This window comes from Erigeron canadensis, chromosome 5 (genome assembly GCF_010389155.1).
Source record: "Erigeron canadensis isolate Cc75 chromosome 5, C_canadensis_v1, whole genome shotgun sequence".
In the NCBI taxonomy this organism is placed as follows: domain Eukaryota; kingdom Viridiplantae; phylum Streptophyta; class Magnoliopsida; order Asterales; family Asteraceae; genus Erigeron; species Erigeron canadensis.
Window position 1 is genome coordinate 8,296,362 of NC_057765.1, and position 71,483 is coordinate 8,367,844.

At 34.0% G+C, this 71,483-nt stretch overlaps 7 protein-coding genes and 1 non-coding gene across 8 annotated transcripts in view; 3 read left to right on the forward strand and 5 right to left on the reverse strand.

The window, feature by feature from the left end:
- Positions 1 to 2,703: 2,703 nt before the first annotated feature.
- LOC122602259 lies at positions 2,704 to 5,225 on the reverse strand. The gene is made up of 2 exons (XM_043774968.1): positions 4,410 to 5,225; positions 2,704 to 2,879 (listed from the first exon to the last, which is right to left on the reverse strand). Exons 1-2 carry the CDS (start codon positions 5,186 to 5,188, stop codon positions 2,819 to 2,821), a joined length of 840 nt encoding a protein of 279 aa, XP_043630903.1. The 5' UTR covers positions 5,189 to 5,225; the 3' UTR covers positions 2,704 to 2,818.
- A 5,145-nt stretch (positions 5,226 to 10,370) lies between these two features.
- TRNAI-AAU lies at positions 10,371 to 10,444 on the forward strand. Its single transcript has one exon. It is a non-coding gene; the product is annotated as a tRNA-Ile (tRNA).
- Positions 10,445 to 12,136: 1,692 nt separating this feature from the next.
- LOC122600260 (phenylalanine--tRNA ligase alpha subunit, cytoplasmic) lies at positions 12,137 to 21,396 on the reverse strand. The gene is made up of 19 exons (XM_043772957.1): positions 21,291 to 21,396; positions 20,086 to 20,302; positions 18,705 to 18,827; positions 18,419 to 18,511; positions 17,343 to 17,399; positions 17,006 to 17,061; positions 16,769 to 16,861; positions 16,336 to 16,426; positions 16,047 to 16,084; positions 15,929 to 15,967; positions 15,745 to 15,821; positions 15,580 to 15,664; positions 15,401 to 15,497; positions 15,106 to 15,202; positions 14,449 to 14,520; positions 14,291 to 14,357; positions 14,095 to 14,220; positions 12,873 to 12,927; positions 12,137 to 12,391 (listed from the first exon to the last, which is right to left on the reverse strand). The coding sequence occupies exons 2-19, from the start codon at positions 20,230 to 20,232 to the stop codon at positions 12,341 to 12,343; spliced, it is 1,464 nt and encodes a 487-aa protein (XP_043628892.1). The 5' UTR covers positions 20,233 to 20,302; positions 21,291 to 21,396; the 3' UTR covers positions 12,137 to 12,340.
- A 3,112-nt stretch (positions 21,397 to 24,508) lies between these two features.
- Positions 24,509 to 26,220, forward strand: LOC122599933 (acid phosphatase 1-like). The gene is made up of 2 exons (XM_043772550.1): positions 24,509 to 24,983; positions 25,672 to 26,220. Exons 1-2 carry the CDS (start codon positions 24,568 to 24,570, stop codon positions 26,060 to 26,062), a joined length of 807 nt encoding a protein of 268 aa, XP_043628485.1. The 5' UTR covers positions 24,509 to 24,567; the 3' UTR covers positions 26,063 to 26,220.
- A 2,679-nt stretch (positions 26,221 to 28,899) lies between these two features.
- On the reverse strand, positions 28,900 to 33,762 carry LOC122599763 (E3 ubiquitin-protein ligase AIP2). Its single transcript, XM_043772328.1, has 5 exons — positions 33,481 to 33,762; positions 31,091 to 31,310; positions 30,462 to 30,700; positions 29,740 to 29,952; positions 28,900 to 29,181 (listed from the first exon to the last, which is right to left on the reverse strand). The coding sequence occupies exons 1-5, from the start codon at positions 33,631 to 33,633 to the stop codon at positions 29,032 to 29,034; spliced, it is 975 nt and encodes a 324-aa protein (XP_043628263.1). The 5' UTR covers positions 33,634 to 33,762; the 3' UTR covers positions 28,900 to 29,031.
- Positions 33,763 to 44,525: 10,763 nt separating this feature from the next.
- Positions 44,526 to 52,189, forward strand: LOC122599239 (ethanolamine-phosphate cytidylyltransferase-like). Its single transcript, XM_043771717.1, has 10 exons — positions 44,526 to 44,617; positions 45,401 to 45,841; positions 46,569 to 46,804; positions 46,980 to 47,125; positions 48,022 to 48,093; positions 48,444 to 48,511; positions 48,593 to 48,713; positions 51,105 to 51,167; positions 51,256 to 51,378; positions 51,782 to 52,189. Exons 2-10 carry the CDS (start codon positions 45,486 to 45,488, stop codon positions 51,851 to 51,853), a joined length of 1,257 nt encoding a protein of 418 aa, XP_043627652.1. The 5' UTR covers positions 44,526 to 44,617; positions 45,401 to 45,485; the 3' UTR covers positions 51,854 to 52,189.
- Positions 52,190 to 52,545: 356 nt separating this feature from the next.
- On the reverse strand, positions 52,546 to 55,928 carry LOC122599240. Its single transcript, XM_043771718.1, has 3 exons — positions 55,623 to 55,928; positions 54,367 to 54,628; positions 52,546 to 53,549 (listed from the first exon to the last, which is right to left on the reverse strand). Exons 1-3 carry the CDS (start codon positions 55,719 to 55,721, stop codon positions 53,179 to 53,181), a joined length of 732 nt encoding a protein of 243 aa, XP_043627653.1. The 5' UTR covers positions 55,722 to 55,928; the 3' UTR covers positions 52,546 to 53,178.
- Positions 55,929 to 62,744: 6,816 nt separating this feature from the next.
- LOC122598854 (protein TIC236, chloroplastic) overlaps positions 62,745 to 71,483 on the reverse strand; it is an 18,114-nt gene continuing 9,375 nt past the window's right edge. The window contains exons 13-25 of the mRNA XM_043771334.1: positions 71,157 to 71,324; positions 70,460 to 70,519; positions 70,136 to 70,258; positions 69,345 to 69,611; positions 68,768 to 68,833; positions 68,377 to 68,508; positions 67,151 to 67,954; positions 66,110 to 66,390; positions 65,005 to 65,261; positions 64,696 to 64,934; positions 64,416 to 64,607; positions 63,616 to 63,888; positions 62,745 to 63,039 (exon numbers count right to left, since the gene is read on the reverse strand). Of these exons, the coding sequence (XP_043627269.1) occupies positions 62,893 to 63,039; positions 63,616 to 63,888; positions 64,416 to 64,607; positions 64,696 to 64,934; positions 65,005 to 65,261; positions 66,110 to 66,390; positions 67,151 to 67,954; positions 68,377 to 68,508; positions 68,768 to 68,833; positions 69,345 to 69,611; positions 70,136 to 70,258; positions 70,460 to 70,519; positions 71,157 to 71,324 (3,009 nt within the window). The 3' untranslated portion in view covers positions 62,745 to 62,892. The remainder of the gene's footprint in view (positions 63,040 to 63,615; positions 63,889 to 64,415; positions 64,608 to 64,695; positions 64,935 to 65,004; positions 65,262 to 66,109; positions 66,391 to 67,150; positions 67,955 to 68,376; positions 68,509 to 68,767; positions 68,834 to 69,344; positions 69,612 to 70,135; positions 70,259 to 70,459; positions 70,520 to 71,156; positions 71,325 to 71,483) is intronic.

Genomic DNA, 71,483 nt, shown 5'->3' on the forward strand with positions numbered 1-71,483 from the left:
ATGATTAATAGTGTAATTTAATTATTAATGTTAATGAGATTGTGTAGATAAAAATATTTTAAGAGGTGCTATGTGTGGGAGGTGAAAGAAGCGGTTAACCAAAACCGGTTATTTTTTGAAACAATAAAAACCGATTTACGGTTAACCAGTACCAGTTAATAATTGATTTGAACATATAAAAACTCTAACCTACGTAACCGGTTTTGATTAATATCAACCAATTAACCGATACTAATTAACCGAAAATAGGTTAAAATTAACCTCTGCGGCAGATTGCTCGAATTACAGACAGTGGAATACTGGAAAACTAAAAATTACGGAAAAACTTCATGAACTTAACAAGAACAAATATGAGTAGCGAACTTCAAGAGACTCAAGCATGTTTACAGTTAGAAGTAAGTAGAATAATATCAACAAGTAGACCAAGACGCCAAGCAGAACAAAAACAAGCCATTTGTTAATTGTAAAACTATTGAGTTCGAGAGAGAGGGAAAGATACAGAGTTGTAATTTTTGTAAGGTTTTTTTTGTGGATTGAGAAAATGATCAAAATTGAGCAATTTCAGTTGATTTGGGTTTTTTTTTTGTTAGTGTTTTTTGTGAATATCAATAATTGATTTGAATCAGAAAACAATTTTGTGATGATCATGATTGAATGAAGAAAAGGATAGCGGCTGGAATTGGTTTCGGATTTTGGGTATTGACATAAAATAAGGGTTATTATAAATCGATGGGTGGTGGCTAGAATCGATGGATAGTGGCTGGAATTGATTTATATTGATTTGGTATTATAAATCGTCTGGATGGGTTAGAAATAGAAGCGGCGTGTCAATAATATGGTTAGGTATATAATAAATATAACATATTATAATATAACCGTTTAACCGGTTATTATTATGTTTTTATAACCTTTTATAGGTTAACCGGTTATTAACCGAATTTTGTTTTGAAATATGTAATGGATTACTAACTGGCGGTTAATGATAACCTATAACCAGTTTGTACCTTATCGGTTACTAAGCAGTTTCGGTTACCGGTTTACTTTCGGGTCGGTTAGGTTAACCGGTTATTTTTTGCACCTCTTGCCTATGTGTGTATATATTATACAAATTTCAACATTTTTAAAAATAAGGAGTTACTTTTTTAAAATATAGTATACATGTATAAATATACAAATTTTTGAAAGGTGTTAATTACTGCGAATATCGGGAGGTCTAGCATACGTTCTCTTCATTTAATCCGCGTTAGAGAGATTAATCGCATAATAGATCCTCAATTTAAACATTCGATGCAACACTTTTATCACCACCTAGATATGGGGAGGGAAACTCTGACACACCATAGATGAAAATTAAATACATGTGGTCACCCTCATATATTTATGCGAATGAATCTCAAATCTCTTGTTTTCGCTCATATTCTTTCTTTGTTCGTCAAATATATACCCCCTTCGCATGGATGGTCATTGCGCAAAGATAGACACGCATAAATCGAGATATGGTCTAAAACTTTATACCTTTAAACACCACACATTTATTATTATTATTATTATTATTGTTTAAATTCTTTTTAAAATTTTATTTTTAGTTTTTATTATTAGTATTATTGTTGTTGTTGTTGTTTATCTTTTGTATTTCACTATTTTGATAATGGAGAAAACGACAATGATGAGACTAAAGTGAAGAAAAGGTTGGTTTAGTTTAATGGGTAAGGACATAGTGTCAAAGTTTAGCATTTTGTCAAGAATTGATATGTTATTGGATCAATAAGAGAGTATCATGTGTCAACTACATTTTTTTTTGCCAAAAACTACTTAGAATGGAGGGTGTATTGTTAATTCTAGCCAAAATTTGTCAAAAACAGTCAAATGTCATGTGACCACGCTCTCAACATTCACTAGCATTGGCCAAAAGGAGCCGATGGAAGGAGCTGATGCTAGTTGTTAATTGGAGCCGACGGAGATGGTGAAATGGAGCTGACTTGCCGATTCTTGTTGATGCTATAACCGATGGAACTTATTGACTGCACTCTTGCCCCTAATATTATGTATGTGATTAATTAATACCTCATATCCATATTTGTTGTTTATTTGTTGTTGTTGATAATATTAGAGTTTGGATTTGGTTATGTATATATTTAATTTTGATTTAGATTTGATTATTATTTTTAAAATTTTTAATTTCATGTTGTAATTAGATATTTAATTGTTCAAGTCAAGATCAAGAAAGTTGTATAAGACATAAAATCCTTGACTTTTCTTTGGTACAGTAATAGAAATAAAAATGTAAATATTACTTGAGATAGTTAGTGTAGATTCATGATATAGGATTTGTACATTAAATGTTGTATGTTGTTTGGTATCACTACTTTCACGGATACTTATTAATGAAGTTCACTTAAAAAAAAAAAAAAAGTTAGATATTCATTGTGAAGAAGATACGAGGAAAGTTCTCTTAGTATATCTAGTAATTTTTTTTTTTCGTTCAAAAAGGTATATCTAGTTTTTATAGGAGTAAATAGACAATAATACCCTTGTACATGAGGGACACATGTGTACTTGATGATCTTCACAGATCTATTAAATTTGGATCAATTTTACTATACATTTTTAAAATAAGAACCTATTACAACGATTCTGGAAAACATAAATATTATATCGAATTTACATCGTCATTCGCTTTTCTTGTTTTAGATCCTTTTTCGATTACTTGAATCATTATTTTATTTAGCAATATAAATAAATGTTGAACAAAATGCTTCTAAAAAAAATAGAAATAATGCTAAAAAGATCAGCCATAGATTGATTACTCAAAAAACAATCAATCTTCTTCTGAGGCTAGCCACTCTCCATCCATTGCTTCAATTTCACCTAAGTCCAAACTGCATTTTTAAAATCGAAATTAAAATTAACAACAAATGACAAGAAGGGGGAAAAAAAAATACTATTTCTCTAACGGACTCTAAAGTTTAGACCAAATAGAACAAAAAATCACAAAATCAAAAACCCAAAAATACTCAACTTTTTTCGAGTATTTATAAGATAGATACCCATCAATATTGCAAACCAAGGCTTACGATTTTGCAAAAATGTAAGCCATGGTTTAAAAGGTAAAGAGAAACCGGGTTAATGGGTCAGGTCGTAAGGAATGGTTTGTAATTTTGCAAAATCATATAATTTCAATTTGTGAAAACTAGAAAAATCATCTAGATTTCCATGATATTTGGATGGATATCTAAGGTATTTTAAAAAATTTATATAAAAAAAAAAAAAAATGTTTATAGCTCATATGGAACTTGTTGCAATATTTACTATACACAGGAAAAAAAATTAGCTTTTGTGACACATATAAAGGTTATTTTGGTGATATAAAAAAGACATCAGAGGCATGGCGGTGGTGGGGGACCTCTGTGGTCTCACTGTCATCTTGTTTTAAAGTCTCATGCTGCCACCATTCAGAATATGAATATATATATATAGTCATTTCTTAAAACAACCACTACCCCCCACCCCCCCTAAAACTACTATGGCTAAGGCTAGTCATCACTCATCAAGTTAGATTTATTTGTAAATAAGTCGATTTAGGCTGTGTTTCTTGAACGGAATTTTGAACAATGAAAAACCAATAACATGTCTGACGGGTTAAAAGTTGGCCCAATTATACTTTTTAACTGTTAGGCTATCTTCAATGTTAGGGACGCTCTTAGGCGTCTTTGAGCTGCCACATCATATCCTTACAAATCCTTACACATTCTTATAAATCCTTAAAATCCTATAAATTTATCTCCAACCATACAAACATTCTTACATATCATTTAACTCCACTAAAAACAAAAAAAAATATAAGTAAGGGCACTTAAGAAAATGCCTTTAGGTAAGGCATGCATCAAAAAAACTTTAGTTTTGGACAAACTTCAACCGCAAAAGATGTCCAAAGGCACCCAAAGGCTCTCAAAAACATACCCATTGGAGATAGTCTTACAAGCATACAACCTCTCCTAAATATTATGATGTGCGAGGGATTTCAGTATTTTACTCGACTTCAGTGTGTAACACCACCTTCACTTATCATTTATTCTAATTATATTTACTTCTTTATAATCACACTTAATGTGTTAGTTATATAAAAAACACTTAATAAAAAAAAAAACGGATTAAAAAAAAATGTTTGCAGGTCAATCCAATCTAATTCATTTCGCAAATTAATGGTAATGACCCATTACAGCTAATCAATATTTCGATCCGTTACCCAACCCATTACAAAATTGGCAACATGAGTATTGTTGGGAGCAAATGCCAACATAAAACATTTCCAATTACCTAATATAATGGCCACATATATATTAATATAACTATTTTTGGGAAATATGTAATGAAACAATAAATGAAGCAAAAATGAGAATCTATCTTACCAAGGCAAAGCAGAATCTTGCAAGTATGCATCAGAGAAATGGTCATCTAAGTGTTGCATACATGAACTATCATTCAACCATGGTGGAAATTCCATATTTTGATCAAATTGATGCAACAAATCATACTCATCACCTTCTTCTGCTTCAATTTCTATGCTTTTCAAGAAACTACACCATCTTGCTGATGCCACTAAATTTATAGTATCATTCCATTCAATTTGATGGTGTTCTCCTAATGATCTTATCTCTTCCATTTCTTCATCATCCATAATGGCATGATGATGTAAGCCACTACTTGAAGAAGAATTATTCGGTTTTTCAACTGGAGTATAAAGAGCTGAAGATGAAGATGATGGAGTTGAAGAAGAAGTTGATGATGATGACGTTGAGTATACTGACAATGGCTTGTGATAAATATTAGGATGGTCTAAATTGTCAAAATTCTGAAAGTTTAGATTTAGTCCCAATGTTTGAGTAGGAAGTATGAAATCTTGATTTTCATGATAAGAAGAAAAAGGTGGTGGAGGTGGAGCAAGTGTTGAAATAGGCCAATAAGGAGGAGGACAAGATAAACTTGAATACAAGTTCGTGTCGGTGGTGGTGGTGGCGGCGACTGTATTACTGGATTGATAAAGTGTCTGAATTTTCCTCGTTTTCGTTTGCTTCTTTTCTTGTGGTGATTGAGTGTCAAGATTGTAGGTTGTTGCTAACTCTTGTTGCTTCATGGAAGCTCTATGAAACTTAAGTGCAGTCACAATTTCTCTTCGGGCTTCTGCCATATTTAGTAGCCTTTCTTGATAAGGTTTACTAGTGTGAAGTCTCCTCCTAACTTGTTTCTTGTGTACTACTTGCGGCTGTGTTTTTGGTATATGTTTATGTTTTTCAGTCTTGTTTTCATCACTACTACAACATTCTGCATTTTGTGTCACAAATTCTTTCAATCCGCTATCACTATCTTTGGAGGTTAAATGTTTCACCAGGGTACGAATATAGGCACTCGAGAGATTGGGCTCTTGTTTAGCCTCATTAACTTTGGTTATGTCCATTGAAGATGATCTGCCTCTCATGTAACACCTATCTATAAATCTATATCTATATTACTTTCTATATGCAAAATTTGCAAAGGGAAGATTGAAGAGGCTATATATGAGTTGGTTTTGATTGAATGGGCTGAGGTTGTCAAGTTTTCCTTTTTTGAAAGAAATACACAATGAAAAAGGCAGAGATCCTCAGAAGGTCATGAATGATATAAATAGCTGGCTAGCAGTCTTTATCTTTTGTTTATTTCAAATACTATATATGTATATATTATATGATTATGATTATATGATATGATATATTATATCATTATATGTAACATTCAAAATAATGAAGTTTTGATTTTTTTTCTTCTTTTGGCAAACAACTAGGTTCCTGTATTTTCTCTTTGTATCACACTAACCTTTGCCCTTCTTTCCATTTGTATTTACATGTATTGACACAAACCATAGCCATACATAACCATGTCCAACATGTGGGGAACTCATATCTTTATATATAGGGAGTGGATCTTTATATATAGGAAGTGACGGCTTAAAGTTTTTAGAGGCCTCAAACGAGATTAATTTTGGGAGCTTAGTTCATTATCATATAAACTAAAATAAAAAGAAAAAAAAGTAGCTCGTCTTTTGTTATTGAACTAAAAGTAATAAAAAAATATACAGATGTTGATGCAAAAATCAAAAAGACGTTACTGCAATGCAAATTATATAATGATACTTAATCCAAAATTCAAACACTAAGTTTAATATACAAGTTTAATATCGCCTAGTCCCATAGTAGTGTTGAGTGAGTTATGTAGGTACGTATATTTTGTGTTACCGACCTAATAATATATTAATATATGGTCGTAAAACACGTATCATACAACTTGGAATATATGGAGCAATAAACAAGTAAAATTACAATCATTCAGTGATTATTTAAATCAATCTCTTCCAAAGTAATTGCCAACAGATAGTACAAACAGCAAACTATAAAAAAATTGACATGAACTGATTAAAAGGTATAATATATGTAATAAAAAGAAGCCTTGATTTCTGGTTACCTCAAAAAAAATCAGCAATTGTTTACTCATATATCCAGCAGAACACATAAGTAACCCGTATAAAATATACATATATTGGCTGACTTTTGTTTTGTGCCAAAGTATACTTTCTATTATATCAGCAGGTTTGTCGAAGGCAGAGGGTAAGCCGACCTTAAAAAAGGTATCCCGACCAGGATAAGTTGTCGCGGAAAGTCTAATAAGACAAAAGTCACATTGAATATCTTAGTCAACAGTCTGTCGACTGTCATAGTCAACAGGAAAAATCGCTGTCGATGTCAATGTCGCCGCGGATAGTCCCATAAAGACAAAACCACACTGCAGATCAACTGTGTATTTCAACAGTGTATTTTCAGTATATAAACGCCTCTTCCCTTTCATTTTCAATGCATTCGCTTTCGTTTTCAGAAGACAAAACAATTTCATTCGTTATATATCGCTTTCGCTTTCGTTTTCAGCTCTTATCGTTTTCAGCTTCCTGCAAGTCTTGATCTTCAGGTATGTATCTATGCATACATTTTGGTTTCATTTTACAATAATATATCCGTACATACATTTTTACTATTTTTTTACAATATGATTAATGTTACCAATCTTTTACTATTTCAATCCTAGTCGCCAGAAAAATTGACGACGGCCGGTTTTGAAGATAGGGTTTTGGTTTGAGATTTGTTTGGTATTTAAAAGAGAGGTGGGGATGGTGGTAAGCAAAGTCTCCGCGGAAAGTTGGCCAGAATTAATGGAGAATATGAGGTGAATTTTTGATTTTTAAGTATGAGGATGAGAGGGTTTTGGGGGTTTTTTTTGTGGATGTCGATTGGAAAAGGAAGAAAGAAAGGGAGGGGTGAAGTGATAAGGAGAGGATGGAGGATAAGGGGGAGGCAACAGACGGTCTAATTCGAATCACGGTTTTCAAGAAAACTTTCCTCGACGATGTCGCCGTGGAAAGTATGGTCAAAGTCAGCGAGTAATTAATGCTGGTTGTCGGTTGCGAGTTTTGTCCTATTCAACTTTCCGCGACGATATCACCGGGGAAAGTGATTGGTCGGCTTACACTTTATTCTATGGTGAGGGTACGTGTGGTGTTGTTGAATTAACTTTTGTGAAAGGAAACAATTTAATCCACATATCAGCTACAAGTCTAGAGGTGGAATTAATGAATGGGTCGATTTAAGTTACATCATATCTTTAACGGGTAAAACAACAAAGTGGCGTCAAGGAAACGGGTCAAATGGGTTGGCAATCGTCCAAAGTTTATTTATAATGCATAAGAGGCATGAAATGTTCTACATAAGTTTGTTTAATAGTTTTCGTAGTATTAGTAATTAAATTTAATTATGTTAATCATTTTTATAAACACTGCTTATCCAAAAAAAAAATAACATTAAACAATTTTGGAAACTTTGATTTTTTTTTTCCACAATAAGGGATTTGGGGAAAAAACCCACCCAACCCTTTTCAACCTGAACCCAAAATTACTCATTTTGATCCGTTACGTCCACCACACACCAGTTCAGAGTCTAGACACAAAAAGAGACTCACGTAAGATGCTGACACACTCACTCGAATGCCATCATCATATTTTTATGATATAAGTCCCGTGTCGTATAAGATCGTAACGAATTGCTTTTCGAGTATTGCTACAACTTTAAATTGAGACTTATATATACCTAAAATAGCAAATGAACTAAAAAAGACAGTGCAAAATATAGTCAAATTAACCAACCACCACTATGGACCGAGCCTATGTATTAATTACTGCTCATGCAGATACTTTGAAAGCGGAATTAAATCTTCAATTCTAGATTTTTGAAAGCGGAATTAAATCTTCAATTCTAGAATTTTAAAAGTTTTTAAGGGTCAAAGGTATTTAAGATATTTGGTTAGCTAGTCAAAAAATTCTCTAAGACTATCTCCGGTCAAACATTGCAATTTTCACATAACTAGAGTAGAACTTTAGAATGTTCCCCGGTAAATACCATTTTTTTTTAACTCTAGAAGGGTATGTATTGGGATAAAAAGTTTCATTAACAAATAACAAAGGGTTTAGTCTTTGGAGATGTAAGTAACTTTTACATTTTTTCTATTGTGTGAATGTAACTTTCATCTGGTTCATTGTATGTAATCAACCCGCCAAATTGAACGATTAATGTAAAAGTGTATACATGACACATCGTATGAGCTGCCACGTAGAAGTTTTTGATTGGTCAACCTTAAGATTTTACATTAATCGTTCAAATTTAGCGGATTAATTGCATACAATGAACCAAATGAAAGTTACATTCACACAATAGAAAAAATGTAAAAGTTACTTACACTTCCAAATACGTAACCCTATAACAAAATGTAATTATAACTACGTAGAGCCGATCCTAAGCCATTTTTAGGGAACTTGATCCCCTCTACATATCCATAACTAAAAGTTACCATTAAAGTAGTATCAGAAAGTTAGACCACAAGCAACAAACTAATGAAAACAATGATATCAATCATGTATAATATACTATTTTTACAAACCAACAATTTAGAGCTGTATCTTGTACAAGGGGACCATCCTCTAATAGACTAAAACAAACAATTTTATCAATTATGTACAGTATAATGTATTCATTTTTCAAAACAAAACTTAGAGGTGAATCTTGTACAAGGGGACCATCCTCTAAAAGACTAAAACTTCAATAGAAGGCAATAGAAACTGACAGAAGAACCTAATGGCCTCTGTTTAAATTGAAAATACATTTGTGCAAGTGTGTATACATGTGTATGTATGTGGTTTGTATGCATGTCGATGTGAATATAGTATATATAATTATTTCATAAAGTCCAAAATTTCTGTTTATAATTGACCAATATGATCAGTATTTCATATTAAAACAAATAATTTGGATATTTAAGGGCACAACTAGGCTATTGAAGACACAATTCCTCCATGTCCATACCGTCCTCTCGCCCTTAACTTGACTTTAGTATTTCTGTAGTTTTCTGTTTTCTTACAACAATTTATTTTGCAGGCCAGGATTAAATTTTCTCGCGAAATTGACAGCGACATGGGTATGGCTTCTAAGTCACTTGACAACGCTTCTATAATAAGATTGTTCACAATAGTGACGATATCAATTATTCATCAGTTTTGTCACATAATCATAACAGCTCTAATCTAAACTCATACATCAACTAATTATTACATCCCTATAGTACCTTATGACTTCCCCGTCATTTTAATTTTTTTATTACTATTAAAATAGAAACTAACGGTGGGTCTTTTAAGGGGACCCACCGTTCTCATCTCCCACTCGATTAACAGATTCGATGCACCAAACGGACGAGGCATTGCCAATAATGTCACTTTTAAGATAAACTGACAAACAAATCAGATGAAACCTGGGAGTAGAAATATATTAGAATGTTGTTATAAAAATAAAAATAAATAAATAAATAAAAAAATCAGATGAGACCGTAGAGACGAGCCTAAGTCAGGTAATAATTAAAACAAGTGCGAAAAATGGAAAAACACATTGGAGACTGAGTGAGTGGATAAACATCAATCATACATGCAAATTGGCTTCTTTCTAACTTGAGAAAACCCGATTCCACCAATCACCATCCAGCCTAAAAAGTTGTCTCTCCTTCCAACTTTTAGATTCCATTCACACTATAGTCTGATAATATATATATTGCAAATAATGAGTAATATATTGTGAGAAAGATCAAGTTGTATAAAGTAACAGAAGAAATAGGATTCGACTATTGGATGCTCTGCTGAGATTACTTAGCACCTGAGCAAGACTGTAAGAAAATGGCAGGGTGCACAGTGCAGCTAGAAATCGTATTTGTATGCATGTTATGAACTTGTAAATTAATTGTTCTTTCAAAATGGCCTATTAGCTCAGTTGGTTAGAGCGTCGTGCTAATAACGCGAAGGTCGCAGGTTCGAGACCTGCATGGGCCACTTTTTTAGCAAAACGATTTAAAACTTGGCCTAAAATTCTCTTTTTGTTATTGCAGTTACTATTACAGCATTTTTCTTCAAATGATTGATTATAAACGAGCATAATACCCGCACGTTGTTACAGAATTTTGTTTTAGGAGTGACAATTTGTTATAAGGGTAGATACGGTAATTTAGTGTTGTAGTTTGTGGAGGACCATTTTGAAAACCATATATATATAGTGAAAGGGGTTTTTTGAAAAAAAAAAGTATGCTTAATTTTTTAAGACATACCATAAATAAAACTTCAAAATGTTTTATAGGGGAGTATAGTTATAGATTAGATGTATAAGAACTGATACTACACTTGGTCGATCGAGTTATAGTCTACCACCTTGGTAGTTGTATACAACAACGAGAATTGTTGGTCGTTCAATAATAAAAAAAATAAAAATAAATAAAAAAAATAAAAAAAAAGAAAAAGCTTCACCATTGTTTCGAAGTTATTGTTGATTACTGAATGAAGTCTACTGTCAACTTGGAATCTTGGATTAATGTGATGCACAATATATATTGTCTAATTAGGATAAATTAATGCTTTTGTAGAAGCTCTTTTAGCTCTAAAGTGAAACAAATATCCTTTTGCTATGCTCTCAATGCAACAAAAATAAACATACATAATATTTTAATTTTATTTTTTAACAGATAGTCGGTATTCGACATCATGGATCACCTCACCGTATTATGGTGAAGCCCTGTACGTACTCTAGATTACGAGACATAAACCATAAGCTGTTACAGGTGATTCGGGGGAAAAACCCACAGACTTGTCACTCTTAAGAGTCGAACCCAAGACCTATGGGAAAAACCAGGGATGTATCTGTCAATTGAGCTAGCCTCATTTGCAAACATACATAATATACAAGAGAGGCATTTTTTTGTCCAATTAATCACACATGGAATCTAGGGTTGTGCTAAGGCTGCTCATGATCAATTCAACCTCGGTTCATTAAAAGCTTGATTCAATTCAAATTTGAAGAGCTTTGAGCAAAGCTCTAACCTATTTTAGAACTCGATTCACTTGAATGAGCTTGATATATATATAGAGAGAGAGCGTATGTCTAGTAAACTCAGTTAGACTTATGGGGACGGATATGCTATGATTAGTTTATAAAACGGATAATGGTTTATATAAATGTGTTGGGTGCATGAAATGTATAGCATTGCTGATGTTTTAAGTTCAAGCTCGGGTATTTTACAACTTACTGCACTCTCTCATGTTCAGAAGTCTTATGCAGCGATTGCAGTCGTCGTGTACGACAGTTTGCAACTCTGGGTAGTTTTGACATATACTGAAGTTTAAAAAAATATATAAGTATGGTACTGCTGCATTTTCAATGGATTACAATTGTACTGAGTTGAAGCCTTTAGACTGATTTTTAAGTTATTCATTTAGATTAATTTATCATTGCCGTTTTTAAATTATACATACAGTAACATCCCTCTATGATGGTTAAAATGAAAAATGAAGTCGAACCCAAAAAAAAAGTTGTTCGGATATCTTAAACATTTAACATTAGCAAAAAGAGCAGTACCAACCAAAGTAGCAAAAACTGGTGTTACAAACAAGAAGGCATTTATCCAAAACCTGCAGAAGTTTTTACTGTACATGTAATGCAAGATGATAGGGTAAAATGATGACAAAACAGACGAATTGCAGAAGAAAAACCATCACTTGCACAATTTCATAAGACTAGAAAGCTCGTTATAATCTTCAAATATGTTAAACAAAAGCATCGTAATGAGCAACTAGCTTAAATGATCACAATGATGTGTTGTTATGTGCCAAAAAGTGAGTATAAACCTAAGATCACACATATTAATCTCCCAATTCTTCTTTATCTTTGACTGATTCCTATTATAGACCAATGCGGCAAATAGGGTTGCTCTTAATGAGATCGAGGTCCACCTGTGGAAAAAACAAAGAGAAGATAGCCAAGTTAAATCACTGAAAGCTTGTTATAGATATTTATAGCACATTCATGTGGTGGCTATGTAGTTATATCTGTCGAAAATCAAATATTAGTCAAGGACCGACATTTGGTTATCGCGGTCGGATATCGGTAATTTTAATATTATGCAATATCTATGTATACAATTAATTAATACTTGATGCTTAATAAAATTATCAGAAGTTAAGCTTAAAAGTGTCAATATTTGACAGATTAGAGTTAATATTTGCAAAAATTAGTGTTTATATGTTGTGCTTAAGTTTAGACCAAAAAAAATTAAAAGATAAAATGAATAACTAATATCCAGCCGATATTTTTAACGATGTCGATGGGATATCGGTAAATAACCCATATTCAGACCAGTATTCTGGAGGACAGATAATCGATATCCCACCTATAATAAAGCATAATGCAGCGATGTAAAGCTAATGCACATACCTTGTGCCCAAAGAGATCTCTGATGTTGTCAATGCCATAAAGTATCATAGTTGGTCTGCAATAAACACAAATGGAATTATCTATTGTAAAAACTGACTACACATCTCACATTGATATAATACATATGCTAATTATGTTACCATGGCATCATGAACCGAAAAAACAAACTTTGATTAGTATCACCATTAAATTTCAAGTTACATATTTTGACATCAACTTGCAAGATCATTAGCAAAGAAAGCTGTAAAATTCTAGAGCATCTTAAGTTAAATTTATAGTATATTGGTTATGAACATACCCAGTACTTTATTCTGCTGGATCCAGTTAAGATAAAACTAAACAGGTGAACATTATAATAAAATATGATATGTTTAGCAAGGGGCTTTTAAAAGTTAATCCCCGAGATTTTAAAAATAAGTACCATTTGAACATATAGCCTTTGGTTATCGTATTGCGAAAAGAAAACCAGCCCTATAAAGCTCCAAAAAGCCCTTAAAGGTCTTTCGAAGATTCTGTTAAGAGGGTTAAAAAAAAGACCCAGCTTCTAGCCCAACCCAAAACTCTAGCTCCAACCCCTAGGCAAGGCCCCAGCTCCAATCATTTTTGCCAAACATACACATCGTATTTCTTCCCAAAAAAAACTATTCAAACATGGCAGAAAAAGAAAAACAATAATTTATATGCACCTCTAACTGATATTCTGAACTAACCTATTACCAAGTCGACTTAAGTTATGCTTTACCTTAATACTGCAAAAGGGTCAAAGCCAAAACACTTGACTAAGAAAAGAAGGGGTCAATTGGGTACAAACTTAAACTTCATCTAAAGTGCATTCAAATATGTTAGAAAGATCCTAAATCACTTTACACATATAGTAAATTACTTTTGTATGATATAGTTTTTGTAATCATACTAAACACCATAGTTATGTAAAAATTCAAACGAAAAGAGAAATCATATTTTAGCGGGCAGGCCCAACTTACCTGACAAGCTTCGGTACACTTCAAATTTTCCAATTTGAAAGCTTGCCAGGTAAGTTTGGCTCGCCCGCTAAAACAGACCCATTTTTTTCATCTCCACTACCCAGGGTAACAATTACTAGGTAACCAAAGACCTTCATCAAGTACCGGACATTAGTTGCTGATTGTAAAATTCACAATATCTTGCAACGGCTATGCTCGGCTATGCTACGTGAAATTATATATATATTGCTTGCGCGTACCGTTCAAGGGAAAGGCCCCAAGCGATAACTCTAACATCCTCGGGAAGTCCCATTGGAAGTAACATCTCAGGTCTGAACATTCCAGAATTTCCTACTTCAACCCATTTCTTGAAGCCTTCGTGATATCTGACAATAGAAAATACATTGGTTATATTTAATCACCGTTGTTATCAACTATCAGTTATAAAAACCTCACCCAAATATTTCCATGCTTGGTTCAGTGTATGGATTGTAAGCAGGCTTGAAACGCAACTTGGACATTCCTGAAACAAAAGATGAGAAAGATTGTAAAACATATTTCAAATATAGTGTCACAATTCATAATATGTAGTTCAAATATATCAATACTTTTACCTAAACGAGAAAAAAAGTCATGAAGCACACCCTGCAGGTCCCCAAGACTTAGTCCACGATCACATATAAGCCCTAAAAGAATAAACAAAAGCCACCTTATATTAATGCGTCACACCAAGAATTCAAAGAGTGACAAGTGAATTGAAACATCCAATACAGATATTAAAAACTTCAAAACGTATTGACGTATGGTACATTCAATAATAATCACGAGCCAGCTATTAGAAGCGTTGGTGCAACTTAACAAACATAGAGGTAGTATCAAATGTATACTTCACACACTTATGAATGTGTTTGCTTACATACTCAAGATTCAACTTATGAAGGTTATCAACCGAATTAACCAAAATAAGATCTATCAGGACTTAAGATAAAAATTTAGCATATAGTAACTTCTAAGTTTAGTAATTCCTAAGCATTTGTTGAGGTAAAATATTCACTTTACATCATTGGGAAAGTACAGGTTTCTCTTGACACAAGTGGCAAAACTATATCACGCAACCTATTCAGCTTTCAATATAGCAACTATTGTCAAAAATATTCTTGGACTACACTTTGTAAGCATTGTTGGACCTTTTCGGTAGCAAACATTAAAAGCTTGTACAAATCCCTTGTTGGTGATGAAATTCACAATACCATACGTATAGCGAATGATACCTTCTATTTGATGAAATTCTGCCAAATGTGTCCTATCAACAGCTTCATTTCTAAAAACTCGATCAATCGAATAGTACTTCTTTGGTTCAAAAGGTTTCTGCAACGTATAGCATTTAATAGGTTTATATACAACAGCCAAAAGACGCATGGAAAAAACCGCCATACAGGGCTAAAAGAATATTTCTCTCTTGCAATACATTTTTCTTCAGCTTCTTTTCTTTCTTATAACTTTTGTCAAACAAAACAGGGGATAATCGAGTATATAAATAAACTTCAGTTAACTAACCGATAGTACCTTTGCAAGTGCATACAGCATCCTTGAGGACACGGCGGTTGTATGAGTTCGTAATAAGTTTTTATTTGCTTCCTCCCGTTTCCAGTCATATCCATACCTACAATATATATTTTCTACAATTAAGAAAACATCATAGTATAAATATGAAGACATATATACAAATGTATAGGATAACAAACCCTCTTGATCCATGACCTCCAGACTCGTGTATCTGCTTCACCTTTTCAACATAATCTTCAGGAAGAATCTTCGTAACGGAAGGTTCTAGATATGTCAATGCCACGTCACCCATTAGACAAAGTAAGGAATAAACGCAGATGAAACATAATATATATTAAACACACCTTTCAAAAAGAATGTATCATGCGAATCACGTGCGGGATGTTGTTGGGGTTGGAAAAGTGCATCAAAGTTCCAGAAGCTGAATATTGTTGAACAAAGACCATTTAAATTAAAAACGAATATGTAGAGCTAGTCAGCTAGAGAAGGTTGTAGATAAATAAGCTGTAGAAACAGAGTAGCTTCTACCTGCTTTCAACATAATTATTTGTTGGCATCTCCTCAAATCTTCAATAAAACAAAAGATGGATTATATATGAAACCACTCATAGGACTATATCAGCAATAAAAAGATAATTGACATTACCCCATCAGAGAGAAAATCATCTGAATCCGCGACTTAACCTGCAATGACTTGAAATTTAGAAATGCAATAGGATTGATGAATTGCATCAGCTGTGCATTAACTTTGAATGACAAAAGGTCTCATTTCCTTATGAAGGGTCAATTTTAGAGGAAGAAAGAGAAGAGAGGGAAAAAGAGGGGGGGGAAGGAAGAACTAAATATGCCACTATCATTTTCTGCTATAAACAAAATGATCACAAGAAAATAAGATCAACGATACATCAACGTATTGTAAAGAAATATATTCTTACCTTAAGCAATGGATGGAGATAACCTCCTTCGCTGGGGGCGCCTTTTGTACTGAGATTATACTCTTTGAACTCTAAATTCTTCCAGTCACCACTTGCAAAAATAAATGAAATCCAAGTATCAGGAAAATGGTTAGGCGAAATTTGCATAGTTTGATTTGCTTTTAATATCAGAAAGCTCAAACCACAAAAGGATGACAGCAGCCACTTCGTCGTCAGTAAAAAATAAAAAGCTTTGTATTCTTTATTTTAAGGTTTCATTATAAGCATGCTTAGTTCTGCAAACTTTTCTGTGGCTGTTCTGCAAAAATACTAAAGGTTGACTAATTTGATTTACAGATGATCTTTGTGTTCTGACCTTTCCAAATATGTGTTTTTTGGTTTCTTTGTTCCTATCATAAAACCAAAGAAAAGCAAAAACAAGGCTTTTAAATACCTTTGCAAATTTTCTCGAGTTAAATCAGTAGCAGGCTTTCTTCTTTCTGGGGCATAGTTAGGACCTTTTTTGACAGAGTAACCTTTCCATGTACTGTAAAAGATATGTAAATCACATACAAAAGTAAGCATGTGATATTGAAGTTAAAACAGAAGAGAATGTGCATTGACAAAACTACAATGTGATCGCACAACAATATAAATAAAGTTGATATAAAGATTTGATAAAGAAAATTACTGTAGAAGAATTAGTTTTCTTCGCTTCAGAGCATCAATATCTTCTTGGTTCAGTGCCTGAAATACTCAAGGGTTAAACAGTGCTTAATAACCAACTGCAATTTCAATACAACTGAACTCATACTAGAACACATTAACTATATAGTTCATCTTCAGACAAAAACGACAAGTTAGCAACTGGCCTCATCAACTGCCAATGAAAAATATATCTAGCCTTTATATGTTAAATCATCATTTCCCAAAAAAAAAAAAAAAAACATAGATGGACATGTAAAGATAATGATACACATTTCCGTAACTTTTCCTGAATAATAAAGATCAAAAATCATAAATATTACCTCTCCGTCATTTATCTTTGCAAGGAAAGCCTTCACACTATCATCAACATTTTCAACCTACATCAAATCAAATATAAGATAGATAAATTCTATTAGCTCTACAAAATCAGGAAAAAGAAACTGGCAACAGTTAAGCAGATGTGTGAGCATGTGTATACCATTGACTATTGATTTACAAACCAAACAAAAACTTCATCAAATTTATACGATTATATCTTCTAAGCTATGTTGTTAATGGTCGAAGAACGGTTGTAACGGTCGACCACCGGTATTTGATATATCAGTTATAGCGGTGGTATAACGGTTATGATATTATGCTATATATAATTATATATATATATAATGTAAAAATTCCAAAATAATTAATACTTTATACTAATATTAAACTTAAAAGTCAAGCTTAAAATTATTTGAAACACGATAGATGAAATTCAAATCATTAGTTTTCAAAATCTTCCTCCGAATCCACATCAACCAAGACCTTCCACATCAACCAAGAGCTGCAGTGTACCTGATGGAAGCTGCTGATGGGAGCTGCTGTAGATCGATCGATTGAAAATTAGGGTTGGGACATGTTTTTCTTTTATATCTTGTGTTAAAATAATAGATGGATCTGGGCTTTTATTTAGTTAGTAGTATGAACTATTAAAAAACAACGTATTTATTAGTTTTGGGCCCAAAAAAAGGGAAAAAGAAAAAAATCTGTTATAACACCGTTACAACCGAAATATCAAAAGCTAAATATCGGTAAACTAACGGTAAATACCACCATTAATAACGGGACCGTTATTTTGACCGTTATTTTGGGGAAGGACCGATAACCGTTATAACACCGTTATACCACTGTTATTAACAACATAGCTTCTAAGAACCATTAATATAAACTTCAAGAATACCCATTACATATACTAAGGTAGTGAAACTGAGGGTACTAATAAAATCTTTTAAAAAGTTAATACTCGAAATACATATTGTATTCAAAAATAACTTTCATCAGTTTATCATGTAGATAATTGACAATGTCTTTCTTCTACATATATACCAAAGTATCATTAACATTATGGAACTAACTTTACCTTTCTAGAGACTTGTAGTTTCCCCATCTCCACCCATTTGTTTTTAATTGCTTGCTGGCAACCTATTTTGAAGACCGAGTCTCCTAGCTTTTTCTGCATAAAAAAATAAATGTATTTGGTACATTTTCCAACAAGCAACCAACTATTATCAGTTATTTGGTACATTTTACAAGAAGCAACCAACAGTTACCATGCAGAACGTATATATAACTATCACACACCACTAAAATTCACATGTAAATTGTAAAATTAATTTTACAGACTACAGAGGAATAAATTGTTTTACCTGCAGATCTACCCGTGAGATCCCCTCTGGTGGGACGGCTGTGAATAGTTGGAATTCTGGAGATCCTGCAGAAGCATATGTTTTTCCTTCCTCCGTTAATTGCCATCTTTCCCTTTTAATATCCTATTGGAATTAAGAAGTTCTGGTTTATATATGAGCATTAACACCAAAGATGTATCTCCATTCATATCGAAGCAATAAAAAATATACAGATATTAAAAAGTAGGAAAAGGATAAAAATCTTCACACTATTTTCATACGACTAAGCTATATAGAATAGGAAAACAAAATTCACATCAATTACATACTTATACAATAATCACATAATTTAAACAATCTCCGTAAGTTAGAATAAAACTACCGACATATATCATCAAACCATAAGGAATGATTAACAATATCTCCTTCAAATACACCTCAATCTCTAGGGGCAAAATGACCATATACATTAACACATTAGTAAACTAGATTTATACTCTATGAAGACGATGTAGTTGACATAACTGTTGGACAGTAAATATGATCTGACAAATCTTTTTGTTAACGTATGTACTTGCAAAAGGTGCGAAGTACTTAGACCGCTCTACCATGCTGCTATTTTACTAGAGGTATCGATTAACGTCATGTATTTCCATTCACAATATAGCAGTTTTACACTTTTACCACAAAAACATGGACATTGGGAAAGAAAGAAAAACGTCCTGACATACTTCAACCAAGTTATTACATATAGATTGTCTATGTGACCTTCGCATCAACTTTTATATTCAAAAATCTCCAAAAGCAAGCATGCAGGGATAGAGCAAGATAGTATATGGATGTCTTTGCAGATAAATTATACAGGCTACATAGCATAACAAACTCATTTCTCCTCCGCATGGTCTCTCCCATCTCTGACCCCAAAAACACCCTCCACATAAATGGGCCACTTTGGTCCTTTCAGCCAAGCAAGGGCAAAAAAGTTTATTGCACATTCAATCATAAGACATGTAATGATGAGGTCCCATTATAAAGTCTACAAAAAGCCTGAAGCCTAATAGAAAGTCTAAAAGGACAAGACCAGATGAACCACCTAGATAGACTGATCAGTCATGAAGATCCTAGATATTTCCCAGGAATCAAAGCAGGAACTCTGACCTAATTAGGACTTCTCTTAAGCCCAATTAAAAAATGATTTTTATTTTCACTACGACTTTTTTTTTAATTGTACACATTCTGGATTAACATTTGTTACGTAAATTTCAGTTACTTCCTATTTTTCTCTGATAAATGAAGAATTTGAGGTATAAAGCAGCAGTATTGAATCATCTCTCATTTATATTATATTATGGCATTTGAGTCATCTGACTCATCTCTAATTTAAAAGATTAAAAAATAAAACCTGAGCAACAACGAATCCAAAGCCATTAAGACTCTTGATGGCGTTGACAATTTCATCATGGCTGATCCCTTGTTCAGCGGCGAACGCACCAGAATCTACTATCTGTTCATGTTTTTGTAAATAACCAAGTACTGCTTCTTCCGCCATCTACTTGGCTTTCTTTGTTTCCACTGTATTTACTCCAGGGGTGTATATGCTATTTTAGGGTCGCTGAAACCTGAAAAACCGTAGTATAATTATTGGAAGTCAATGATGTTGAACGAATCTAACACTATCAATTTAAGGAGTTGAGCATACGCTTTTTGACCCTACTTAAACGGCATTACAAAATATACAAAACCTAAATAGAAACACACAACGATATAAAAAACCTCAAATTGACCCAACTTTGACTAAGTTGGTTCATATTGCTAGGTGTACTCAGATAAATCAAAGTCACTGAATAATTATACATATCAACTCGTATTATGATTCTACTCACATTTATGATGGTCAAAAAAACAGACATATTACATATCATTATATAAGCACGCTAAATGTTCAAAGTAATGTACTAATAAACATACATCTCCGAGTAAAATAATGTGTCATCATCATTGATCGCTCATAAAGCTAACACGATTAATTGATCCTGGACTCCTAGTGAGAATCTTTTCATAGCCAAATCAGCTAAACTTAATTATGCTTTTATTCACGTTCTTACACATCTAAAAAACATACTCCGAACTAATCCAAGTCACTAACTTTCTTCCGCACATAGTCCTTAACTACATTTACACTTTTATTCGTAAAATTAGACGTCTAGAAACTGTTTCCAACTTAGCTACCATTCAACAGGTGCAAACATTGTTACAGTTATACTTATACAACAAACAATCTATAAACAAAATAATACAACTTCCAAGAACTTATAAAATCCTATACTGCCTAATCAGCATTTACCTGAAAACATAATTTTTCACTCCAAATCTTTCACCATTAATAATAATTTGTATATATATATATATATATATAGAGAGAGAGAGAGAGACTCACACTAATAATTTTAATTTATTATACTTGATTTTTAATTTACTATGACATTTGTATAAATTTAAGTTTGCTAATAGATCTTAAAATAAGCAAATTACATAAAAAGTGAAATAGATATGTGAATTTTGTAGTAACAGTAGATACAAAAAGATTATGAATAACAAAGTAGTTACCGGAGATGACGGGGCGGCGTCGGCGATTGGTGAGTGGCGCCGGAGAAGCAGAGTTTTTGTAGAAAAGAAAAGAATTAGGGTTTTGACTTTTGAAGGTGTTATGTTTGACAGGTTGGTGAATTTGATACCGGTTTGTTTTTACACCAGATTATAACCGGTGATAAACCATTTTCTTTTACCATTTATAACATTTCTTTATAGATAGATAAATTCTATATGGAAAATAAAATAAGTATTAAGGTAAAATAAATAAAACAATAGATTTTTTTTTCATTGCGAATCACCGTGCATCATGAAATTCGTCGTGCATCAATATATATATATACTTGTGTTTCGTGAATTTTCGTGCATCAATTTTATCATAATCTAAGGGTCAAGAGATTTTGTCTTATTTATTTTACCTTAATGCTTCTTTTAAAATAACCAACCTTTAAGCACATATATTTTCTATACTGCGTTTTAGTTGTCCCTATTTTGTTAACTAAGTTGTTATAATCCAAAATGTTTTTTTATGTTATTCATTAATTTAATAATCTTAGATTTAAATACAGTATTTATAATATCTAATTAGAATACTTATAATACTTTTAATAAACTTAATTTACAACAATTATTTTAAAAACTAAAATAACTACCCTACCATTTTTTAAGATCAATTACCTTTACGTTAACAACCACACCCCTACCGCCGCTGCCGCCACCCGTCATCGTCCGCCACCATCATCACCACTACACCGCCGCATAAGCATATGACTTATCTATACAAAATAGTCTTCGCGAGCAAAATCAGACCAGATTAATATTTGTTCGATGATTGGGTTAACAGCAAATCAATATACATAGTTTACAAAATGCTTGTATTGGGCACTATGATATACTAAAATATAGAGTAATAAATTGGCTATAAATTTATGAATTAACCATCATTTGAACGATGAGTTAGTTATTAGATCGACTCTAAAATTCACAGTGATATATAAATAGGTAGTATGTAGACCTCAAACCTAAGTTTCACTCTGTTATCACTCTTAAAAGAACCCTTAGAGCAACCTCAAGGAGGAAAATCTAAGGAAAATCTATCATTGTTAAATTATTCTCTATCATCTCATGACCAATGACAAAGAGCCAACTATTTATACTTTAAACAATTGAAATTACATAAATATGCAAATTTATACCACTAAAAACACATGCATATCCGCAAAAATTTAACAATAAATAATTAATAATTAACTCATTAAGATTGTGACAAAACGTTAAGTGTAGTCAACTAAAATCTTAAAAGTGTATAACTTTCATGTCACGTCATCATCTTAATCTATACTCTATTATCTAATAAAAAAAATCACTCTTTTTGCCTTTGAAAAACAAAAAATACCAATGTCCTTTATTCACTAATTTAAACATCTCCATCTAATATATCTATAATACCCTTAATGAAATAATTTACAATATAGATCTCTCAACATTTAAAATAACTACAATACCACCTTTAACATAAATTATTTTACATTCACCATCATCGTCGCCCCCATTGCCAAGCAAACTCCCTCCTTGGACGGGCACGGGCTTAGTCAAGTAGAACCGGGTTGCGCTGCTGGATGCTCCGATCGAAAAGAAATCAATGGGGCCATGCCGGTACGACTGAATATGCGTTAGAAAGGCCTATCCCTCTCCAATGACATAAAAAAATGGCCGAGCTTCTAACAGTCTGCCCGCTTCCATAAAACAATATCATGGCAACGTAGACCTAAGTGAAGTGGTCATTTTGGATCCTTGGGAACCATCACAAGTACGGCCGACATCTATTTATTTAAACGAGAATGTCGTGTCGTCGAGCGAAGCCTAGAAGAAGATGACTTCGAGCAGACAGCTGACTCCTTTTCAATAGAAAAGAATAGTCGAACCAACCCAGATGACTAATCAATGAGAAAGAAAATAGGTCGACAAACGGGAGACGTACAACCACGGTCCCGACCTTATCAGCACCGAGGGTGTACTAATCAATGAACCCCGCCGCCACACCACCATCACCATCACCACTTCCGTCCTCACTACCTCATCGTCACCGCATTGCGCTGGCATGAGTTTATTACATAATAAAATAATCTCATAATTAAGCTAAAAGTAACAAAAAGAATAGTGACAATAAAAGAATTAATATTCGTAGTGGTAGTTTAACAAGGATGGAAGTGGAAAGTTGTTAACCATATGATTCAACGAAATCTAAAATGGAAAAGAGGACTTACTAGATTGAAGATTTTTTTCTTTTCTGCCGATTGGTTGCCAAAAAAATAAATAAAAATAAGCTAAGATTCGAGAACCCGTTTAATAAATGAATATTTTATTTTATATATAGCCTTCTGTTGTTTGCTTGATGTTCACGTTTACTTCTAGCCGATCTCCTTCAAAGACTTGGGCTTCCCACATGTGTATTTTATTGTCAAAGTTTGATTTAGTCTAAGAAAAGTCCATAAAAGCCCATTTGTATGGATAGATAATACTCGTAATGCAATTAGACGTGCCGCCGCCGCCACCACCATCATTTGCTGTCGCCACCAACAACAGCGCCATCGCCGCACGCCACCAGGCCCACCACAACCCATCACCATTGCCCCCCCCCCCCATTACGTCGTCGCCACCGTCTCCACCTCCACTAGCGCCGCACGTCACCACCGTCCATCATCGCCCGCTGCATCCCACGAGTACCGTTTTAGTATATATATAATTAATGCATTTGTATTTTACAAAATGGTCATAAAACATCATGATACAGATGTATAATGAATATAATTGAATACTTAATTTGGCATGTATTTTATGGAGTGCACGATTAATGTTTGAAAATGAATTACTCAAATCTAGATCGGTGACCACAAACACACATATTATAAACTATAAATTATAATTAACAATATAATTCACATTGCATATATTAAATAGCAGCTGCCAACCAATACATATTAATGTGTTTGATCATATCCATTCTCTTCTCATGCATTGTATATTTTATATCGCATTTGATACAAATCAAAATAATGACAATAGGGCCCATGATAATAACACTATTCATTTGCCACCCAAGCAAACGAACGGATTTGAAACTAGCTAATTAAACATGACATTACCCATACCCATGTGGCCACCTTTAAAAATGATCATATCATAATTAAATTAATGTGTTTGACTACGTATGGTCTATATAAATGGAATACATTCGATCTCCAAAGTCGTTTATTATCTCCATTTCCAATAGATTGACTAAAGACAAGAAGATATGGAATATTTAACAATGTGGCGATCCACCATTGTTTTGTTGTTGGCCTCAATGTGGCTTAACATTACGACAACTACAACCGCTGCAGATTGGAAGATTATGATGATGACGCAGAGATCGACCAAGTCTGGCGAGATGTCGCTAAAAAACTATTGTGAGAGTTGGAGGATGAATGTTGAATTGAACAACATCCGCGACTTCTCAGTAGTTCCATCCGAGTGTACAAGCTACATTGGGAAGTACATGACTGGGACCCAATTCAAAGTTGACTCAGAAGCCACAATAGATGAATGCACCCTATACCTCAATACTCTGTCATGTCATCTTATAAAGACCGATGGCAAGGATGCTTGGATCTTTGACATCGATGACACCCTCTTATCAACCGTGCCTTACTACAAGAAACACGGATATGGGTAAAGTAAATTTCTCTATATATATACTCTGATTCTTTAAAATAAAAAACCAAGTATTAAAGTAAAATAAGTAAAACAACATGTGATCACTGAAAATCATCGTGCATCAATGTAAAGACTTGTGTTTCATGAATCATCGTGCGTTAATTTTATCAAGGGTCATGATCCACTACAAACAATATTGCATTTGTTCACACTTTTAGTGAATGTGAACAAATTAAAAATTCTGACACGCTTTTTTGTGTGTAAAAATATATAAAATTTAAAGTGTGCATTAAAAAGTATGTAGAACTAAAAGTTCACACTTTTTTGTGTGAACTTTCATAATTATTTTGTAACACCTCATTTGTTCACGCTAGCTTTTTAGTTACCGTGGACAAATGAGGTGATACAAAATAATTATGAAAGTCATCACTAAAAAAGTGTGAACTGCGAAGAAATTTCTACACACCTTTAATATAATATATTTTTACACACAAAAAAGCGTGACAAAAATTTTAATTTGTTCACACTCACTAAAAGTGTGAACAAATGCAATATTGTTTGTAGTGATCTTATCCTACCTATTTAACTTTAATACTTGATTTACGATAACCAACTCCTATATATTCCTCCATATATTTATATTTCTAGGTACTATGTATATATGTACGTACTTAAGTAATGATTAATACTGATTACTTTTCAGAGGGGAGAAACTAAATGTGACTGAATTAGAAGAATGGATGAGAAAAGGAAAAGCTACTGCAATGGATTACAGTTTACGGTTGTACAATGATATTAAAAAAAGAGGCATACAAATCATATTGGTATCTTCAAGGAGAGAACATCTTAGAGCAGCCACTATTGATAACCTTGTCAATGTTGGTTTTTATGGGTGGAAGAGTCTTCATATGCGGGAAGATGACAACGACATGAAAACAACAGTAGAGGAATACAAGACACATGTAAGGAGTGAGTTGATAAAAGATGGATATCGTATCTGGGGCATTTTAGGAGACCAGTGGAGCAGTATCAACGGAATACCAACTGCTAAAAGAGCATTCAAGCTCCCCAATTCTCTTTACTATGTTGCTTAATATTAACTAGTAAAGTTTGGAATTGGGATCCGCATTGCGGATGGTGTTGAAATGTTTGCGTTAATATCCAATTGTGTTTGCATTGAACTTAGATCCGTTTGATTCAAATTAAATTTTGAACTTAGATTTCAATTAATGTGATTACATTTTGTTATTGATGTTGTGTGTTGTTAAAAACTTTGGCATATGAAATATGGAAATAACACAAATATGTCAAAAAGTTTATAATATCAAATAAATATATCTAATATGTGCAAGAAATTAAGAAATAACACTAAGAAAAACACTCAAGCGAAATGGGATGGTGTGATCAACACAAAAAGTTGAATCAAAGTTTTTAGTATATTAATTGTGAACCAAAAATAAGAAGGAACGTACCTTCAATTTATGGAGGGCTTATAGAACATCTAATAACAAAACTCCTTGGTGACTTTTCTTTAGAGATATTATATCCAAGTTTCACAAACACTCCTCTTTAAACAGAGGCGGAGCTAGGAATTCGTGTTAAGAAAGGTTCGAGTACAAAAAATAGCCTATTCCAAGATTACTGATATTGCTTCTTAAAAACCTTTTAATTATTCAATTTTAAATCAGAATTAGACGAATAACTATTGTTTAATCTTTATTTATCAAGAATAGTAAAAATTAGAGTTAAATTTGTATTTCACATAATTTGGATCATGCAGAAGGTTTAGAACATTAAATTGGTTGTTGTTATAAAATATGTTATTTATTTGTCTTAAACTATACCGAAAATGTAACAAGCTACAAAGTTAAGGACTAATGTAAAATTTAAATGGATGTACAAGGGGTTTTACACAAAATAGGTAACAAATATCTAGAAAGTCTTATCTTCTCCATCTTATTCTATATTCAATATTCACACATAAAGAAACCTCCATTAAAGGTGTCTTCACCTACATCTTTTTCTTCTTCTTCTTCAATTATTAGTTTAAACATAACATAGAACATACATCAATAACCATAAAGACTATTATAGTTTTAATATAATCTGAAAATCACATCAAATTAAACCCCTAGATTTGTAGATTGGGGGTGGCTAGATTGACAACATGTTTGAAATTGTGAACCTTGTAAAGGAAAAGAGCGGCAGGTTGACGGGTGCTAAGCACCGGCCAGCCCCCTGCTGGCTCCGCTACTGTCTTTAAGGTTATCTCACTTGACATATTTAACTCAAACTACTTATTTGGTCATACATTTTATACTCTTAATCTTTTGAATGACTTCATTTAGATTTAAGGTAAATAAATCATTAAAATTACGAGAAAAAGTATCCGCGCGTAGCGAGGGTGAGATGGTAAGGTTGATAAGTCATAGAGTGTGATAGCCAAATTCCTTAGCCGTACGGGCTCCACCATCGGATTTAAAAATCCGTCGAAAGTATATCGAATGACCTCTCTAATGAAAGAGCATGAAGTTTTAAGAACACCCATATAATTTTTATAATTTATAGCACGCGAGATGCCGTAACGATATTAATTTATAAGATGTTTAAACTATTCTTGCTTTCATCCTTGCGTCTAAGTGTATAGGCTAGATCATGCCTTCGTCCTTGCATCTAAACAAAAAAAATTAAGACGATTATAAGCTGGTCATTAACAACAACTAAGAGATGGATAGTGCGTGAGTTAAGAAATGGTAGTTTAAGAATATTCAGAAAATTGCTTAATGTCTTAATATTATCCTCTTTATAAGGGGTATAGATAATAAAAACACCTTTTGAATTTTAGGGATATTACATTTGTATAGTACCCAATAAATTATTAGGTATTCCATTTTAGAGAATGTTGATACATTCCAAAATCCATTTCATCATCCAATAGTGATAACTGTAATTTTTTTATTGGTACCACGATGGCCCTTTGGTTGGGTACTAGTGCAACATTACTAGAAATACTTTAGTAAGCACACATAATGAGATGACAAAACCATATTTTACAGTGGGATAAGTCGTAACACGTAATCTTTTTCAGTTTGATCATCATACTTCGGGTGTTAAATGTGTTTGAAACGCGATATCAAATAATGTCATAAAACCCAAACAAACAAAGAAAAATCCTCCTAATTAATAAGATCGTGACATGTGGAAAATCAGAGTGTGAGATTAGGAAAGAGATATAGTGGATTAAATATGTTAATAAGTGGATTGATTAGGAGGATTTTTAAGAAGATTGATTAGGAGGATTTATCATTTTCCACCTATAAATTAGCATCGTAGTGTTCAATGTGAGTTCGGACTCGACTTTCGGCCCATTTGACTATGTGAACTTATTTGAGAGCGGCCTTATTATAATAAAAGGCACATGGCCAAATTACGGCTGGTTTTGGGTGGGTTTAAATGTTTAATGACAAAAATTTAGCTAACGCAACCCTACTACTCATTTTGTTAATCATTTGACAGAACACATACAAAAATCCCAGAAGCTCTTTCTTTAGTCTTTTCTCTCCTCTGAAATTGTTAACACTTTCATACATCTTTGATGTTCAATCCTATGCTTGTAATCAGCCCCTACTCATGTCCAGACTCCCGATATGCGAATTATAGCTGAAAAACATCGTTTCCAGGCTCACTTGGCCCCTAAACATTTTCCTCATTCTTCCATAATTTGTACCACGTATTGATGTATACAATAAATATAGTTCTAATAACTATGTTGCGATTAAGGTGTTGTAAACAAATAGAGTATAATTTAGGGAACTGCAACACGTTTATAGCTAACCTTTTTTTGTTAGGCAGGTTTCCAACAAAATACAACCTAGACCTGTTCAGGTATGAATCAGTTGAAAGCATAGAAGAAAATCATGAAAACATAAAATGTAACAAAACATATAAGCTTGTAATTCATTAACCAGCATAGAGCTGCAGTAACACACAACATAGAGTAAAAGGTAGACTAGTCAATTATGTCATGAATATTTCAGAAATCATAATCTTTTACCCTATACGGCTATACATACATATATTCACCTCCTCTGACTGCATTTGCAGCTCCTTTTCTCTCTTCTTCAGCCTCTTTCTCCCTCTCCTTCCGACTTTCATACTCATGATCATCAGTCCGCAATTCGTGCCGACAAATAGGACACGAATTATGCTCATCCTGCCACAAAAAAATACCATGATTCTCAAAACTGAATTTAATTAAGTGCCAACTAAGAAGCATAATAAAACAACTTGCAAAGCAGGAGTTGTAGAGCAGGACTTGTCTAAATTGTATATAATGCAATTTTAATACACAGTTATGATGCAGAGGCTGGGGTTGGTATGCTTCAAGCACCTACAACCCAACCGTGTTTCTCTTGCCACATGACTATTCACAAGAGTCCAGGGAAAACACAGTCGGATGTTGGAATGTATCTTAAGATTCCAGTTTATAGTCACGGTCAATTATATTCTCAAACGCACTTTTATTTCAATTATTTTTCCAGACATGGATATATAATGACTAAGATCTAGCAAACTCTAAAATGTTTATCCTGTGGATAAGAAGAGATGTATCATGAATCTGGAGTAGAAGTCTCAAATTTATAACGAAACTGATTATCTGAGGTCCAACAATAAATTCGTTTATCCAAACTTTTTGAACAAATTTTTTCAATCAGATCACAAGTTGCATAATACTATGTATGGTATGGGTCAAAAGGTAATAGTGAATTACCAGCCATGGCTTGAGGCAAGGAGGATGGAACGTGTGCTTGCATGGCATCTCTTGCATATTATCATTTACCAGCAAATTCTCCTTACATATGGCACATTCGGCATCTGATCCAAGATTGGCCAAGATCTCATCTGTAATAGTGATAATTGGAAGCTTTGCAACTACTTCTTTACTTGCTGGCGGTGCTTTTGGGGCTGAATCCCCCTCTGGGAACTGCATGAAAACATGAATGTGTGATATTAGAAGTCACGCCCACATTGTAGAGTCCCTTTCTCACAAGATATTACAGTTTTAAGTTAATATGAAAATCTGAGTTGACGATTTTGACCCATATACTTAATAAGCAATCAATTCATGTTATGTTTTCCCTAACGGGTCAGTTATGTAAACCAACTAGAAATTGGTTTAAATGTGCCAAGTAAGTTGTAAGGCGACCAATCTGTATTTTTGAGGCATACAACTTCCCAAATCATTAAGTTCAACCATATACTTTTAGCAAAATAACATGGTTAGAGTAATCAGATTTGACACCCTATTAGATAGAAAAATGAACAAAAAGCGTTCCATTAACCTGGACACGACCCCTTTCAACCCATACCAAAATTACCATTTAAACCCAAACCTGTTTTGAGCCCACTTACCCAGCCACCCTGCTCAACCCGCCTATTTTGCCACATATATGAAGATCTAAGCAAGGATGCATATCAGGTTAAACAAATTACCATTGCCACTAGTCTATCAATCATCTCCTGTGGAAGATTGTTGGACTCATCCGATATGTTAGGGATAAGCTCGTGAATTCTATCCATAAGTTCTTGCGGTAGATTGCTGGACCCGTCAGTATCTTGAGATGTTTGAGCTGACATCGAAGCAGCTAGGGCTGTCATCAGGTTTGATTGAACCAACCACTGAGGCTGTGGAGGCTCTTGGTCCACGGTAAGATGCCCTTCAAACAAATATCCTGCAACGAACATAATAATAATCAAATCAAAGGCGTCAGTGCATCCTCCAACAAGCGAAAGAAAAAATGACTTTGATAGACAGCAATAGGTAGCATTTTCAACCGGTTTTCGTAGAAATGAGTTGATCCAGGTTGTGTTTTTAGATATCCAGTTTAATATTGAAAGGGGCAATGGATTTTCTGGTCAAGCGTCCCCCTAAATTTAATTAATACATTGATGATCAAAGCTCGTAAATCATTTCTTTCAGAGAACTTGGATTATTATTATTATTGAGATAATATGCCTTTGTAGTCATACATACTTTACACATTAACTATATATAAAAAAATAGATTAAAAAGTTTGATGCCACCTCCACATATATAGTTTCAGGAAAACACGGGGACAGACCTTGATTTCTCCTGTTTTGTGCAGATTCCTCAGGCTGATTCTCTAGTTCACTCAGCTGCTCCCGGGCTCTAACTATGCAAGTCTTCAAATGTTCCTTCTCAGAAGATTCTGAAACCAGTTGTTCAGCCTCCAGAAAGAGTCCTAATCCAGCACTCCAAAATCCCGGCGATGTGTATCTTGTCTTTAATATAGTTGCAACACGAGATATGACAGTGAAAAACTGTGACATCCATAACTTATTAAATCAGTAATAAATCAGGAGAATGCAATAACTAAAGATGGGTGAAACCGTAATGGTAAATAGGAACACATATGCTAAATTAGTTCTATAGGGGAGGGGGGTCCTCGTAACATTAAATTTGACCTTGTAGTCTAGGCCAATTAATTCTACCTTGTAGTCTAAGAAACACATGCTAAATTAGTTCTAGGCCAATTAATCCTACCTTTAATTTTAGCAGTGCAGTTTTTATCAAATGTAAAGAGCAACAAACTTTTCTGCTTATTGTATCAGAGATACATAGCGACGGGTAAATTAACACTTACATAAACATGTACTTGAAGATAGGTATTAACCTTGATGTGAAGTGAGCAGTACCGTTCGATGAAGGTATAAATTAACACCTCACATGATTCACACATATCCATAAATCAAAACTAAGGGAAACCTTTACATAAAATCTACCTCATTTATCGTTTTCAGAAGAGCACTATTGTGCAATATGCTACTTTTGTGAGTGTATATCATCTATACAATCTACAAAATTATTCAATTGGCTATACCAAATCGGCTAATCATGATTTCTCATAACCATTAAACCATACCAAGTCAGCTTATCAAAAGGCTTTCTGTTGCATAAATTTAGGTGATATTAAAGTATAATAAAGCTGCTGAATAAGAGAAAAAAAGCAAGAATGGAGCTCAAAACCCTTGTCTAATAAGGGTAAGATATGTAGAAACTAGTAATGAAAGCAACACTGCAACAGTAATAAAACAAATCTGAAGACCATTTGTCCAGAAGGACAAATGCGAGTCAATAGATTTCCTTCCATTATTATTCAATTATGAATTTATGATAATTATCTATACATAATATGTCCAAAGTAAGCAGAACATATATGAAGATCACATACAGTATCTAAAAGGACAAAGTTGAGTCAGTAGATTTCCTTTCAGCATCATTCGTTCATGAGATTAGTCTATACATAATTTGTCCAAATTTATTGAACATATATGAGAATTATTATCCGAAAGGACTACTTCAAGTCAGTAGATCTCCTTCTGGAAGCAGCCAATCATGATATTAGTCGATACATACTTTGTCCAAACCAATTACCCCAAATCAACCCCATAACTCATGCATAATATTACTACGAGGATTTTACTTCAATCCACTAACTACTACATTTAGTCAAAGACTCATCTCCTTAAAAATCCTAAGATACTTTGACCTTGGGTAACTTGATCATCAACCCTTGGTTCAATTTTTATGTTGACGCCCTACACGAAAACTATCTAATTAGATAAAATTAATCACTAAGAAAGACAATATTTACAAAACTTTATAATAAGCTCATTAAGTTTAAAAAAAATGAGCTTATTGGTTTTCTTAAACCTGATAAGTCGGTGAAATAAGCTAATACAACACCCCGCTTTAAAAAAAATTAAAGCTAAACTAATTTTTGGTTACCATGGCAAAGATATCCGAACCCAAGTAACACATCCCTCCAAAACTAGTTTTGCTTGTATGCGTCTTGGGTGAAGTTAGACCCAAATAAGCCACCCAAATAAACCCGAATTCATATTTAGTTTAGGTTGATACTAATCTATATCTATACTATCTATAATACCTTATAAAGCATTTGACCCCCTCATTTTCTCAACAAAAAAAAACTTAATCTACCTAAACTACCCTTCTCCTATATTTACTAATTTAAATATCTCCGCCTAATATACCTATATTACCTTTGATGATAATGAAATTATTCACAACATACATCTCTCAACCCTTAAAAAAACTACACTACCTCCTTTTCTATCAATTACTTTTACATTAATAACCACACCGCTACCGCAGCCACCACCACCCGTCGCTGTCGCTGTCGCCGCCAACGCATCGAGCGGGCATGTGACTAGTAGTTAATAATTCTTGGAAACCCGGATAACGATAACCTGGCCCATCTAACCTAACACATCCTAGTTTCAAAGGTTTCAAAGTAAAGTAGCATTTCTCGCACAACCTCAAAGCCAAACGATAAACTAAAAATTTAACCGAATATCAAAACAAATATATCAAACAACAATAACAAAACAATGATATAAAAAAAAAAAAAACACAATAATCTAAAAAGAAAAGAAAAAAAAAGTTAAGTATATATGTATGTATACATACCGATTGACGGAGAGAAGGGGAAGCAGGAAGATAATATTGATGAAGCAAAGATCTAATTGAAGAAACAGCTTCTTCAAACATTTGTTTTTTACCAAGTTGTTTTTGTAAATCTTGTAATTTTTGTTTCAACTCATTCTCATTCTCATGTTCCATTGTTTTGTTTTTATGTTATATTCTGGATTGATTTTTGGAAATTGAAAACCCCTGAATTAAATTGAATTGTAATAAAAAAATAATAATAATCTTGATTTGGAGGTGAAATTGTGAGTTTATGTAGCAAGTGTGTGTGGGGGGATGTTTGTATATAATTAACAGTAGGATTTTTGGAGGGTGTCTTGCATAAGGGGAAACAAACATGGTCCAACAAACCCCAAGTTGGACGAGTATCGGGATCCTTCCTTAATCAAGTTGACATCAAACAATGTGGTCAATATTATTTTATTATTATTTTTCATTTAAGGAAAAAAAAAATTTAATAACAACGAATGATTTTTTATTTTTTTTTTAAAGTTTATTATTATTCACAAAGCCATTACCCACCAATTAGTAGTAAGACCAAAAACATAAACACAATTACCTCAAAACAAAATTACACCAATCATTCCACATGATCAATCCGTGGTTTCCTCTATACCTATACCATAAGAAACCAAGCGTTCTAATATCATTAAAAATCCTATCAACATTAATAGTTACATTGGAAAACCTTAAGTCGTTGCGAGTTTCCATATGCACCAACAAGTGATAAAAACAATACCCTTAAGCGCTCCTTTCTCCTTAAAACCAAGTCCATCCACGTTATGAGCTTTGAATAAGTCGATAGTCGAAAAGAAAAACAAAGGCGGGACCTTACACCAATCTCCAATCTTGTGCCAGATTACCATAGCCACCTCACACTCAAGCAACAAAGACCAACTGTTTCTTCCTGTTGCTTGCACAACCCGCAAAGAAGAGACCCGAACCGACAGTTTCTATTACTCAAAGCAACGAGGGTCGGGATCCTATCCATTCCAACACGCCACATGAAGATATTACATTTTTTTGGGACCCATTTGCACCATCTAAAAACATGTCTATTGCTATAATCTTTGTCACCAATTAGAAAATCCTTAACCGACTTAACAGTAACATGATGGGTGTAGAAAAAAGCAATGTTTTCAAACTGAACGGTCCGACTGATCTGACCGCGGTTGGACCGGAATTGGTGTTGATTACGGTCCAATAACTCTCGGTTGGATAGCTGATACTGAACCGCTTTAAACCGCCTGAAACGGCCGATTAGACCGGAATTGGATCTGGTTTTGGACCACTTTGGATCGGGTCAAAGAAAACAAACCTTCTTTTTTCTCTTTTGAATTTCTAACGAAAATTTTTTTATAAAATGGAACAAACATAGCAAATCAAAGACTCTCATCCTTTTCACGTTTGCCACGCCACTGCAGCTCAATCTATCGTGTTTGCCGCCACCGCAACTCTGTCACGGCTGGGACTTTTGCTCAGAAAAAAAAGGAGAAAAGGGGTGTAGGTTTGTTGGAGTTACTTAGGGGGAGATGAGTGGTGTAGCTTAATTTCCCAACCCTCCCAAATCCCACTAATCAAATACCTCTAACTCATTTTTCATTTTCAACCCCCCCAACCATTTTCAATGGCATTCGTTACCTTCTCAACCCTCCCTGACTTTTTTTTTTCTTTTCATTTAATTTAACAAACAATTTTTAAACAAAACAATATAAATAAAACATAAAGCATACATACTAAAATTAAACAAAGTTCATTACATACTTAAACAAATAAAATTTAAAATGTTCGACACATGAAAATAAATGATAACTAAGTAGATAGATTAAAGACATGCAAATCACTCATCAAACTCCCATCCATACTTCGCCGCAATCGCCCATTTTTGCTCAATCGCCCATGCTTTGCTTTTTGGAGCGGAGTTTGCGTGTGGGGTATTGAAGAACTTGTAATCACTCCTCATGCTCTTGTTAGTTTGATGCTCGAGTTGTAAGTTCAAGAATGCTTGCTTCTATATATTGGCTTCCTCTATATGTTGTTTTTTCTTCTTCGCGTACTCTTCCGTAAAAGCTGAAAAACCTTCTCCCTTTTTTCGTGATTGATTTGGTTTGCTTATGGTATGTTTGAAGTTCTACTGTGATTATATGAATGTTTTGTGTGTTTTTGCAGAGGGGAAAGGCAGTAGCTTCATCTTCAAGTACCCCGGCATTTGTTCCGGGTATTGTTGAAGGAAACGATTACACGAACCCGGAACCTAGCGACCCATTCACCTATAGAGATATGCCATTGGATTCTAGGGCAGAAAATCTTCCGGCCGATACTCATATTTGGTTAACATTTCCAGGTTCGGAAGGGCGAGAAAGAATCCATTTTCTGAACAAGTTTCAAGAGATTCGTTACCATGGGGTGATGCAACCTAAGATTCTTAATTGGAGAGACTTTGAAACTTTGGGGATTGCTACTGAACTAAGAGGAATGATGCAAACCAAGTTTAGGAACTCAAATGGTCAAATAAAAACATATCGGATGTGGGAGGAAGCTTTTGATTGTGATTATTCGCCAGTTAGGGAATGGTGCTTGGAATTTTTAAGCACAATTCGAGTTGATACTAGATTGAATGGGAATGAGTTCTATACCAAGAAGGTGATCCATTTTAGGGCTGGTGGGATACAGAGGCATTGTTCATTGCCCGAGTTTGCTTATTTGACAGGGATGTTAGGAGATAGATCTTTGGGTGATATTGATGGTTATGACTTTTTGCTTAATGGAGTTTTTGATAAGGGAAATTATGGTTTTGATGATGATCAAGATGTGAATGGTTATTGGAGAGAGATTGGATGGTCGGGAGATGTTAAGTCATCTTCCAGTCGGCATACAGAGATCGAGGATCCATTGATGCGTGTTGTGCATAAGTTGATCACGCATTGTTTTCTGCAGAGGGGTGACCATGCTGATAAAGTCACACCTCAAGATGTTTGGTTGATGAGATTGTTTAAGGAGGGAGGAGATTCTAGGTATGCTTGTGCTCCATATGTTTTGGCTCGATATATGGTGATCCATCGAGATCTCGAGCTTTTCTGCGGGAATTATATTGCTTTGATTTTTGGACAGTTGAATGTGGATGGGATGAGGCCTAGTAGGGGGCTTAATAGGATACCTTGTTTGTCCTTTGGCTTGGATGATTTGAGGAGGGCTGGTTTGGTTGTCACGGTTAACAACCGTGATACTTTCATTGGTAATATTGAGGGGGAACAAAGACCGGACCAGAGGAGACGTAGGGAGGATGGTACTAGTGAGCCTAGGTTCACGGGTGGTGCATCTTCTTCATCATCTGCTTTTGACTTCTGTTCTTTGCAGGGCCATCTCTTTGGTATGCAGGGGTCTATGGATTTGATACTTGATCAGACTCGCTCGATGTCGGGTATGTTACATCGAGTAGTGGACCAACAAGAGCATTATCGTCCACTTTGGGAGAGACAGATGGAGGACTATCATAGGCAGCAGAATGAGTCTCTTCCTGAGTCTGAGCGTACTGAGTATGTTGGCTATACTCCTCCAACTATCATGCCTCATAGCGAGCGAGCTTTTGATTTCTTCTTCCCGCAGCAGGGATATCAGCAGGAGCAGTATCATTTTCAGCCTCCTCCATTTGACCCTACATCTCAGTCTTCGGGTTTTGGGATGTACATCGGTGCTCATTGATATGGGGGAGATTTCTTTAGTTATTCCACACCAGTAAGAGAGGAGACTAGAGGTCATACAGGTATGGGTACTCCTCATGTTACTCTGGGAGATGATTGGTTTGCTGCTGAGCGTAATCCTGATGGTGCTGATAGTGTTCCCTCTGTGTTCCCTGATCCTTGATTTTGATGATGTGTTGGTGATGAGATGGCGGTGTCGGATTCCGTGGGCATTTAGTCATCATGATTATATTTGGTTCACTTTGGTAGATGGTTATTGGAACATTGCACATTTTACTTTTCGATTTGGTTGTAATGCCCTTTGTTGGCACCTATAACATTTTACTTTTTCCGTATTTAGGGTAGTTTATTTGGTTATGTAGGGTAAACACTAAGTATGGGGGGGGGGGGTTTGGTTGGTTATTTCATTTGACTAATATTCTAATGCTTATTATGTTTAAGTTTGTTTTGGTTGTGTTTTATGCTTTTGGAGAGGAGTAATTCATATGCATATGCTGGCTTCAGCGCCCATTCATTGTGACGATTCTACCAAGCATACCAACATTTACCAACATCCGGCAAGTTTTCGTAATTCTTTTCTTTTCTTTTTATTTTGCTTTTACCTATTTCCCATAGATTGTCTTTAGTTCATTGTACAATGAGGACATGGTACAACTCAAGTATGGGGGGGGGTAGGTAAATAGGACAAAGCCGGGTGAAATTGAGACTTTTTGATGAGATTGAGTAGATTTTTAACTTTTGATTGCTTGTCCTATAGTTGAATTACTTTGTCACCTAGATTTAATCATATTTTAGTAAGTAATTGAGCTATATTTCTTTGGTTAAAATTTTTAAACTGTGAAATGTTTTTTGAATGATCGTTAAGGCAAATCCATTCGGGATTGATTACATGACTAGCACACTCTACCACAAAACACCAAATATGTGAGGTCTTGCTTCATTTATAGATATGATAGGTGTACGGTTTTGGTTTAGTTGCCTTGTAAATTTGTCCCTCTTTTAGGCTTTTGGATTTATCCGGAAGTAAGAGTCTCTTTTAGAGCTTTGAACTATGATGTGCAAGTTTGAGGTTAATTTATTCCATTTCCGTTTATTTCTTCTTTGATATGAGTGTGCCGGTGATTGCGTTGATTCTAGAACTTGTCTTAGTTGATCGTCCCGTAGTTTGCTAGATGATAAAGAGGTAAATTTAGGATTAAACCCTTTTTCTTTGTTTATTCACCCTTTGTTATGTCATTATTGTTAAACCATGTTCGTGTGCATGTGTTTAAGTAGCTAATCACATTGGTTAGTGAATTTCCCTTGTTAAACCCTTGTTGCACTCATTTTTAGTGCAAGATACACTTAGAAAACTTGTTGAGCCTAGCCTTTTCATTTGTGTTTAAATCCATGTAAATATTCAACCTATCCTCACCATACCGATAGTCGAAATCCTCGGTTGATCATTAGTTGCCTATGCTAGTTAGATGGTTTGGGGTTATCTTGATTATGTCGGGTTGGTGTATTCTCTATTGGGGGTAGATTGATGTCGTCATAATTATTGATTAAGTTTAGATTGTTCGGATTAGCATGATTGTTATGATTTGTCAACAAATTTCAAAATTGTAAAAAGGGGGTACCAATTAGACAGGGTAAAAGTAGTTCATTAAAAAGAAAAAAGAATGAAAAACAGAAAAAATAAAAGAAAAAGAAGAACTTGGACTGTCAATTGGTATTTCCCTAATCTTTGGCAAATAAATGTAGAGTTGGTACATAAGTCTAAACCAACAAAGTGTTCTTTGATTGATTATAATCTTCATTTGAAGTTGGCAATGTTTGTTTAAAGCCAATATGGGTAAGATTTGGTGGTTAGAAGTCGTTTGAAGGTAATACACCACAATGGTGTCGATTTTAATCGTTCTATTGGGGGAGTAGAGTCGGGAGAACGTCTTTTGGGTTGTGGATAGATGGCAACTAGTGATATGGGTTGTGTTAGACTAGACTATAATGTAAAACTTTGTTAATGGTTGTGTTATTTCTTTTTAACACCAATTATATCCTAAATTTCCATACACATTGTTAATGACCTTTGTAAGCCTTTGTACATTACAACCGTGTTATTTACCTCTTTTGATAGACGTTATATGGTGCTAGCGCCATGGCGACATAGGGACGATTCTATTACAAGCCTATGGTTAAAATATATGCATCACGACTAGGCTTCGAGTGATTGATACAATATTTCAACCCAATAGTTTGTTAGTTGGAGAAAGTTAGTTGAGATGTTCTTCTTTCATTTGATTAAAGTGCTTAGTCGTGTTTTCGAGGCTTATGGATCATTCAAGTATTGTCAAACATTTCAATTCTTCATTTAAGATTAAAACTGCTTAACTATTCTTATGGTTTTGCTTCTTTTTGGATTAATGTCATGTTTTGCAATTGAGAACCAAGGGAATGAATGTTTTGAAATCTGAATTTGCTTGAGGACAAGCAAGACTTAAGTATGGGGGGATTTGATATGTCCATTTATATGCATATTCTCATATCGTTTCTAAGTCGTTTTAAGCTTAATTATGTGCAAATTATATGTATATTCGATGCTTTGATGGTATTGTTAGTGATTTCAGGCTTAGAACAGGTACATTGGTTAGAAATAGCATTTGGAAGGATTAAAAGATGCATTAGGATGATTCTTGGACGAGTACAAGTGAAGACGAGTTGAAAAATACAAGTTTCGCGAAATCTGGAAGTTTGTGCGGCGCACACAAGTGGCATGCGACGCACAGAATTGTCTAAATTTGGTCAGGGAATTTGGCGATTGTGCCTGTGCGGCGCACAGGAGAGGCGTGCGGGGCATAACGGGTCAAGGAAAGTCTGAAACATGTAAATCTTTGGTTTTGTGCGGCGCTTAGATGGTACGTGCGGCGCATAAAAGAGGTCGGCTAAAGGGTTTTTGATTTTTCACTATAAATACAAGACCATAACTTTCCCATTCGATATATAATCACCTCTAGTCGATTTTAGGGTTCTTTGGGGCTATTCTCAACAGCTTTTTCGTCCATCAAGATCTAAGGGTTGTTCGTGAGCTTCAAGGCATTCGGTTGTCGATTTTCTTAGCGTTTACTTGTTTTCTACACATTGGTACAATATGTTCTTCTATATTTTTACTTTTTGTGCTTTGTTTATGATTATGAGTAGCTAAATAATTCGTCATCCATTGAGATGAAGTGATACATTTAATAATGGTTGCATAATCTTTTGAATTCAAGTTGATTTGATTTAACGTTGTGTCGTAATCTTAGCTTATTAATTCTTTGTTATTTAACTCTTAATTGCGAATAGTTTTTGCATGATCTCGGTGGTAACTTAGGTTGTGTAGAAGTTATTTTGATTGCTTGGTTAGAAGCAATTGTTTCTATGACGGGTATGGTAGAAAGTAGTTAATAGTTAATAAGGGTTAACGGGTTAATGGTTGGGTACAATCAATAGACACAATTGTTATCTAAATAACCAAAACAATTAGTTGGCTAGGAATTTCTAACTCTTTCAATCAACTAACTTTTAATATAAAAACCAAGATGACGTGGTGTCTTTAAAAAACCAAACTCTTTTTAACTACTTAAAACTCGCTAGCTCTTTGTAGTCTCCGTGGAACGAACCTTTACTTGCTTTAATCTATATTGCATACGAACGGGTCCACTGCCCGATTGTATGTGGTATTCGATTCGGAGTATTTTTAAGGAATTTAATTTAACTAGATTTTCACACATCAACCACCCAACTCCTTCGAGAAATGCTCCAAAATTCGGCCCCAAAACTTATCCCGTCCTTGTTCATTACCGAATTGTCTACATGTGGAATTATGAATCCACGCTTGTGCCAACGCCACCTCTTCTTCTTGCATCCATTTTAATTTTTCAGCCCGCCTTGGAAACTTCTTTTTTGGTACTAATAAATAAACAACAAGTAAACGTACTAAACATATATATATATATATATATATATATATATATAAAGTATAGAAACATAGTTTTATACCTATTTGAACTTCCTTTGTATCGGAAATAGCCTCATCCTCATCGTCGGTGGGGAGGGGAGTCGGTGCTCGGTAGCTATCAAATGGATTAAAGGACTCAAAATCAATCTCGGACGTTTGATGCCACTCATAATCTTGGCCGTGGGTAGGGGGAGGAGGATTCATTGCGCGAGAGGGAGGAGGATTTATTGCGCGAGAGGGAGGAGGATTCATTGCGTGAGGGGGATGAGGATGCATTGCGTGAGGGGGAGGAGGAAAATACGCCGTATGAAATTGTGAGGCGTAATGATATTGAGGTTGAGTAGTCGGTGGTGGGTCGGGAATATAGTATTGAGAGGGGTCGACTTGTTGAGGTTGATATTGAGGCGTTTCAACTCTTCGTGGTAGACGAAAGTTGCCTCGTGTCGGTGCTCGTAGCCCGCTAACATTTTTCCTCTTCCTTGGATCCATGGATGATTGTGAAACTAGAAAATGTGTTTGGTGTATGAAAAGGTATACTTTTTGTTGTTGTTGTTTGAGAATAAAGAGTGTACTTATAGATAAAATAAGAGGAGGTATTTTTTTTTTAACACTAACGGCTACATTTGGGAAAAGGGGAATTTTTTTTTTTTAATGTTTAACGGTCACTTTTAGGTTGGACCCACCTTGAAACACGCTCCCAACGTTACTATTCCTCCCAAGCCGCAACTGGCTTTAATCCCAACCAACTTCATGCCGTGATCAAGCCATAGGGATGGCGGCGGTGTACCCTCGACAGGTTGAGAAGCCCGCGCTCCATGCAGCTCCCACTCCTTTCCCCCTTGTTTTTTTGCTCAACTTGATTTCGAGAGAGGGAACAATAAATGCATATTTATTTATTTATTTTGTTTATGTGTGGTTATTTCCTTATATGAGTTTGAACACAGAAAAAGAGAGAGGAGGACACAGTCGTAAAAATAAAGATGGATCTCACATGCTGAAAGAAAAGAAAAAATAAATAGTTGCATAGAGTTGGTAAAAATGTAAGGATGTGCTTGTATCATCCCATCATGGCCTAGAAAGTGGCCTAAAAAAACTAATAGATAAGTTCAAAATTTATGGATTAAAATTTTTTGTAAAATATAAAACAACTTTACATTAACCTATTACTTATTTAAAAAATTAAAACAATTAATCTTTAACAAGTTCTTAAATATTTTGTAAGACTATATATAATATGCGAGTACACATCATTGTTTTATATTTGTAAAACAAAAAAATCTTTAACAATTCCATTATCACGATAACTTTCGAATTACTAGTCTAGTTGGTTGTTTTAATATTTGTTCAGTTTATAGATATTAAAACTTGTTCATATTATGATTTTTTTTACTAATATGTGGTTGTATTTTAAATAATTGATACTAAAATTTAATATTATTGAACTTATCTTGTTTTTAAGTTAAGATTCTTTTGGTATTATTTTGATAAATGTATATTTCGTCAAAACCCGGTCCAAGCGATCTGACCGGTCCAACTAGTAAAATTTTGTAAGACCGGTTTAGTATCCAGTCCGATTTTCAAAACATTGGAAAAAAGTTAACATGTAAAGAGTTTTATTTCTATCAAAGTAAAAAGTTTGTTTATAGTTTGTTTTAATAACTAACAAAATATTAATTTTATATATTAAACTATCAAGACGATAGTAATCACCAGAATATACAAAAGATAAATATGTCACCTAAAGACTAGATAGTTTATACGTCAATATTGTGTTTATATTATCGTTGTTGAAAATGGAGTTAGTTATTGGTTTTTTAGAACGGGAAAATGGAGTTAGTTATATACTAGCAAGTTGTAAGCGACGACGAATGGACTATAGTGTATCATTAAAATAGATGTATATTAAATATTTGAAATTTGAATGACTTAAAAGAAAACGATGAAAGGATGCGAAATGCTTTGATAAAAACTAAGTTTTAAGTTTATGATTCAAAATAATTAGTTAGTATTAAAATGTCTTTTATAAGATAGCTTATAAATTTTTTCATAAAGCTATTAAAATTCCTAAAGTTGTCTATATTTTCACAATCATATGATCAAATCTACATGATATAGGTTCATATTTGATAATATGTGTTTGTTGTATAATTAATGTATTTTAGTTACTTATGGTGTGCATGTGTGTTTAGGTTGAAATGGATTTTGGTGGAAAAATGCTTGAACAGTAACAAATTGACGTTGATTCACTGTATGGGTCATAACTTTTTCATCAGATATCTGTTTTTTGATGAATAAGCTGGTCACGCGAAGATAAAACAAAGATCTACAAGTTAAATGGTTTTATGCGCATCAAACCTTCCAAGCATGACCAGAAGCCATGAGCTCTATGATGATAAAGTTTTCTAATATGAAACGCATGTCTAACTAGCAAATTTGTTTGTCACCATATCCATTTCATCAACAGTATAAGAAATTTGAATGAAGGAGCCTACATACTTCTTGAAATTATGTATCAAGTGCAAATCATTTATTCTACAATTTCATGAAAACGACGATACGTTAGTCCTTTACAAATTTGTTCTTTGAATTCCAATAAGTTGAATACTGTTGACACAGTAAATTCTCCTATATATTCATAACTGTTGCATAGCTTCTCATGTCTCCTACAATTATGAAGACATTTACAGAATATGGTTATAAAAAGAAGTTTTTATGAGAGAATGTTGAAGGTGTGCCTAGGAAGTCTCCTATGATATCCAAACCATTTCTAATCACAAGCAAATTCCAAATCATCATCTCGTTTGTTTCAATCTCAGTTTGTAATAAACTTGTTTGGGTGGTTTGGGTTAATGTGAGTGTACAACAAAAAATGTTAATGTTGTGCTGTATTATCATTGATTGTGAAATGTATTAAACATTTTTTTCGGTTAAATATATTTTTAAACGATAGTTACCAAATTCAAACAATTGATGTGATTAAATCAAAATTATAAATTGGCATGGAATAAACAAAGCCCTAAACTAATGCATTATTTATTTTGTATCTTGAAGTAAAGCTAAAGTCTAATTTTTGACAATGTGGTATCTAAGAATTATATGATGTATTTAGATTTAGATGTAGACATGTAGTATTTAATGTTATTAATAATAGGGCAAATATACTCCCTTTTCATAATCTCGAATGTTCAAAGTTTTTCTTTTCTTATTTCACAAGTTTTATCTAAAGTTTGAAAATTGTAACCAAACCAACAAGTTCCAAAACACTATTTGATACCTTTCTCTCGACTCGGCGCTTTATATAGGACCCTTTTTTTTTTTTTTTTTTTTTTTTTTCTTTTTGAAATGATCATTTAACCCAACTAGCAAAAATTGAAAAAAAAACACAGACAGGCAGACATACAAGAGACCAAAGGAGACACGAATTCCCAAACACACAAAAAAGGTAAACTTTTTGTTCCGTTTCTCTCAGATTCGATCTGACAAAATGTAGCACAACCCAAAAGTTTTCCAGAATCCTTATTTGATTATTATAAATATATTATAAAATTGTAATTAAATTAAATTAATTTAGTTTTTTTTTTTGTGTGTTTTTTCTTTCATTGATCTATATTGTGTTTTTGCATGTTTTTTGGTCTTATATGTTGATTTTCCATGTGGGTTTTGTTAATCTTGTAATCTTGGTTAGTTATAAAAGTTTGTATCTTGCATTTAATGGATCACAAACCAATAATTGGGTGAGAAAAAAGAATTTATTTATTTATTAATTAATTAATTTTTTTTTTGGTGTGTGTGTGTGGGGGGGGGGGGGGGGGGGGGGTGGTGGTAAAATTTTCTTCCCCATTTTATGCATTGAAAAAGTAATAAAGTTTGTATCTTGCATTGAAAAAATAAATATATTAAGGTTTGTATCTTGCACATTTGAATGTGTTTGAAATTTGTAATTAATTTTCAATCTGATGCAATTACCATGTTATGAAATGTTGGTAATTTTATGGGTATTGGAAATTTTACTATAATTGATTTAAGATTCGTGCATGTTAGGTTTTTATGTAGATATCTGTTTCTATTAGTCTTTTTAGTAATATGGTGATAGACTTGAATGGTTCATATGTATCTTTACATATTACAAGTTGGATGCTTTTCATAGCGAATTTTGAGTCACAAAATTTGGAAGGAAGAAACTTTTTTGTGCATAATGTATATATGTTTAATGTTTTTGTTGTAGGTGGTTGGTGATTCCCTTATCTATTCAGAATTTGTGTCTCTGATTACTACATTTAAAGAGGGATTTGGAGTCCCTTGGAGCCAATATGGAATTTGAGAGTAATAGTTCAATTTGGGATGGGGTATACTACTACCCACATCTATTTGGTGCCGTTATGTTAACCGTTGCATTACTCGGTTTATCAACTAGTTATTTTGGTAGTATAATGGGGTTTCCCACACTGCCATATATGTTACCGTATTTGAGCAATCTTCAGAAGAAGAAAGGAGAGAAAAGAAAGATTAGGGTATATATGGATGGGTGTTTTGATCTGATGCATTATGGGCACGCGAATGCTTTGAGACAAGCTAAAGCTTTGGGTGATGAATTGGTAGTTGGACTTGTAAGTGATGAAGAGATTGTCACAAACAAGGGCCCACCTGTTTTATCTATGGAAGAGAGGTATCGTCCATCTCTTTGATATTTCTTTATACTTTGCCTATATTGCTATGCCAAAGTTACAAACTCAATAAGTATTAGGTTTTATAAGGGTATCCATTTTAGGATGAAATAGCTATATTTTGTGGACGAGAAGTCTGTGTGTGTTTAAAGGCGTATCATATCAAAGGAAAACTTTTTTTTTTCTTCAGGAGATGCACTACATATAACTAGAGGCGGCAAAATGAACGGGTTGGGTAACAGGTCAAAATGGCCAGGTCTGGTCAGGTTGACCCAGGAACACTTCTGTTCTCTTTTCTAACTCTTATTTTCTTTGTTTTTATAAATTAATAATGTGATTTACTTATTGATGACATAAACAAGATCCTATGGAGGTAATATTATATAACTGTAAATAAAAATAATTTAGGAGGTTGTATGCATTAAAGATAAAGACTTTCGGCTGCTTTGAAACCGTAAGACCGATTCTTCCATTTAGGTCTGACAAGATTTTAGTTTGAATTTGTTTGATGGGAGTTTATTATGGTCATGTTTGAGTTTTCATGAATATTCGTGGAAGAATTTCTGGTTCGGAAAGGTCAGATGTTAAGGGGAATAACTAACTTTGACACCCTTTCCCCCAAAAGAACCTTGATAATATTAGAACTCACACACTCATTCATAGGTCTAGTGATTACGATAATATATATGTATTTATAATCAATTGTTAAATGTTTCAAAATATTTTTAGGCTGGCTCTTGTTAGTGGATTGAAGTGGGTGGATGAAGTCATCGCTGATGCCCCTTATGCTATTACTGAAGAATTTATGAACCGTTTATTTAATGAGCATAAGATTGATTACATTATACATGGTGATGATCCGTGTCTACTTCCCGATGGAAGTGATGCATATGCTTTGGCAAAAAAAGTTGGTCGTTACAAGCAGATTAAACGCACAGAGGGTGTCTCTAGCACAGACATTGTAGGTACTGCAATTTTGACTTGTACCCTATTTAGCAAACTTTAATTGGTAGATGAATGAACAATCTTTATGCTTTTCTTTATATGGAATAAGGGAAATATCTTATACTGGTTAATATTCGTAGTTTTACTGGTAACTGTTTGCCTTCAGTCTTACATTACTTGTAATTTGTAATGCAGGAAGAATACTGGCTTCTATGGAGGATAAGAAAACATCACAGGATTCAAATGAAACAGAAAAAAGCATGGAAAATTTAACAAAACTTAAGCATGCTTCTAATTTTCTGCCTACATCAAGAAGAATTGTGCAATTTTCAAATGCCAAGGTACCATATTCCCACCCAAAATTAAAACGTTGTGTTTGATACTGGTTATTCTATTGTTGTCTATATCCCTATCTTTATGTGGAATTTATATAAAAATAAAAATCTTATTCAAACATGAAGGAAACTCTGTAGTTGCTATGCATTTCAATGTAACCTAACCTCATTATTCAACTTCTAAGGCTATTTAATATCTCACCTACCAACTGCCCTGATTAATCTTCGTGTAACATCTAAAACTGTTGACCTCCTTGCTCAGGTATCCGTATCCCAACCTTGAATTAGTCACCGACCTTACCTGAAGCCTTTAGATGTCAATTTTGGTTTTTGCTAGGTCAAACTTAATAAATAGGTAGAACATTAGTGAAAGGAACAGCATGGCATGTCATACTGTCATTTCTTATGTCCAGATTCGTCTATAACTCTGGACTCTAGTATAAGGCCGGGGATTCATAACTGTAAATAGAAGTTATAGGTAGAATGCTTATTACACTATGACATACTTTTATGCTTGTTTTATGAATGGACGTATATAAACCACATTAAATACTTATTGTGTGTCACATCTGCAAACGCGTGGTTTTTTACAAAAGCACAAACGCTATATCGATAAATATGCAAATTTCTGTACCTTAAATTTTTCTATGAGTCTTCCAATGAACAAAAACACAAGTATACACAGCCTGATTCCGATCATGGAACGGAACTAAATAATTCCCTTAATCTCAAATACCTAATAAACTTTCTAAATCTATGCATTTTTATCTTGTAAACATTCTCATTAGCTACTTATATTATAGTTAACTTCATTATTTTCTAACCTCATTGTTATTTTACTTCAAGGCTCTAGTTTCATTCTGAATTTGGTTATAACGTAACATATTGCTTTCACTCTTTAGGGTCCTGGACCAAATGCTCGCGTGGTGTATATTGATGGAGCATTTGATCTTTTCCATGCTGGGCATGTTGAGGTATGCTTCTATGTTAGATCTTGTTGTCATTTGCCTTTTTATCTAAATAGTATTGATAATAACTGCAATAAAGCTTAAAAATGACTACAGTTTTGAAAACAATTATGGTGGTAGTTAAATACACCAGATGCTGCAGGCTGTAAAATTTTGAAGTCTTTATGTTGTTTTGTGGTTTCTCTTGATGGCCAGTTATTTAATCAAGTTGTATACTTGGTTGGTCTTCCTTGGGGAGCATTAAATCTTGAACCATTGACTTTTGGTGACCTCAAGTCAAGTTAAATTTAATTGTATAATGGCTATCTCTTACTTGGAGCGTAATTACTAATTAGCCATGGATTGTGCAAACTTAGATTTTGAAGAGTGCTCGACAGCTTGGAGATTTTCTGCTTGTGGGTATTTATACTGATCAAATTGTGAGGTAATATGACTTATATTATCTTATTGTGCACATTCATTACTGATTTGAAGAGTAGAAATAACAAGATTTTATTTGGTGCAGTGAACAACGCGGGGCTCATTTCCCACTTATGCATCTGCATGAACGCAGTCTTAGTGTTTTGGCCTGTCGGTATGTTGATGAAGTCATTATTGGTGCTCCTTGGGAGATCACAAAGGACATGGTATGCTGTTTCGTTTATTTAGTTATTTATTTTTATATAAGGCTTATAAAGTGATTATGAAACAACTTTTTGTTGTCAATCAAAAACCCGAACCAAAAGCAAACTTTTAATTAAGATTACCCTGGCTGTTTATTTGCTCTTTCATCTCATGAATATCGCAATACTGTTTGAGTGGAGACATAGCTTAAGAAAATTGTTTGGACTTAAAGGTGGCAACATAGAGGGTAAGCCTCGGGTTGAACACGTTGTTTTGGTACTGGTTGAGATGGGTCAGATTGAGTGGTCGACTGTAACACTTTTTGTTTAAAGCTAAAATCTTTATGATAGTTATTGCCAAAGATAATCCTCCAATGTCTTATTATGTCAATATTATGTATTTGAAGTAATTGGTGACGTTTTATGCATTGGAATTTGAACACATTCTGAACGACTTTGACCCGTTCCCTTTTGATTTTTTTTAAGCTGGCCGCTATACCTGTAATAGATAAAACCTAACCTGATTGACCCTTTAATATGTATGTAGGTTGAAACTGTCAGCTATATCATTGTTTGGGCATCTGCCAAGTATTCAAAGTATCTTTCAATATAAGATACTAGATTAAACCCGTGCGGTGCAAGGCTAGAAAAAATAATTGTTACAAAAGCTGATTGAAAAGAAAATAGGATACCTTAGAATATATTCATAAGATAACTGTATGACCTTACTATAAATTTAGTAGGAAAAAAAAAAAAAAGTCGAATGGTAACTTAATTGCAAATTCAGAAGTTAATTATTAGGAAAAAAAAAATATATACGGAGTATATAATAAAAGAAAAGGAATATAAGTAACAAAGCCATTAAACTAATATCTTATGCAATGAAAATGACAAATCTGGTTGTAGATTTGGTAACATTATCATCTTTATCCAATACCAAAACCTTCAAACCTTAACTTCCGCATACATGATGATATTTTAGCTACCTTGTAACAAAAAACATGATCAGTAAAAAAGGATGAATAAATATTATACAACAATAAATGAAATTAATGAAAGCATGGGTAAAACATGAAAAATGAATTAATCTGATATAAAATATCACAAACTTCATTAAATAAAATAATCTCTCAGTTAGTGGATTCCTATAATTTTTTCACAAATGAGAACAAATATTAATCTCACAGGAGTTACATCCTTGATCATGGTGATGTAATTGGTCGTAAACAAGAAATACAAAAGCAATAAAAGTGGTTATGGATTGTCAATGAAGTGAAAATATTACATAAATAGACAAATTGTCTAGTTTAGTATCAATATAAAAAAGTAAGCAAGTAACACACAGTGCCGTCTTCTACGTGTTGTGGTACCCAATATCATCGATCGTCTTTGACGGGGTATGGGCGAGATTGAGATGTAGACATCCTTACCCAATACCGTCTCCCTCGGGTCCTAAACTCCTAATACCGTCTTCGACAGTGTGTGGGTGAGGTTGAGATGTAGTAAGCAGGCTGCTTCGAGGTTTTACCAAAGGTATAAAAGGACCTCCGGCTTGCCGGGCATGAGGATTAAACCTATGACCTCTGTCTCCGGAGACAAGAGTTCCAACCACTTGATCGAACCCAGTTGGTTTCAGTTTAGTATCAATGTGTAGTATGGAGGAAAATTGATTCCGAATAATTGATTATTTTTATAACCGTGTAGAATAGTCACTAGTTACTTGATATATCTATCAAATCATTCAAGTCGTAAATAGTAGGTTAATAGTTAATACCTTACTCTTCTTTTGAAGTTTTAAACTCCACTTGATAAAGACACAACAAGATTTCTTTTTGAATTGGCTGAATTTACCATAACTATTTCATTTCAAATTTCAGCTAGTTGGGTTTTCTAACGAGTGCCCACAAGGCTTATGTTTAGATACATTAAATGAAGTTCATCCTTCCTAAAATATAAAAATCTTAATTTAGAGCTTCATTTAATGCATCTAAACATGCCTTGTAATCACATGTTAGAAAAATCCTATTTTAAATATTTGACTATTATAAAGTTTGACAATGACTAAAATTGACGAGTAGTTATAAAGTGTGTGACATGCTGATACATGTGGCACAAAAATAAAATAACTAATAAAATGAGTTTGATAATTAAGCAAAAATCCAATTTGTCAAACAAATCTATATGTCAACTAAGAGAAATATTATCCCTCTCTTAGTTATAGAGATTAGAGGAAACTCATGGAATGAAATCTGTATTCTTTATAATCCAATTTATTTGAAACGATGACAATGTACAAATCTGTAATTTTTACATGAAAACTTCGTAAAGGAACTATTTCAATTTCTAATTTGAAAATATGTGTTGAAGATGGTATATATTTCTAAGTTCCCAGTGACAATTTTTTGACATGAACAGATTACAACCTTCAATATCTCATTGGTTGTGCACGGAACAGTTTCCGAGAGCAAGTCCACCAATGTAAGTTCTACTCCATACCTCCGGTACACATACTATACAGAATACCAAGTCAATATTCCTTATTTGCACGTGCTTTCTATTACTGCAGGGAGAGCCAGGTCCTTATTCAGTTCCCAAAAGCATGGGCATTTTCAGAATGCTCGAGAGTCCAAAGAATATTACCACCATGTCTGTGGCTCAACGAATAAAAGCCAATCATGAAATTTACGAGGTATATTTATGTTCAAATGTTTGTAGTTACAAGCTGTACCTTGTGCATGTGATAGAGATAAGTTGGCATGTGACAACTATTTTTTTACTTTCCATAGGTGGCAGTATCAATTATTTAACTTGTGAACTGATCGCTTTTTTGGTTATGCTTTAGCTCCAATGTGTCAAATAACTTAGTTTCAGATACAATGCGAACAACTCATATATGGGTTGAAGCGCCAAACATCTAGTTGGAGGATTTAGTTATTATTTTCACTACAATGACAGTGTATTTGAAACCCTGATTAACGTATGAAATATCTATCGAGAAGGGATCATTACGTATTTAGTGTGTCAGACTTTTAGTAATGTAAATGCTCTAATAAAGATGTTGGAACGGGACTGATCTGCCATAATTTTTGCAGAAGCGAAATGCAAAGAAAGAAGCTAGTGAAAAGAAATTCTATGAAGAAAGAAAATATATATCAGGAGACTGATTAAACATGCGTATGTAGGCATTGGTTTCGGTTAAGGCTTTGATTCATCGCGGTTTTATATTAAAGATGGATATCGACGTTTAGTATCCTATACTTTGACATAGAAGAAGCTACCTCTAGTCAGAACGCCTTGGCCTGGTTTTTGTAGCCAGCCCTCTTGCTACCCTTTTATTCTTTGTTATTAATTTTGTTGTAAAACCTCAACAAATTAAGATGATTCAATCATCTTGATTATTCTGATCATATTAATACATGACTAATGAAGTTTCACCTTTGTAAATCAATTTTGATGTCTTGTGAACCTTGAGTTGTAAAGTAAGCATTTGTAACTGCAAAGTAAGTTTCATCATTCTAGTTATACATGCTTTCTTTTACATTGTTTTTTGATGATAGTAGAACTGATGTTTATAACAAAACTAATTTATGTTTACGCATAAACCCTATACTATAATTGGAAAAGTATGCAACCACTTGCATGTATATGTTGGACAAATGGTTCAAGTAGCCGAGATGGCATAAGAGATGTATTGTTTTGGTAATAGAACGACAGTAGTAATACCTGCTTGCTTCAGATTTAATCAAATTACATTTAAAAATACGAAGACAAAAATCTGGTGAAAGTGAGTTTATATTTGGCATTAAATGGAAAAAGAAACGTTCCAGGATACTAGACATTTACAATTTACGTTCAATTAACGCATAATATTGTACCACATGATTGATTTTTAGAGGAAAAGAAGATATCATAATAGTTGTGTTATGGAAGGTAAAACACGTAAAATGCACCAAAAGTGTCAAAGGTTAACACGATCTAACCTCAACTGCAGTTGATCACGGCTGTATTTGCCGGAACTCCTTTTAACAGTGTACCAAGTGACCCATTGCCTATTTTAACCCTGCTTGTTTATACCCATTAACCAACTTGCTCGATGAAACCATCTTGCCACCTCCATCTTACCGCTTAGGCTCAACCAAAACTTGGTACTAAAGTTAACCAGATTATCTATTTGAACATAATTCAGCTAATATTAACCACGACGCTAGAGTTATCGTCATACAAAGGATGAACTAAAATGAGATCCAAAGCTCAAATTTGCATCTATAACAAAGCTTCAAATTTTGATGTATAACACAGGAAAAACTCGTTTTTTTTGTAGTATATCCTTGAAGCAGAAATACAAGATCTTCCAATCTTAGATTCCATCCACAATAGTACTAGCATATGAACTCTATATATGGGACTGCAATCTAAAACCCACTACCTTGACCATTGATATATCTCAACACCTCGACATGCTCTAACCAAAATTCTTTTTTCCATCCCTTTATGAATAAAATGTACCCGACCAAGCAATTGGCACTGGCAAGTTATGTGGAGGCTGTGGAATCATGCAATGTTGTTGCCACTCATGCACGCCCTCACTACCACTCGCAGAACCAGTCTCGTTCATTGGCATTTGTTGGGAGTTATTATCCTCGGTATCCATGGTAGTGGCTTCCATGTCATCTGCATCCATCATCTCAGATACTTCTGTTTGAGGGATCTCCACTTCTAGAGTTGCCCGGTTTTGTGAAGATGTTGGCGCCCATGGTACAACAGCCAGACTTCCATTATATTGCTCAGAGTTAACATGCAGCTTTTCTGTTTTGCCACTTAATAATTTAAGTAGGTCTGGCTTCGACCATATGTTTGAATCTGTACACGATAAAACCAAATAAAGAGTCAGTTGACTTCTACCATGTATCAATATTCACTCTAATAATATGGCAAAACGGGCAGGCAGGCAGGGTATCATAATGAGACAGGTTAGTTTTAGTGCATGTCAGAACAGGTCAGGTTGGGTTGACATGCAAAAACTTGTCTGTCCACTTAATTATTTGATCATAAATGATTTGTGTTAGATACGAGTACAAAAAGTATGTTGTTACAGTAACAAATATAGATTTGTAAGTAAAGAAATTAAGAAATTTGGGTGCAATACAATTACACATTTGCCTGTTGGATTTGTCCAACCCATTTGAACTGCTTGATATAACATAACCAACATCAACCAACTTACAAGAAAATGGGTTAAAATTGCCACCTCTAATTCATTCCCAAAACCTATTACTCAACCAGGTGAAAACAAAAGGCAAATGAAAGCACATGTAAGCATCATTATCTTAAATCATGCTACGTTCTTCATATAATATGGAAATTAATAAAATCTGAAAATAGCCTCACTACCTGGAAGGAAAATTTAAGAACTAGAGACCACATTTTCACTTTCAGATGCTGCCAAAAGGTAAGCAATGAAAAAACACATTTGACAAATGACAAAACTATTTATGTATTGTCCATCATCAAGAAAGTGAGATAAATCCAAAATGAGAAGCAACCAGATTGATAAAACACTAAGATACAATCTAGATACATGGTAATCAAATACTTCCCCTCTCAACATTTCTTGAGCCAATATAAGCATAATATTTCTAGAATTGATCAAACAACTACATGGAGTAAACGGACTTACTTTTAATCCTAGAAAGGAAGTCTGAATTAACCGTAACAGAGAAGGGTGAACGAGTTTGCAATGCAGGCATGTTATTCGTGGGATCATACAGAACAATAGCTCTCTCTTCATTCACAGGAAAACTACCACTCAGCTCGTCAATTGCTATGGGACTACCTCTCACTGCTTGTTCAACAAAAGTATCTTGATACAGCTCTGGCTGTTCAAATACCATCGGATTCACCATCTCTTCTTCCTCTATTATTGGAGGCAACTCGGCATCCTAACGACAAGATAGCTAACAATTATTTTTCTTATACAATTACACCCTAACCACCTACTATATGCACCAACTGTCTCTATAGTAAGACTTGATCCCGCAGCCTGTAGCTTGACATGGCATACCCAATACCACTAGGCCAAAAAGCAGGGGCGGAACTACATTCAGCATAGACGTAGCCCAGGCTACGGATTCGCTAAATACATGTCGGGTAAAAACATTTTTAAAAAACATTGTGTTCTGTACTTGTGCTACAGGTCAAAACGATACAGTATACCAATTACCGGCCCCAATGTAGCTTACTCTAAACTTTTGAAAAATATTCCTAACATTGAAATCTAGAAATAGCCAAAAATCCTTAAAAACCACTAAAAATCGTCGCGATCTAGCCCTTATAGTTACTTTACATGGAAAAAAGGTTAGCGTTAAAAAATTTGTCACATGGGTAACTTTCAATCCTGGTTCCGCCACTTTTTGCAAATAGATAAAAACACATAATCCATTAACCCAAAATCAAGTCCACAAATATAGTCATATATCCACACATCTATACAACTTTATGTCCTACAATTTCATATTATCATCAATCAAACTAAAACACACTTTACATATATGTGTGTCTGTCTGCATATACATACTGTATACTTAAGATATATATATGTATGTCCAAAATTCCATATTACCATACTTCAAACAAATGATTACACACACACATATATATATATCATATATATATATATATATGGGTTTTAGGTAAAATAAAACAACTATTAAAATAAAACAAATAAAACAATAGGTTTCTTTTCACTAAAAGTTGCATCATGAAAATCATTATGCATCAATTGCTTTGGATTTTGTCTTATTTGTTTTACCTTAATACCCTTTATATATATATATATAGTTTCCTTATTCTGAGAAACATTTTTGTTAAGAACTCTTAAATTATATATTTGTTCACATGTTATATATATATATGAAGTAGAGTAGGGATACGAACCAGACGGCGGATTTTGGTGGCAGGAGAAGAAAGGGAGAAATCATCATCATTAATTTGTTGTTTTCTCTTTAATTTTCCCGCAAAATAACATTCTTCCATTTTTCCCGGCAACAATTACTATTGTTACTTATTTTTCTTTAGTTTGAAACAATGATTTGTTATTGTGAAATGAATTTGGACAAAAGTGAAAAATGGATCAATTTATTATTATTATTATTATGAGTATATATTGGATTGACACAAAAAGGAATAAAATTATGAAATTATTATTAGTGGGTTGTGGAAGGGGTATGTTAGATATCTCGAGAAGCTACTACTAATGTCTACTTGCTTTATCTTTCACATTTTCCTTTTTTACTTAAAACTTTCCTACCCGTTTGGCGAGCATGATTACCCGTTTTGTTTAAGGATTGACTGTTTTGACCCGGAGAAAGTCTCAAACCCATAAACTCTGGGCAGATATCAAAGATTTTTTTTTTTTCTAAGTATACCGGAATGCAGTCAACTAATCACCAAAAGTTATTGTGTGCACGAACTTTAGGTCGATTTTATTGTATTTTGAAAACTTGAAATTATATTTATTGTGAACATAAAACGGATGTGGGACACATAAAACTTGTTTATTTTCATATATTTTTTATTGTGTGCATAAACTAATCCCAAAAAGTTTTTGTGTACATGCCACGTAAGCAGTCAACAAGTCAACGTGAAAGTGGTGACCGACTAATTTCTTACCCGGTAACTTTTGTTTACCATGGGAATCTTGAACAAGTTTCCTGAATACAACAAAACCGACCTAGAATTCGTGCACACAATAACTTTTCAGGATTAGTTAACTGCATTCCGGCGCATTTAGCTTTTTTTTTTTTCTTTCTTAATTCGTCGTCGTATTTATAAGTGGTCGGGATGATAAGTATTTCCCGGATCATGGCTTCTTTCTAGTTGGGTTGGGCTGACGCTTTACGGTAGCATTTAGTCATTGGGTTATGACGTTATCCTAAATAAAATTCGGGTAATTAAGTATTTAGTTGGCCATTAAGAAAAAATAGTTCTATTCTCGTGCCTCTTTTAACCATGACCCACTGGTAATTTCATTCTCCGACCTCAAACAACAATGATATATTTTGCACCTTTTTCTAACTTACACATCATAACTTTCTTACTTTTGTTTTACAAAGTTACTACTTTTACAATACTTTTTTCTCAACTAGTTTTTAAATATTTTATTACTCTTACTTCCAATATAAAAACAACACAATAATGTTTTTATTTAGCTAACATTCTGATTAACCCCCTCTTTCCAAAAAAAAGTTAACATCTCTTCTTCCCCATGAGTTAAACATATATTTTTTTTAAAACAAAGTCAAAAAGCACCATTAGTAGATGAATTAATATTTAAAAACATTTAAGATTTTGTGTCTTTGAGTTCACATTTTGATGTTAATAAATTTAAGGCTGTAAACGATTCGGTTTGATTAGTTAAAACTTTGAACCGTTTTTTAGGTTTCCGTTTGGTTAGTTAGAAATTTTGAATCGTTAATTTCGACTATCCATAAATCGATTACCCGGAAAATTCAGTTAATTTTACTTTGATTTTTGGTTAACCATTTATTAAAGTTATGCAAATATAAAGTTTAAATTTTTAATTATAATAGTCAATCTACTTGTTAACTAATTAAATTATATGTATAATAGTCATTATTATCTACATTAATATTTTGTTTATAGATAGATATATGCATTACATCTAATTTTGAAATTTTTTTTTAATGTTATATACATGCAATATAAGTTTCTATCTAAAAGTATCACGATTTACTACTTAAAATGTTCTCTATATAGATATTATTAACATTTTTTAATATATATTTTTAAAAAAGTTAACAAATTTTCTTAAAAAGATATATAAATAAGAAAGTTACTTGGAACATGAAGCTAACCATAGATTTCGGAAGAAAATAAGTAAATTGTCATTTTAGGAAACAAATGTAGAAAATTAACTAAATAGATAAGTAAATGATGTATTCATGTGATATATATATATATACATATATATATGATTATATGTATGCATATATTAAAATTTGGTCCGGTTCGGTTAACCACGAGTAATGAAAGTTAAATATTATAATCGAACTGTTATATATCGGTTTTTCAGTTTTCAGTCTTTTCAGGTTTCAGTTTTGTTCGATTTTGGATCACACGGTTCGGTCTGGTTTGTCAGTTTTCCAGTTCATTTTTTACACCCCTATATAAAATGTTCTCAATAAATTGGATTATAACGAGACATGCCGATAAGTCTAAATTTAAGGTTAAAAACTAAAAAATTGTCGTTGGCAAGTGTCTTCAGGTGAACAACCTATCTTTTCTTTTAAGATACTACCACTTTACCACATCAAATCTTCATTCTAGAAAATATCTAAGTGATGTATCGCAATTTATACATATTTCTCACATCTTATTTGGACATTTCGTACTCGTTTTATAGCCGTTTATACTTGTTTTGTGGTGCGTTATGGTATTTGCTAGTGATTTTAGGTCTAAAGCAAGTTTATCGCTCACAAATAGTAGAAAACGACTTAGGAAAGGTCCATATGCACTAACGGATGAAGCGAGGTCAAGAACGGGGCTGAAATGGCGAATCCAGGACATTCTCATGGCGCGAGCCAGTGAACCAACCCTAGTAGCGGCGCTAGCTAGGGCCCTAGCGGCGCGAGTTTGTCTGTCCGTCGATCAGAATTGCTCAAAAACACACTTAGCGGCGCGACCTGAGGTCCTAGCGGCGCGAGATCGAGCTGACATTACCATTTTCTCTCTCTTGGGGTATAAATACCAACCACAACTCAACCTTAACCCTAATCTTGGAGACTTGAGCACACACACCTTACTTGCAGCCGTTATTCAAGGGTTTTTCACCACTCCAACATAATTGAAGACTTGAAGACTAATTTGGCTCTTATCACTTATTGTAGCTCAATTGTAACCTCGATTAGGATTATTACTTCATATTTGGTACATTATGTCTTCCTTTTTATTTCAATCTTTAGCTCTTATCATTATGAGTAGCTATTTCTTTATACATCTATGAAGATGAAGTGAAACAATTAGTTATGGTTGCATAGTATTTTGAATTCAAGTTGGTTTTACTTAACATTTTGTTAAAATCTTAATGAAGTGATTTCTTCTACTTAAATTTGTGTTCTTGATGATATTTGTGTTCTTTGATAGTGGTACTAGTTGAATGCAAGTATTATTTTAGTTGTTTGTCGATGAATAACTTTTGCTAGGTCATGGTATGATAGTAAAGAATACAAGTCTAATATAAATTACTTTGTTAAGTGGATTTAACGGTTGGTGGTACCACGTTTCTTTCACAAAGATAAAATTGTTATTTAAATGATCAAACAAACTAGTTAGTTCAAGGAATTGTAATAGGGTTGGTGGTACCACTTGTTGCAAGGAATTGAGTTGATTAGGCGATTTAGTTGATTTTACAAACGTAGTGCACCCATTTGTGTTGTTGTCTTGTCACGATTATTATCACCAACATTAATGAATTTTGAGCTTAACCTATATGCAACCTAGACTTTTTGTGTAGCGGATTCGACATAGATGGCTTTTTAATTATTGTTTACACTAAAACCGTTTTCGATTAATTTCTCGGAATTACTAACTTGCTTTAATTTTGGCAAACTAACTTTTCTTAACGCAAAGTGACAATTCAGTCATAAACCAAACGTTCTGTTGATTTACATTTTTACAACCTTAAGTACAACATTCAGTCCTTGTGTTCGATCTTTGTCTTACCAATTAACTATATTACATACGAACGGGTACACTGCCCGTAAGTGTGTGGTAGTCAGTAAGCGGTAGACTTTGTTACAAATTTTTAAACTAGATTTCGTACATCACTAAGACACGTCATTATCAACAAATCTTCGTCAAATACTTTTACAAAAGAAAAAATAAATTACTTTTCTAGTTTTTGCTTGGTTAATATTTTTCTTGACCCATCCAACTATCCTCTAATCTCTCTCACTCAGGACAAGCAAGAAGATCTCTTCCTTTCCCAATTATTTTCTCAAAGATGATGTCAAGAATAAATGGGGCTTATTTGAGTACATCCCCATTAAACAAGATGTAAGGGTTATTAAACCACTAACCATATATAACCAAAAAGGAGGACCACATAAATAGGACCATTTTATATGAAAGGCTTGACATTTTATTTGCAAGAAAAGGGACCACATGATATGGACATTTTATTTGAAAGTTTGCTCTATTTACATTAGAACTGCTCATAACAATCAAGGGAAGAGACTACATGATATGGACATTTTTAAGGATAATGGTCAATAAGGCCTATTAAGTATTAATACATAATAATAAAACATATAAATAATTATAATTAATAAATATTTTATATTAATCATCAACATTAATACAAGTTTTCATCCCTACTGAATTACGATTAGGAAATTTAAGTTGGTTGTACATATTTTGTCTATGTAAATAAAGATTTTCCCATGTCCGGTTGAATGCGTTAGGAGACCACAGTGGATGCGTAGGAGGTATCTGGAAATCCCCTTGTAGCACCAATCTTACAAAATGGTTACCATTGACACATGCAAATACCCAAATATTTTGTGGTTGTGACATTGGTAGGCTACTAAAAAGTGGTAGAAAGGTTGTCTCTCCATTGTTGCTTAAAAAAACAACTTGGACGTCCTCGGTTATCTTTGTGATATTCTGGTTCACCAATGGTAGATGGATCAATATTAGGCTTCCTCCAAAAATCATGATCAATATCTTCAACAATTATACACGGCTTAAGATCGAGCTTTCTCCAAAAAAACATCCACCGATTGTAGTGGAATAGGCTCATTTGCATTGAAATGCAACATAATCTCATGTGCGCATGGTAACCCATGACTGGTGTTTAATTGACAACCATAATTCTCAATAGTTAAATTAAGACCATCAGATCTGTTAAGTTCGTCAAAGATTTTTTGTAAAGGAGTTCGTGAAACAAGCCCCCATAATTCTTGAAAAAGTGGATGGTTGATCTTGTGTTGTCGATATATTCTGCTTATTCCAATGCTTTCTTTTATTGAAGTAAATTGTGAAAGCACAACTTTATCAATAACAGAAACCAATGTGTCCAGACTTGCTTAAGATGAACCCAAGTATAACTTTACTTTGGAATGTTGACCCTCAGGCCTCAACACTGTTTGTTGTTGAATTTTCAAAACTTAGATATCTGTCTGTCTTGATAGCCACAAACTTTTCTTCATATCTGTTCAACCTAGTATCATGCAAATATCTTAGAACACTTAAAAGGTAAAAAAAAGAAAAACAACATTTATGAGAACATCAAAAATAACATACTATTAAAAATCACCTAAATGGTAAAAGAAAATCAACATTAATGAGACATCAAAAATACCTTGATGAGAGGTCAATTTGACTTGAATATCTAAATAATGCTTCTTGTAATTCTCTTCTGTTAGAGGTTTTACAAATTTGTCCCATGAGTACTTAAAAATTTGAAAATCCTTTAGTAACTTAAAACTTTGCCTCGTAATATTTTCACTAATATTCCATCTACAAAGTAATTTGTTGGCATATGGAAATATTTCATAACATGCCCAACCAACCGTAACTTCTGTAGACACATTCTTCTCATCCAACGCCTTTAATGTTGCAAGAATATCACGTGCTTTCAAGTTTTGACTTTTTATTGTTACAACTAAACCAGTTTATTATTTAACTTAATGCTGCTTTCTAGTAATTGCATTTATTATTTAACTTAATTTGTGTAAGACTTAGAACTATATATTGTCTTAATTTATTTTTTTAGAATTTAATGTTCCTTTGTGAAAATATTTGAAAGCTAACATTTAACTAAAACAAAATGGTACATAGCATGAATTTAATGTTCCTTTTACTTATTATGTGAAAATATTTGAAAGCTAACATTTAACTAAAACAAAATGGTACATAGCATTTTAAAATATATTTCCAAATCTTACACAATGTGATGTGGACATAACATATATAATAAAAACAAAAGTGAAAGATTGTTGAATATGACATGTATAATGAAAACAAAAACAAAATGGTACAAAGCAATTCTTAAGTGTTTAGTATAAGGTGAAAGGCAAATTAGATAAAAGACAAAAGTGGAGACCAATCTATATTTTAAAAGAAAGGGGTGTGCTGGAATATTGTGCCAGAAAGCCCAGAATAAATGATTCCAATGGTTTCTTGCTAAGAAGCGCCAACGACAAAACTATTGGCACTGACCTTAGAGAACAACCACGCTTGTAGTTAAACCCCTTATGTAATTTTGCATCAATATGTTAAACTTGACGTAAAATAACTACATAAGTAATACTTTTATTCATTAATACTAACCAAACGTATCCATTGCAATGTTGTTTCAGATTCGTTTCATTATGAATCATGTGTATATCATATGATAGTATGATACACAAAAATCATCTTCGTGAAAAGATGACAAAGAAACCTTTCATTCAGTGGCAAAACCAGGAAATTAACTTATGAAGGGCCAATTTTTTTTATTTTTTTTGGCCTAAATAGTTAAAATATGACAGCGAAATGACATCAATTTAGTTCATAAGTTCATACGATTCCGAATTAAAATAACAGCTATAGAGTAATGCAATACATTCATAGCAAAACAGCACATTAGAAACAATGAAGGAGTTGCACGCATAACGCTAATGATGGAGGAGCTTACCAATGCTTCATCATATTCCTTGATAACTTTTCCATAAGTTTCAGATGATTGTTGTAATCGGCAAAGAACCTCGCCTATGGGGACGACTGATGATTGTTAATTATAGAGCAGCTCATATCTAAGAATGAAGCAGGCCAGCCAGCATAATCAGCTTTTTAATCAGCTGATGAACTCCAATATGGTATGACCCACTTTACATATGGTGATCAAGCCATCTAGAGTCTATTCACTTGATTTATATAAGTTTTTAACTTATGACTAATGCGAAATTCATTATGTTGGGTTTTAAGTTTTATAATTTAATTTTCTATTAACCAAGTGCATTTGGCTAAACAAAACTGTTATCAGCAGACTCATAATTTGAACCAAAGAATAATAGCATATGCACAAAATTTTACACTTCATCTCCCTTAGTCATATTTTAGGGATGAAACCTTTGTGAAGAATGAAAGTGAAAAAAGATAACATAAAGACGCTCCCTTTTTACACAGATTAAAAACTACCTAGTCAATCTTGTGATGTAGTAGAATATTCAAAAAGCATACGCTTGTATGGAGCCGACTGCAAAAGGAGGCGTAATCTGCTTGTTAGCTGGTAGATCAATGTCCATTGCATTGCCATCTCCGAATCCTTCATCTGTCTCACCACAGAGGCCTGCAAATCACCAAAAACGGGAAATTACATGTATCTGTAGTTTTGGGAAAAGGATTTGAGGTCAACCCTAAACTCCTAGTCGAGGTTATAAAACACATGGGAGCTAAACACTACCATTCCTTTATAGCAAACCCTATGCCTGGCTGCTGAAATGACTAAAGGTGGCAAAAAGCTTTTAGTATAGTCAGTAAACCCACAACGTTTTTTGCATAACTTTTATTTCCATGTAAATAATCAGTATTTCCGATTAGATTACAAGAGTTACACAATTTCCACAATAATCTAATTTCAAATGTGCTCTAGGATTAAATAAACTTTTTCTGGTAAATGGTTAGCCTGGTTAAGTTAGGATTAAAATAAACTTTTGCAATGCTCGACTCTTAAAATGTGCTCAACCTGTTTGACCTGTCTATTAACCGCTTCATAAATTTTAACCGTTAGGTGTAAAGCATAACACCAGTAGTCTCATTCATAAGCAAATGGGTGGGAATAGTCACATCTAGTGTGAAAGTCCTCAAATTTCTATGCAACAACATTAGTAATATCTGATGTTATTAAGATGCATTATTAACAAACCTGAAGGCGTTTCCCCAACTGGACTTCTACCTCTGTGCCAAAAGAAATATTGCTAGCTATCGATTTAAGGGGATCAACCGTTGGATCAACAGAAAGCAAGCTAGGAATCTGTGGCGCGTAAACAAGCCTCCATCTTGCATGTCCAAATTCACCCTTCCCTTCTATTCTTGGCATTAGTGTCTCAAGTGTCGCTGTTGCAAGCTTTTTAAATGCCAGTTGACCATCCCCTTCTAAGATAGATTCTGCAAGTTGACTCTCGAACACTCTAGCAGCCTTCCAATACAAAAAAAATATTCAAAACCATTAATAAGGTTTAGTAAACAAATTCAAACATGAACTAAGAGACTTGCAATGATTCATTATGGGTAATCCAACCACACATCAAAAAATACAAGCATACACCCCAAGATCTATTCTGTGCCATGAGCCATAATTTGACGGAACAAAAATGAGCCCATCTTTTTGTTATATACCATATGTACTTCCATTTACGCATATGTAAGAAAAATAAGTTGCGCGTGACTCACTTTTATCTATATTACATTAGTTCATTTTCAACTATTCCATATACCTTTTTAATCCAAACTGTAACTACATAATAAAAGCTTATCTTAGTTTCTTTTTCTTTTTACTTTTCTAATTTCAATGTATATGATCCGTAACTATGATAATGCTTTAGTAGTAGACGCTGTCATGCAACATCTTTTACTTTGCTGTGCTGTAGTAAATAAACAAAATGTGAACCTCAAATAATATATGCCAATAAACTAAACTTGCATTGACAACTTAAAAATCAGTACCTCAGAGGGTGAGAGAACGTCCTGTTCGACAGAACGTGTGGATGTGACGACCAAGTTGTCCTGCCATTTAGTTGCTCGACTTTGAATCCTGAACTGCCACTCTGACCCAACCAAAGCCAAGTCCAACATTGGATCTAATCCATAATCAGCCTCAAACTTGGCTGTATTCAGATGCTCTCGCTTCAGCCTCACCTGAACCAACACATATAATATTAACATAAAAATAACTTATTTAGCAACCTGATTAAATTAAAGCCTTAGATAAAGGCACGACCCTAACCTGTGTTGCAACTAGGATCACATCACCATTCTCAAACGTTAAAACACCTTTGGGTTTTAATAACTTGGGGTGAGCAATACCATTCAATTCAAGCTCGCCACTAACAGCAAAGTTGAGAATAGGATAAACTATCCTCAACTCGGGACCAAGAACCAGCTTCAAGTTTGTCAGCCGAATATCTAGCTTCGGTTTGGTATTTACTTGTCCCGTTCCTTTTTTTACAACTTCAGCCTCTTTATCTGAAAACAACTAAAGGTTTTGAGTTGTCTTTCATTTTGTATAACAATAAGAAAGCTACAGGATACAGACCTGAAGGTTGCTGAGATGAAGTATTTATAGTAGCTGGTTTTAAATTTAAGAACCGTGAAACATATTTCGATGCAACTACTTGATTGTAATCCCCGCTTGGCATGCTTGAACTATCTGATATTTCTTGGTTGATAGCAGCAGCCCCTCCACCTTTTTCATGAGGTAGATAAGCTTCTCCGTGACTCAGCTTGATGTTCCCAGATATATTAGGTTGCAGAATCGAGCCTGTTATCTGCAGTTGAGTGTCCACCTGACCACTATGATTTGAACAAAGCCGCTCAGTTAAATGAGAGTGAAGGGGTATTGAACTTGTTTAACAAAAATTTCAAATCCCAAAACTAAAGAAGCTGACAACAAGATTTGTGCTTGGTCAATTTTATGGTATTATTTAATCTGGTTAATCGGAACACTTTCTAACCCACTTTGCTCTAATTTCACTTTTGGATGATAAGCCACATATACCCCAAAATATCCCCACAAGGTATATATCAAAAAAGGTGCCAACACATCATCTGCTACATCATTAATTTGTCCCAGCAACAAATAATTTTACCTTATATTGAAAGTTTTCACAAGATTTAAGGGTTTCAATAAAACTTACAAGATCTGATTGAAGCTTTTGTATTCTAGCTAAAGAAAAGGATGTTGCATGCAATAGGGATATGACTAGGAGTTAGTTTCCTCTATAACCAATTCCCACCAATGCAAATGCATTGACTAACTTCAATTTATCAGACAATATAAAAAGAATCACTTGATCATCATATACAAAATGAATCACTTTAAAAATCATATTATATAACCATAGTTTGGTTGACCTAGTTAATTACTGTCGGTTCACTTAGTGTCCTTTTATATAATATCTTGATTCTTGTTTGTATCTAATACAAATAGAGGTCCTAACCTCGGTTAAAAACAATAGCAATTCTTACAAATCTGGGTAAAGGTTACCCTGGTTAACTTGACTTTAGCAATTATAACAAAATTGCACAAGGCACAATATCAGTTGTGCATTGTGATGCACCTATTCCAATTAAAAGCTTGATGACTTTAATATCTTGACACTCAAACCACAGTATTTAGATGAGTAGGAAAAGGTGAATACCTTAACGTATACTTCGCTCGAACTTCTAAGTTTTCACATTTTAAGTCAATTTTATCCGCAAGTGATGCTTCTGTTGTCCTCAGGGGTAGATTACCTTTTACCGATAGCTTCCCTTTTCTGCTAACCCTACTTTCCAAAGATCTGATGCATAACCTATTAGAATCCATGACAATTATACCCCCAAAGTTTGTTAGCGGTTTCCGAAGAATAGGCGAAGATATTGTTGCCCTGTGAAAAGACGCAGATCCGTCGAGCATTGGCTGCTCAACAGTACCTCTCACCTATTTATCCACACAAACACATACACTTGTTAAAGTCTACACGATATAAAATCAACAGAATAATCCTACCAGAAAGGGTTTAATTACCACAATCTTCAGTTCCCCAACAGCTATAGTCATAAATGATGTCACAACAATATGTTTCACCTCGCTTACATTTTTCATGCTAGAATGTTATTAGTTTTCTGCACGTAAGATTTCAGCTAACCTTTTTGTTAGAATATTTAACTTGATGAATGGAGATGAACATTTGGTTAAGTTACCTATAGTCCATAGATATTAAATTGAACAACGTCCAATGGTAAATTGAAATTTTGGTAACACGAGGAGTTGTCAAGATGAAAGTAATTAGAAAGAAATAGATAAAACTAGAAATTAAAATTGGCATGGGCGATGGGTCAGAAAAAACGGGTAACACATACTTCTTTGGGTGTAGAAACGGGTTGGATAGGGTTGGCGCGGAATGCTTTTGGTCCAGCATATTTGACTTTCTTATAGGGAGTCAAATATGACTAAAAACTATATTATTTCAATCATAATTTAATATTTTCAATAAAAAAGATTTAGGAGGCTTTATGCAATAGAGTTACAGTTTGGGTGACTTTCAACCCATTTCCTTTTAAAACAACAATTTTCTTCTTCTAACTTGCCCGATTGATCCGTTAGATGCATAACATATCTTAAACTGACCCATTTGTAAATATGTGTCAAGATTGGAATCCTAAAAGTAACTCATATAGAACTAAAAGACATCACCAACCTTAAGCATAACTTCAGCACTCCCATTGAGCCAGTTTGCATAAGGAGACAATGCAGTTAGCAACATCATGCCACCATCTTTAACATCAGCATCAACCCTAACTTCACCAGCATCTAACACATTCCAGTGCAAACCTTTAAGACTCTCTGCCAACTGAGTATCCCAACCTTCTTCATTCCAAGATGCTTTCTTGTCATTACTTTCATCTATAGATCCATTTTTCCCTTTAGCCCAACCGGGAGCCCAACTTGCTTCACTTTTATCTTTTTCAAGATATTCTTCATCTTGAACTATATTCACAGGGACACTTCCTTGAATATGTACATGACCATTTTGTATGACGGGTTCACACTTTGCATTAAACAAAAAACGGCTAGTTGATGTCAAAGAAGCAACAATTTCAGCCCGTCCAAGGTCAATGCCGCCAATGGCACCATCAAGGAGTCTTACTTGGACATCACATTCAGGCTTGGCAAGACTTCCTCTTAGATCTCCTTCCATGTGAAGTATGCCTTTTATTGGAGCCAAAAGTTGTCTCAATGAATGAACAGCTTCATTGGCGGATGATTCTAGAACCTGCACGAGTGTAGGAACCAGACTAACCGGAAAATTAAGGACCGCAAAATGCAAATTAGTTTTTGGACCCAACAAAGTTCCATCAGCATGGATTGTGGCATTATCCCTTTGAATGAACATTTTCTCAAGGCGCAAACCATCATCGTTGCTGTATGCACCAGCCGCTAGGACACGCTGAGTCTTATAGGTTCCCCATTCCCATTCCTCCCCTTGGAAATCAAATTCTGCCTGAAAAGATATAAACAGATTATGACCCTTTTTTTTGGGGTGGGGGCGCTATCATCATACTCAGAAATCATTACATAAGTGTTAAAAATAACGTATAAATCCCACAACTAAGAAGTTTGATATAGCAAACAATATAACAAGCATTAAATTATTCTTCATAAATCAAAGATAAAAGTTAGAGGGAATCCAGGATCAAAATATGTTTTTAAAGCACACCCAATATATAAATATGGCATTTAATTCGAGATAAATCAAAAAGATAAGAGGCTCTTTTTTTGTAAAGGGCGGCAGTCCATTCATATATAGTAAGGATCATTTATAGAAAAAAAGATTTCAAAGAATTTCTTTCTTAAAATACAACCTATCTAAGAATTATACATGAATACAATTGCACCCTGGGGTGCTGTGGTTTAGTAATATACCATTGTGTCACCATTGCCTCCGCCACTTGCATCCAAAGATCCACGCCAACGACCTTTAAGCTCAGCTAAACCAGGAAGGCTCAAGTCTTCCAGAATAACTTCATCTGATGGATTAGAATGTCCACGTATTTCCTGCAAGTGTATGAACATCAATGCTAATAACTCAACAAAACCATATTATATGTATCAAACATCTTGATGTTAAGTAAGTTCATATGATCAATATCTTGGAACGGGTACGTATATTACACACATAGAATGTTTTTGATTCTTTTTTATTTTTGGAACGTCATTACAATTACACACATAGTATTATCCTACTAACTATAGTTACGAGGTCCAAATGATCAGATATAGTAGTAGATTACTCATTCTAATTGCAAACAATTACCTCAAGAAGCCTATGGAGATTTTCGGCGTGAATCCCCACCGATTGTATGCTTTGCATAAATAGATCCTGCAAATCGGTTAACAATGCACAAAAATGTCTTCAGCAAAGAATGTAATACCACTATTCCTAGCAAAACTAATTTAGATATGCATTAACCAACTAGAGTAACAGCCTTTCCCTATATGAAAGAGATAAATCTCGGACACCAGAACGCATTAAAAAGTACATACATCAAACACGTTATTGTAGAATTTCAGATAAATGCCGGGGGGGGGGGGGACCCACCATCGCCACTAGGTTGGTAAGATGATCGAGTTGGCTAACAGATTGGAAACAAGTCGAGTAGCGTTGACACAAAAACAATATTTCAAAGCTATTGTCCAATTTAGTATTTTACATTGTCCCAAATAATAGTCCACCGGTCACTGAGAGAGAGAGAGCTGCCTCTCAAATGCAGGTTGAAAATTTATATTCCATCAGTATTTCCTATATCTTCGAAAGAAGTATTATCAGTGCCACCCGTTCAGAAGTAATGTGTTATGCATATTTAACATCATTAGAATATATAGAAAATAACCTTTGATCTAAACTGTAGAGCTGGATCAGTACTTCGAGAAACAAGCCTAGCAAGTGGAAGCATCTCAGCAATTTCAGCACGAGGAACCTCGAGCCTCATTCTCCATCGACCCATAGAAGATATGACACTCCCAAGATGACCAGCCATCGCTCTTCTTAGTAAGTTGCCTCTTTCTTTTTTTCCATCTCGTGAACCAGGCAATACATATTCACCTTGAAGCTCATACTGGCTATTGGTTTGTTCCAAAACAGCCTTTTCAACAGTGATCTACACATTTCAATATAGTCCAAAGGTCAGACGCATAAAATAGCAACCTACTTTTACCTTCTTACCATTCATATAAACGCACTGCTCTTACTATACTATTACCAAACATTGCGATCTAGTTTCAACGTTCTTTTACCAGCCATAGCAACCAATGGCCAGTTAAGTTGAGTTGAACAGACTCACAGACAGAACAGGTTACCCGTAAAAGGTGGTGGTGAATTGTCCAACTTCTGTTATATTGGAGACGTGAATTTTAATTAAGTTTCAATACTTCAATTTATTTTTTAACCAGTCATTTAAACTTCATTTTAGTTATAACATTTCCAAGAACACAAACAAGATACAAGCACACTAAGGATTAAGGACACACTACAACACCATGAACCACAGAAAGAAGAAGCTGCCAGTATAAGAAAGGTTGGTACTTCCATTTGTATACTTTTTTGAGAAACATGAGAGTATTATATAGCACGAAATTGAAACATCTTATTTACGAAAAAAAATTATCAGGTCATAGTACTAACAACATCACCGCTCCACCTAGCAGCCACGTCCAGAGCTTCTCCTAACACACCACTGAATTTTGGACGGAGCAGAGATAAAATCCCATGACCTCTTCTTTTCTGAAAATTTAGTTGCAGTTCTGCCTGCAACAAATATAACTATAAGGATAAGGAAACATAGAAAGGATTTAAGCTGCCAATGTATGCATGTTTGCTGATTTCCAACAATTTTACATTGTTACCTAATTTGTGTTGTCTATAAATGTGTAACTGTAACTGTACAAGTGCATGTACATGGTAATGGTATGAAAATAAAGAGTAAAATAAAAAAAATATATAGCTTACCCTTTGTAGTGTTCCTCTTAGTGAAGCCAGCTCCAGTTCATCAAGTGGTAAATGCCGAACCTACATAACACACAGTAGACCAATTAGGCAGTTACACATTTGAACCAAATGTAAAGTTAGAATACAGCAGGACCTTTTATCTCTAGCTATGCTAGTCGACTAAAAAAGTATTTAATACATCTATGTTTCCAATGCATTTCAGATTTCATCAAAGGTCTTGGTTTTAAATTCACTAGGCGCAAAAAAGCAACAGGGTCCATTCCAAAGCGCAAACCACAAAAGAGGCGAGATTTTCATAAGTGAGGCGCGCACTTTTTCAACAAAAATTATACATTAGTTACATGGTATTTATAAGTTATAACACAAAAAAATACTAAAACACCATCATATAACACCCTTTTAAGTAGCAAAAACACCTTTAAAAAGCAGAAACACCTTTAAGGAGCAAAACAAGCCTGGTATTCTAAATTATTGGCAAAAATTCATAAGCAAAACAAAAGGAGCAACTAAATCAGCACAAAGCGACATGACCTGTGCCTTAGGTCGCCTGGCGCTTAGGCGCGCTTCTTAAAATCAAGGGACATGTCAATAATTTAGTTATACGTAAGAGTTTAAGTTGTCACTCGGATATAAGTCCCGAAATTACCATCACTGGTGATTCAAATATAAAAGAAATGACGAACAGAAGAGCAAGTACCTCTAGGTTGGCCGACTGAAAAGGCTGATAGCAAACGTTGGCCCTTAACTGCCCTTTTTGAAGAGAAAAGGACATCATGTTACCAGTTATGTTGTCCTCAGAGATAGATGGCAGTGGCCCGATAACTTCCACTGCAAGACTTTCATCTGGCCTACCAGTTGCATCCAACTGCAACATGAATCATTAATCAATAATGACAGCTTATAGAGGCCGTTTAAATGAGGCACTCACAATCTATTAATAATATACTGAATTGGGAAAAAAAATTTGAGGGTATTATTTTAACAGTATAGCAACAAATAGATATATATACCATATAATTGAGAA

Excerpts from the sequence above, each read along its gene's own strand:
- LOC122600260 (XM_043772957.1), bottom strand. The coding sequence starts at position 20,232 with ATGGCGGAAGAAGCAGTACTTGGTTATTTACAAAAACATGAACAGATA. Across the intron at positions 15,203-15,400 it reads TGCTGTATGCACTTGCAAAG|AAACCTTTTGAACCAAAGAA; the intron begins GTACTATCGGTT and ends TATACGTTGCAG. Across the intron at positions 14,358-14,448 it reads TGACTTTTTTTCTCGTTTAG|GAATGTCCAAGTTGCGTTTC; the intron begins GTAAAAGTATTG and ends CTTTTGTTTCAG.
- LOC122602259 (XM_043774968.1), bottom strand. The coding sequence starts at position 5,188 with ATGGCAGAAGCCCGAAGAGAAATTGTGACTGCACTTAAGTTTCATAGA. Across the intron at positions 2,880-4,409 it reads CAAGATTCTGCTTTGCCTTG|TTTGGACTTAGGTGAAATTG; the intron begins GTAAGATAGATT and ends TTAAAAATGCAG.
- LOC122599239 (XM_043771717.1), top strand. The coding sequence starts at position 45,486 with ATGGAATTTGAGAGTAATAGTTCAATTTGGGATGGGGTATACTACTAC. Across the intron at positions 46,805-46,979 it reads CTCTAGCACAGACATTGTAG|GAAGAATACTGGCTTCTATG; the intron begins GTACTGCAATTT and ends TTTGTAATGCAG. Across the intron at positions 48,714-51,104 it reads GGGAGATCACAAAGGACATG|ATTACAACCTTCAATATCTC; the intron begins GTATGCTGTTTC and ends TGACATGAACAG.
- LOC122599933 (XM_043772550.1), top strand. The coding sequence starts at position 24,568 with ATGGAATATTTAACAATGTGGCGATCCACCATTGTTTTGTTGTTGGCC. Across the intron at positions 24,984-25,671 it reads TACAAGAAACACGGATATGG|AGGGGAGAAACTAAATGTGA; the intron begins GTAAAGTAAATT and ends ATTACTTTTCAG.
- LOC122599240 (XM_043771718.1), bottom strand. The coding sequence starts at position 55,721 with ATGGAAGAATGTTATTTTGCGGGAAAATTAAAGAGAAAACAACAAATT. Across the intron at positions 54,629-55,622 it reads CCACCAAAATCCGCCGTCTG|GATGCCGAGTTGCCTCCAAT; the intron begins GTTCGTATCCCT and ends TCTTGTCGTTAG. Across the intron at positions 53,550-54,366 it reads CTTCCTTTCTAGGATTAAAA|ATTCAAACATATGGTCGAAG; the intron begins GTAAGTCCGTTT and ends TATCGTGTACAG.
- LOC122599763 (XM_043772328.1), bottom strand. The coding sequence starts at position 33,633 with ATGGAACATGAGAATGAGAATGAGTTGAAACAAAAATTACAAGATTTA. Across the intron at positions 31,311-33,480 it reads CCCCTTCTCTCCGTCAATCG|TTTTTCACTGTCATATCTCG; the intron begins GTATGTATACAT and ends TGGATGTCACAG. Across the intron at positions 29,182-29,739 it reads CTTGCCTCAAGCCATGGCTG|GATGAGCATAATTCGTGTCC; the intron begins GTAATTCACTAT and ends TTTTTGTGGCAG.